The sequence below is a fragment of the Gracilinanus agilis genome, chromosome 2 (genome assembly GCF_016433145.1).
Source record: "Gracilinanus agilis isolate LMUSP501 chromosome 2, AgileGrace, whole genome shotgun sequence".
Lineage (NCBI taxonomy): Eukaryota > Metazoa > Chordata > Mammalia > Didelphimorphia > Didelphidae > Gracilinanus > Gracilinanus agilis.
The window spans coordinates 271712616-271784704 of record NC_058131.1 but is presented as its reverse complement, the minus strand read 5'-3'; the positions used below and the strand labels follow the sequence as shown (position 1 = coordinate 271784704).

At 38.0% G+C, this 72089-nt stretch overlaps 1 protein-coding gene across 1 annotated transcript; it reads left to right on the top strand.

The window, feature by feature from the left end:
• The first annotated feature begins 34087 nt into the window (after positions 1 to 34087).
• SOHLH1 (spermatogenesis and oogenesis specific basic helix-loop-helix 1) lies at positions 34088 to 43995 on the top strand. Its single transcript, XM_044662969.1, has 8 exons — positions 34088 to 34167; positions 34770 to 34916; positions 36055 to 36202; positions 36561 to 36664; positions 38039 to 38154; positions 40681 to 40930; positions 41537 to 41616; positions 43739 to 43995. The coding sequence occupies exons 1-8, from the start codon at positions 34088 to 34090 to the stop codon at positions 43993 to 43995; spliced, it is 1182 nt and encodes a 393-aa protein (XP_044518904.1).
• The last annotated feature ends 28094 nt before the right edge of the window (positions 43996 to 72089 follow it).

Genomic DNA, 72089 nt, shown 5'->3' with positions numbered 1-72089 from the left:
TCTCTCTGAGTATGCAGAGCTTAAGGGTTATTTCTGAAATTGGGCCAGATTCCTACAGTGAAGAGTGTTGGGGAAAGGTCTTATGACCATCCTCCTAAGGAGTTTAACCTCAAGACCATCATTTATAAACAAAGAGGCCCTGGCAGAAAACCAACAGTTTAGAGACCCATTAACTCCTTTCAAGTCCATAAGAGGGAAGTGTGAAGGGCCTGACCCATTACAAATATATACTGTCTAACCTCAGATGAGCTCTTCCTGCTGCATAGTAACCCTTTATTCATTTTTTGATTCTTCAGCAAACTTCCCATGGCAGCTATTCTTAATTTTTTTAGTTCTCCTTAACTACAGATCTCTCAACCCACTTCGATTTCTGTAGACAACTTCACTTTGCTAACGACTTCTTCCTTCTTGATGTTCTTTGTTTTTATTTTCTATGATACATTTCTCTTTTGGTGTTTTCTCAACTCTGATGACCATTATTTGCCTGTGTCTTTCACTGTTTTTCCCCCATATTAATATTCCTAAAGTCCTTGCCCTTAGCTACATTGATATTTTTGGATTCTCTTCAGTTAACTTATCAACATTCATGGCTTTGACTATCACTCTATGAAAATGACTACATTTTTTCATCAAAGTTCCTTTTGTTTGTATAATATCATGCTAGACAACTTCACTTACTACTTTAACTAAAATAAAATGTTTCCCCTAGGTGAACTTCTCCATCTACTTTTTCAATATTGCCCTTTATACGTGTGTGTCCTCTGATATATTTCAGTAACATCCTTTAAATAAGCCCTCACAATATCTCCCTCTCCTTTCCCCCTCATGTTTTGAGAGAAAGTGATCCTATTTTTTCCCAAAGCTAGTTTCTTATCTTGCCCTTGATCCCATCCACCCCCTTTTGTTTTCTCCAAGATATTGTCATTCTATACATCAATCTCTTTCTCATGCATCTTTAATGCTTCTTTCTTTAATTCTTTCTCTTCTTCTAACAAACATGCCTATGTCCCTTCTGTCCTAAAAATAAACCTCTTTTAATTCCACTATTCCCTACAATTAAAGTTTTGTCTCTCTCTTATATATGCCAAGCACTTAATCATCTCCATTTTTAAACTACCCATTTTTCATCTCCCTTAAACCTGGTGTCTACACTTCAACTGAAAATAATCTCTCAAAGATCAGAAATCTTGAATAAATATCTATAGCATGGCCAACACATATTTCCTTAATTGATTACATAACTATATGGAAGAGAATCACCAAAATTCTAAGTATTAGTTTCAGACAGCAAAGATCTTTTCAATAGGTTGAACAAAACAAGATTTCTTAGTGCATTAAGAAAGCAGGATCACAAGGACGGGAGTAGAAAACAGAAAATAAGGGGAAAACAAGGCATTAAAATTGATTAGATAAATACAGATGTATAGAATTGTTCACATAATTAATTGCTATTTAGAGCAGAACACTGAGGTTTAACAAGGTCAATAGAACCCTCTCCTCAAAGTAAGATATTAATAGAAAACAGATTATTGAAGTTACACAGCTAAGCAAATACAGTTGGCTCATTGTTCCACCTTGAGACAACATCTTTCCAGAGGTCTTTGGGCTAGAAAGGCTAAGCTATTCATAGCCCTTTGCACAATACTAAACTTGAAGAACAGCAATATGGCAGGCCTAGAATCTAATATGTCAATAATCTCTTAAATTTCAAAACAAATAGCCTTTCCTCAGTCCTTATCCTTGGCTTCTTTGCAATTTTTGACATGGCTGATCCGCCCTTCCATCTTGATGTTATTTTTGCTCTTAGTTACTATGACACTTCCCTCTTGGTTCGCTTCCAACTTTGCTGACCATTATTTGCCTGTGTCTTTCACTGTCTCTCTCCCCTCCACCCACACTCTGGCCAATTTAAGTGATGATAGTCCCAAAGTCTTTTTCCATAGCTACCTTTTCAGCTCTGTATTTTCTTCAGTTAAGTTGTCAACATTCATAGCTTCAACTATCACTATGAGGATGACAACATCCTTTTATTCATTCACTTATTCTTTCAATCATTCATCAAAGTCCTTTTTGTTTGCATAGTACCATGCTGGGTACGGAAAGGGACACAACATTTTGATAAGGTATATTCCTGTGACTTTTGGAGTTTATAACTGAGACAGTGTGGTGTAGTGAATAGAGTGCTGGGCTGAGAATCAGGAAGACCTGAGTTAAAATTCTTCCTCATAAAATTAATTAGCTATGGGACTATAAACTGATTATTCTACCTCTCTCAGAATATTTGTTTATCAGTAAAATGGGGACAATGATATCTGCAATTCTATCTCATAAAGTTGTTATGAGGCTCAAACAAGAAAATATATGGAAAATGCTTTGCAAATTTTAGAGCATTATATTAATGGCAATTCTTATTTTTATTGGTAATAAAATTGGCATAATTTATTATTGCATAATCCATTATTATCATCAGTACTGCCCAGCAAACTCTTGGTTCTATGTCTCCATTCCTGACCTCTTTTCTGAGCTTGAGTCCTACATCTATAATTTCATGCTGTCAATCTCTACTAGACTAAGTCCCTCTATCACCTCAAATTCAACATTTAAAAAACAACTCATTATCTTCCTTCCACCTGAAAATGTTTCTCTTTCTAACTTACCTATTACTGTTAGTCTTTGATTTTCCCCTCTCCTTTGGCTCCATGTTCCAATAGTCTAGACCAGTGATAGGTAAACTTTTTAAAGAGGGGACCAAAGGAAAGGAAATGCTCATGTCAGTCTGTTTCTAAGGCAACTCTTTCTAAGTTTCATTATATTGTATCCTACTCATTGTATCTGTCAGATTAGGAATAATGTCCCTCAGTGGGATAGAACATTTCAGGGGGCCACATCTGGCCCTGTAGTTTGCCCATCTACTGCAACATCCTACTGGTTGTCTCCCTGCCTCCTATCTCTTCCCACTCCAGTTCATCTTCCACTAAGCTGTCAAGCTGATTCCAACTCCAGCGCTCCCTATTACCTTGATGATAAAATATACAGTCTTAGGTTAGGCTCTCAAAGCCTTCATAACCTAGCCTTCTCCTATCTTCTAGTCTGTTTTTGCTTTCTCTCCACAGACTCTGTGATCCAGAAATACTGGCTTTTTTGCCATTTCCTGCACATGACATTTGATCTCCTGACTGATCGCTTTCACTGGCTGTCTATCATGCTTAGAACACTCTTTCCTTATTTCTGCTTCCTGGCTTCCCTGGTCTCCTTTAAGTCTCAGCTAAATTCTCATTTTCTTCAAGAAGCCTTTTCTAGTCCTTCCCAATTTGGAACTGTGGCCAATGAGAGCTAAAAGATTGCCTACCCTTTGATCCAGGCTTACCACTGCTGGGTTTGTACGCCAAAGAGATCATAGATAAACAGACTTGTACAAAAATATTTTTAGCTGTGCTTTTTGTGGTGGCAAAAAACTGGAAAATGAGGGTCTGCCCTTCAATTGGGGAATGGCTGAACAAATTGTGGTATATGCTGGTGATGGAATACTACTGTGCTCAAAGGAATAAAGAACTGGAGGAATTCCATGTGAACTGGAAAGACCTCCAGGAATTGATGCAGAGTGAAAGGAGCAGAACCAGGAGAACATTGTACACAGAGACTGATACACTGTGGTACAATAGAATGTAATGGACTTCTTACTGGCAGCAATGCAATGACGCAGGACAATTGTGAGGGATCTATGGAAAAGAACACTACCCACATTCAGAGGAAGAACTACAGGAGTGGAAACACAGAAGAAAAGCAACTGTTTGAACACACGGGTTGAGATGGACAATGATGGGGGATGCAGACTCGAAACTACCACACTAATGCAACTATCAACAATTTGGAAATAGGTCTTGATCAATGACATGTTAAAACCAGTGGAAATGCACGTTGGCTACAGGGGGTGGGTGGGGTGGGGTTGGAGGGGAGAGTAAGAACATGAATCATGTAACCATGGGAAATTTTTCTAAAAAATAAAAATTCAAAGTCATAAAAGAATAATATTGCCTTCCTTCTGAGATTATCTGTACTGTATCTTATATATCTTTTGTTTAAAAATAATTACTTGTGTTTTGTCTCACTCTTTAGACAATAAGTTTCTTGAGGGCAGTCACTGTTTTTTGCCTTTCTTTGTATCTCCAGTACTTGGCGTAGTGCCCGGCACCTAATAAATGCTAATAGATTTAATGACCAGTCTTATTATTCTTCCTTATAACTTATTTTGCACTTTCCTCCCTCTTTTCCATTCTTCCTGTCACCTTACTAAGTCCAGGCCTCTTCCCTTTCATTTCTATACTTTAAGTAGCCTCCTAAATGGTATTTCTATCTCCAGTCTCTTACCCATCATCTATTCTATACACCACTACCAGAAAAGCTTTTAAGTTCAGATCAGACCTGTTAAGCCCCCTTCTTAACATCTTGAAACCTTTTCATTACAGCCAGATTAAGATCTAAATTCTTTAACATAGAATTTAAGTCCCCTTGAAATATGATCTAACTCTAATGTTCTACCTTTATCACCATGGTTCTCTGACATATAAGTTGGGGGACCTGACCACTTCATTGTTTCTAGAACATACATCATGTACCTCATATCTGTAACCTTGCTCATGTGTCCATCATCCTTCAAGGTCTAATTCAAGACTCTCTTACTTGCTTAAGCTTTCCCTGACTACTTCAGAAATAGTCTAGGCTTTTATTTCCAAGCTCAGGCTGAAGCCCTTACATTGTCCTTTCTTCTATTAAACCCCAACTTTGCCACAGACTGAGCCTAGACTTCTCTCCTACCACAAAATGAATCTTGCCCTCTCTCTTTTCCTTCCCCAGAATGAACCCTCACTCCCTCCTACAGACTGAGCCTTGATTTCCCAGCCCTAGGCAAAGTCAAGCTTTGATTCCCCTCCCCTTACTCTGCTGGAGTAAGAGCCCTCATGATGTCTCTAGACTGAGGTTTATCCATGTGAGCCATCTCAAAGATGCCTTTGGTCATGAGGGGTCAGAGTAAAAAAATGTAAATATCATGTTCTGTTGGGAAAATGGCTCAGGTCATATATCTTCCTTTAACAGTGGGGCCAGCAATTGCACCCTATTATATAAAAGCTGGTCATTAGACTACACTGAGAGAGTGCAAATTAACTAGAAGAACTTTGTTTTAAGCTGCCAGACAAATATCCCTGGCGTACCTTTGCACTCCTACTTGCAAATGCCCCGTTCTGACTAAGCAGCCATTTGACCACACAACATTCACTTTCTGTATTTAAAAATTCCAGGAACCAGTCCTGAGTCATACACAGAACCTGGGTTGGCATTCCATCTTTCCCTGGTCCATTGGTGGAACTTCTGGCTTTTTCATAGCTCTCCCTTATTTTAGATCAAGCATACAAACACATCCAGATAGATCCACAAGCAGACACTAATGCAAATATCCACCCAAAAAAAGATATGTACACAGAAAATAATCACATTCATGTCCACTCATATAGAAGCACAGAGGCTACCGATATTCAGAGACACAGACACTTACAGAGACCCAGACATTTAGAGAGACCCTCATACAGACACACATAGTAGGAGAGACAGAGCAATTAAAACATAAATACAGACATCAAAGGCATTTATAAAGACAATGCACACAGAGATACACAGGGATACACATGTACATACATATAGCAGATGTGTCTGAGAACTAATAAAGATAAGCTCAGTTTCAGAGACACAGCCCAGAATTTCACGATGTAATCATGAAATTCCTCTTCCTTCCAAAGTACAAAAGAAAATCAACAGTAGTCTTTATGCTATTCATATAGACTTAGGAAATTGAACAGGAAAATCTAAAGGGAGGATTTGTGATTTATTTGTAAGATCCTCTTAGGAGATTGTTTTATTTTAAATACAATTTCTGCCAAGCTGGAATCTTATCAAAACAACTTTTGTAGGTTAATTAAAACATACACGTATAGAAACACATCAATGAAGACACACAAAACATTCACATGAATATACATAGGTATATAGACACATAAACACATAGATCTACATGTATACAAACACATACAGATATGAAAATATATACATATCTTGTTTCTTTTTTCCTCACCTCTACTTTCCTGCTCCTGAGATTTCAACTACCCGAGCATGTTGATTCAAGAAATGATTGAGCAGATTCCTTTCTCACTGTCCTTTCTGGAATACCATGGGATTTGGAAGCAGGGTGGGACCCATCTGTCAGTCCCTCTCAAGGGGCCATAGTGCTGGGGGACAAAATGCTTCCAGTGCAGATGAAGCTTATCTGTCTGGGAAAGAGACACCTCTATAACAATCATAGTTGGCAGGTCTCCCTTATATGGTGAACATGGGAGACATAGCTTTCTGCTTGGTTTTGGCTGCCTTATCCCTCATTTGTGTAAACAACGAGACTGAATTCCCTCAGAACCTCAGTCGAAGCATGACTTATTTTAGAATTCTCTGGAGTCATAAAATGCCAAGTATACTAAAAAAAACCCCACAACCTCCTTCCATTATACTCACACAAAAGTGTGCATGTATATATGTATATAGATGCATACACACACATATACATAGCCTTTAGCCTATGGCCCACATAAACCAAGGAACACCTCACTAGAGAACTTCCCAAAGGTCATTAGATTGAAAAAATGATTCTAAATCTCCTCCATGTTAGGATTCCTCTGAAGGGCTAATATAGACTGAGAGATGGTGGAGCCACTATGGGGCTTTGACCATTTCCAGAAGATATGACATTATTCAGATCAGAAAAGAGCTGATAAAGGGCCAAGATGGGTAGATGTCTGGAAACAAGCCCAGAGTAGTTACTGCCTGTCAATTGGTGTCAGATCAAGTATTGACCTTGATTTCCTCCTTCCCTAATTTCAACCGAGGGGGTGGAAGACAAGGTGACCCTACTGGTATGTGAAAACACATGCATGATGTCTTTGGGGTTCTGGAGAGCTGAACAATGCCTTGGAAATGCTGTAAATGTATTTTTTGGGTTGGAGCCAGGAGTTCATTAATGTAGAGAAATCTTGGTATGAAAACTCCTTCCACTAATGCTGGTCAGTAACTCCTCTGCAATTTATGGTCTTAGAGAGTTTCCTGGAGTTATTAAGAAGTTAAGTGAAATACTGATGATCAGCCAGACAACATTTCAGAAGAAGGCCTTGAACTCAGGTCTTTCTGACTCTAAGAATGGCTCTCTATCCATTAGATAACACTGCCTCTCTCAGGTAGATGGAAGAAGGATGCAAGAATGAGATAAGGTTGGGAAACATTAGACTTGGTGTTTATAAGGTCAAAGTCAGGGATTCAAACTCCATATAGAGCAGACCAGAGATAAAGAAGATAGAAAGCTAGCCTCAGATTCCATAATAATAATAATATCTAGGATTTACATAGCCCTTTAAGATTTTACAAAGAACTTTATACATGTTATCCCTTTTTATCCTCACAGCTCTGTGAAACAGGTGCTATTATTATCCTTATCTTACAGATGAGGGAACTGAGGCAGTTAGAGGTTAAGTAACTTGCCCAGAGTCACATAGCCAGTAAGTGTCTAAGGTAGAATTTGAATTCAGATCTTCTTGACTCCAAGTATAAAACTTTATCCACTGTACCACCAAGAAGATCTAAGTTTAAGTTCTTTCTCTGTCATATACTAGCTATGTGACACTGGATAAGTAATTTAATGTTTTAGTGCTTCAGGCAGATCTTGAAGTATAACTTGTGAAGTAGATGCCTACTTGCATTAATAGAGGTAGCTTCTTCACTGGGAGTTTTCTATATCAATGAAAGTATATGTCACGTAGCTTCATACATCTATAGATGGGACAAAAACTTTGATCACAAAGCCTTAATCTCAGCCACCGACTGGGACGAAGCACTGTTGTAGCATGTACCTTTGCATAAGCATTGGCTTATAGACATTGTGTCTCCCTTCTCTCTCACCAAAATCTTCCTTAAATAAGGGTAGAATAAATTTACCTCACAGATAGGTTTGGTTTCTCAAACACAAAGACTCAGTCTTCTCTTGTTCTCATTTCAAGACACACTTGACTGGGCATAGAGCAGGCATCTATAAATAATGATTGATTTCTTCTAGGATGAAGGATTTGGTGAAATAAGGGAAGACAGTATACAAGTTTTTATATTGGCAAGACTCTTTGTTGGGGCTGGAGATGAAAATGTTCATTTTTAACTATACCCATAATTTCTAGCAGTGGTTTCGACGCTTCTCCAAACAAGGTGCCTCTGTCTTAGGGAGTTGCTTAGAAATCAAGTGTGAGTGGAACAGAGCAGAGAGACCCTGGTGGGCTACCAGGTTAGATGGAGAGTTTAGAACTCTTACATTCAGGGACTAGGTAGGAAACGGTAACACTCTGCCTGTCCCAGAGATTAAGACTTTTGCATTCATTTGACAAATATTAAGGAAGCAATTCTTACATATAAAGCAATGGTCTAAATGCTTTGAAAGATACCAAGGTGAGCTAAGGCACAGTCTACCTTCATGGAGCTTACAGTTTAGCAGGGGAAGAAGATTCCAATAGAAATATCTATGATGTACAACACGACATGATTTGACATGCATGTGAGTTCCAAGAGTGAAGGCTATTGCTGACAGGGAGATTAAGGATATTTTTGTGGAGAAAGTAGCATTTTAGTTGGGATTTCACAGATGGTTAGTAATTCACCAGATGAAGGAGAAGGATCATGAAACTCTTCATGAGAAGTTAGTCCAGGAGTGATAGAAGGCTCTCAGAAATGAAATTTTAATGATGTGGAGGTACATGGAAATGATCAACTAACTTAGATTTTATAAGGATATAAAAAAGAATGAACTAAAGGTGTATAATGGAATATTTCAAATTTAAAGCACTATAAGAACAGTATTAGGAATGCTAAAAAATTCAAAATGAACTGTGGGTGGCAAAGGAGATTAAGGACAATAAAAAGAGGTTTTTTTTTAAAGTTACAAAGAGAAAAAAGAGAAAGACCATAGGATCATAGATTTGAAACTAGAAGTGACCTTAGAGGCCATTTAGGCAAGCCTTTCATTTTTACATATAAGGTAACTGAACCTTAGAAAAGTTCAATGTTTTGCCCATGATCATAAAGTTACTAAGTGTCAAAGGTGAGATTTAAAATCAGATCTTCTTTGTGAATCCCAGGCCAGTACTTTATTCATTCCAGACATAGGTAGCATTGTAAGTCAAGGCAAAGAAATGAAAAGGCATTAAGGGGATAGAAACCATCCAGTTTGGCTGAACAGAAGGGATATAATATGAGAAGAGACTAGAAATATAGCAAGGCACTGGATTATGAATGGCCTTGAATTCCACACAAAGAAGTCTAAAGTCTTTTACTCATGAAACCAGTGGAGGCTTTTTAGCAGAGGAATGCCAATAATATTTATGAATATGACATTATTTTGGAAGCTGTATGAGTGAAGGCAAATTTTAGAGGATATATATATATGTGTATATATACATATACATATATAGTTTAGAGGATATTTTAATGCCCCTGGGAGATGGAAATAAGGACCTATATTAGGGTGATGGTAATAATAATAGAGAAGAAGGAATTATCTCAAGAGATATTTTTACAGTTTGAATGAATAGGACTTGATAATTGACTATGAGAGGTAAGGGAGGGAAAAATGACAGCTAACTTTAGATTTTGAACAGGTGAAACAAAGTAAACATTGATACTTCAGTTAGAAACAGTGAAGCCAAGAGATGTACCAGATTTAGGGGGATTGGAGGTTATTGGAGTAGAATTTATAGGATCTTTGTGGGGAGATAACAATATAATATTGAAACTAGTGACAGATAAGGGGGAAACTGAGGCTATACAATGCATCTTCAATTTTAGGGGAGAAAATTTCAAAGGGCTCATTAAAAAGTCAGATAGGATCCTGTGAACTCATATCTTTATGAGAAGTTAGTCCAAGAGAATAGAAAGCTCTCAGAAATGAAATTTTACTGATGTGGAGGTACATGGAAATTATCAACTAACTTAGATTTGAAAAAGACATAAAAAAGAATGAAAGGTGGGAAATAACTTAGATTTTATAAGGACATAAAAAGAATGAAATAAAGATATATAATGGAATGTAATTTCAAAAGGATGAGAAATCCCTGTAAGAACAGGTATTATGAGTGATAAAAATTCAAAATAAACTGAGGGTGGCAAAGAAGACTAAGGATAATAAAAAAGTTTTTAAGTGTTAGAGAGAAAAAAAGAAAGATCAAAAAGGGAGAGGGCCATTACTCTGGGACAATAAGATAATGATAACTGACAAGAAGATGCAGAATTGTTCAAACCTTTTTTTTTTACTTTTTTCCTTCTGTCAAAGGGAAAAGGTATAGCAAGAATGGCTAATAGGAAGTTGGTACCCATGATAAATAGTAATATAGTTAAGAGAATACCCAAATGACCTTGTTAATTTTAAGTCAAAAGGACCAAATGAACTATGTACTTTTATACTAAAAGAACTGGTGGATAGGACTGCTGAGTGATCATTGTAAGAACACAGAGAATTGAGGAGGCACTATAGAATTAGAGAAAGGCAAATTTTATCCAGCTTTTTTAAAAAGGAAAAAAATGGAATTTCCAAACTGTAGTTCAGTGAGCTAGACTTCAGTTCTTGGGGAAAAGAATGTAGAATACATTATCAAAAGTTGGCAAATATCTAGGAAAGGAAGTAGTGCTCAAAAAAGCCAATATGACTTCATTAAGGACTGACTACGAATAAATACCGTTGTGCTATAAAAATGATAAGCAAAATGATTTCAGAAAAAGCTGGAAAGATCTGCATGAAATGATGCATAGCAAAATAAGTAGAACTGAGAGAACACTGTAAACAGTAACAGCAATACTGTATGATGACCAATGGAATGAAATCAAATGAAAACTTGAATACTCTCAGCAATGCAAATAATCTGGGACAACCCTGAAAGACTTATGACAGGAAATGCTATCCACCTCTAGAGAATGAACTGTTGGAGTCAGACAGATGTGGATCAAAGCCTATTATCTTTCATATCAGTGTATTTATGGTTTTACTTTGGGGTTTGGGTTTTGTACGAGTGTGTTTTTGTAATAATGACCAATTTGGAAATGTTTTGCATGATATTAAAAATAAAATTACAAAAAGATTATGTTAGACTAACAATTTCCCATTTTTGATTGGATTACTACACTGGTAATGTAGGGAGATGTAGGAAGAGTTTACTTAGATTTCAGCAAAGCATTTGACAAAGCCTCTCATTCTATCATTGTGATAGGCCTAGTAGACAATAATAAGTTGGTCAGTTTAGAACCGATTGGAATGGTTGGATCCAAAGATAGTCATTAATATTAGAAATCATTTTAGAAAGAGTTGTTAAGTGGAACACATTTTGCACTTGCCCTTATGTAGTTTAACATTTTGATCATTGACTTTGACAAAGATATGGATGTCATATTCACCAAGTTTGTAGATTATACAAAATTAAGAAGGATGGTTAATATGTAAGATGACAGAAATTAGAATCCCATAAAGATCTTGATAGGTTAGAATATTGAATTTAATTGAATATCCTGAAATATATTGCTAATAAAAGCAACTTTTTATTCATTAAAAATAACATCAACCATAATTTTTACAATAGTTGATACTTTATATCATGTGGATAATGACAGAAAACATGAATTGTCCACCAATAATCCTTTACTCTATGTAAGTGGTCCATCTCCCAGCTCCTTTCCCCATGCCCTAGATCTCCATTAACATTCTTTACATTGCTTCTCTTGAATAATTCCCCATTTGTGAAAGGTACTGTCCTTTTTATATGTGGACATTTTATTTACTGAAAGGGGCAGAAAAAAGGACATTAGTGTGAGAATAAAAGCTTGAGACAGTTTTGAGGACTTGAGAAAACAAAAATTACTCCTCACGTAAATGTAATCAGGAAGACACATTTGATAGAAACTAAGAAGAAGGGAGCAGAAACACAGAAGAAAAACAACTGCTTGATCACATGGGTTGATGGGGATATAATTGGGGATATTGACTCTAAAAGAGCACCCTAGTACAAATATCAATAATATGGAAATAGGTCTTGATCAATGACACATGTAAAACCCAGAGGAATTGTGCATCGGCTATGGGAGGAGGTGGGGGGAAGGAAGGGAAAGAATATGAATCTTGTAATTCTAAATTAATTAAATACAATTTTCCAAATTAAAAAAAAAGGAAGCTAAGAAGTACAGGTATAGCTTCAGTGCTTTATTAGCCATTATGTCATTTACATATTACTGTTTTCAGGATTTTGAAGGATATGTCTGTGGAGCTCCAATTCAAAGAATTACTGGATAAAGGAGAAAATTGTTTATTGTTTCTTTGTTTTATGATCGATAGAATTATGGACTTTGGGTTTTTCCAACATGAATTAGAGATAGGACTCTACTGAGGAAGAGGCCTTAATGTAAAACATAAGAAGTCATAAGTAAAAAGAGATGACAAGAGTTGAGAAGGCAGAGATAAGAAGATTGAGAAGACATGGCAGCCACCTAGAGAAAAGCTGATAGCAGAGACTGCCCCCTGCTGTTTAAAAGAAGTATAGCAGAGAGCTGTGAGCACCTATTATAGCCCAGCTTACCCTGAAGCTTCTGGCCATTTAGAGGAGGAAGACAACCACTCCTGCTGTGAAAAAAACATAGCGGCTGCTGCTCTTTAGCGCCACCTAGAGCTTGAAAGTTGAAATGACTGAAAAAGTCCTGCAGATGCTCTGGGAGACTATTGGAGGAAAGTTGAAAAGTACTTATGATGTTGAAAAACTGAGATAGAACTCTTCATAGGTTTTAATATACTGCTCTGCACTTCTCTCTCTGGATTGAAAAAAAAGTTCTTTAAAGGGCTAGAAAAACAGAGCTGAAGAATTTTGCAGTTGCTTGCTTATGTGAGTTCCTTTGTTCCTGAAATAACCTAACACTTTTTCAGTATCCAGGAAAGAGAGCTGCCTAGGAATGCTTCAATTCCTGGGTTTAGAACTATTTTTTTTTGCTTAAAGAATGCAATACTGCTGCTTTTACTAGGGGAGTATAACGCCAGTTTAGCAGCCTGAAAGTAGAAAAGAAATGGCATTGTCCAATAGAAAACTGGAGCTCAGAATGAAAGATGTTTGGTGCATACTATTTTCTCTAAAAGAGACTACAAACATCCAGGCCTGTGTTTCAGAATTATGAGTTGTTATGAGCATAAGGACTTCCTTACTCATATTCATCACTGATAAGTTTCTGGGAGTATGGGCCCATTGCTTGCAATGGGTTCTGTGCACATTGGTGAGAGAGTATAACCCAGGATGCTTTTGGTTTGCATCAAATTATGATTATTTTCACTTTTGCCTTCTTTTTAAAGAAAATGTTTCATGTTTAATGGTTTAAAATGTCATAAATAGTTGATCTGTTTAAATGGAAAGCACACTGGTAGGAGTTCAGGAGCTAGAGTCAAGCAGATAGTTATGTGTACCCCTACATCAAGTCTATTCCTAGTCATAGGCAGGCACCATCATAAAAACTCCTAAGATGGGAGAAGGAACAGAGGGAGAGAATTTAGATTGCAAAATGTAAAAAAAATGTTAAAAATTATTTCTGTGTGTAATGGGGAAAAATTAAATAAAATAAAAGATTTCAAAAAAAGAAAAGAGACCTGACTATATGAGGGAAGGTTGAAGTGGATGAGTGAATTAGCCCAAGGGCTTGGCCACCATGTTGGGAATTATACCCAGTGACTAGTAGCCATGTGAATGAGTTGGTGGTTATTCCCATGCTACATTTATAACTTATTGCAGTTTGCTTTTATCCACTATGTATCTTTTCATTGTTCTTTGCAAGATTCTTAGCTCCAATTCTTTGAATCTTAGACATATTTCATTACCAGAGGAATATTAAAGTTAAAAGATGGTCATTTGTTTCAGAGAGAAGCTTGGGGGCCATGAGAAGACTTTCATAGTTGATTGAAAGCAATCCAGTTTAGCTTCCTCTTCTTATTAATTATAGGCCCAACTTACTGTCCATTGATAGTGTATATCCAAGATGTATGCACTGATGGATGAGTTCTATGGGTTTTTCATTCAATTGCATATCTTAATCTGGACAAAATATATACAGAGATGAACTCCTTGGTTTTTCTTCTGTGGATCATTGGTCTGAATACTTTTGAATGCCTATGGGTCTCATTTAGTGGTTTCATTTAGAAGGTATGACATCTATCATATCAAGGAAATGAGAAAAAGGCTCCTAGGAGTACTCCCTGGTTGATTTACATGGGGAAATGGACAAAACCTTGCACAGAAAGGGCAGGCATGGATAGGCTATGATTTACATGGTTGGAAGGATTACCTATACTGAAAAGATCACAGGTCCATTGGAGGCTTTAGAATTGTAAAGTTCCTTACACACCTCATTTGAGCTCAGAGCAGCTCCAAAATAAGGTAATAAAAATATTATCCCTTAAGTATTTATTTGGCTTGGAGAACTTCCTCCCTTCCCTATGGGAAGGAAATATTGGATAAGGAAGTCTCATAGGGTTCAGGATGTGGGAGGAAAAAATCCTACAAGATTTTTTTTCCAGAGTAGTGATAGAGTCTTGAGGTAAGAAGAGATAATAGAGGTATCAAATGCAAGAGTGGAAAAGATAAAGCCCAGGTAACAAACTCCATTCCTATTTTATGCTTTATGGTTCAAGTCTGAGTGGAAGAGGCAACACGATATAGAGCAAAGAATGTTGAATCGGAGTCAATAGAGCTGGGTTTGATTCCCAGTTCTACTTCCTAAGTGTGTAAACTTGAGCAAGTCAATTCCCATTTTTTATCTGTAAAATGGAGAGGTTAGACTGGATATCTTAAGGTTCTTTTTTTTTTAAACCCTTAACTTCTGTGTATTGGCTTATAGGTGGAAGAGCGGTAAGGGTGGGCAATGGGGGTCAAGTGACTTGCCCAGGGTCACGAAGCTGGGAAGTGTCTAAGGCCGGATTTGAACCTAAGACCTCCCATCTCTAGGCCTGACTCTAAATCCACTGAGCTACCCAGCTGCGCCCCCCCCCCTTAAGGTTCCTTTAAAAAGTTAAAGAATAGAAACAGCTAGGGTGGTTCAGTAGATAAAGAGCCAGGCCTAGAGACAGGAGGCTCAAATCTGGTTCAAATCTGGACTTAGATACTTCCTAGCTATATGATGCTGGGCAAGTCACTTAACCCCAAAGTCCTAGTTCTTACTGCTCTTTTACCTTGGAACTGATACTTAGTATCAACTTTAAGACAGAAGGCAAAGATTTATTAAAAATAAAAGAAAGAAAGGGTAAAGAATATAATAATTGTGTGTCTTCATCTTTTATGTTTCTAGCAAAGATAATCTGTCACGAGTTGGTTATGACTAGGTATGGGGTTAAAGGTGGTGACCATGCCAGAAATCACAGGAGTTATCAGCTAGGATCAATAAAAGTAGCTTGAGAGTTAAAGACAGCCTCTTTTTCTCTATATGTGTATGAGTACATATACACACAAAGAATATGTGTGTATATATATGCATATATATACACTATTTACGATTACTTTTTATGCAGATTTGAATGGATTAGAAAAGGCAGCTGAAGAGAACTGGCAATAAATCTGAAGGATGCTATAGCTGGCCAATTTTCAGGAGAGAGACAGTAGGATTTTATGTGTATGGGGGATGTGTGAGGGTGGGGAGTGTAAAGAGAGAAAAGACTTCACAGCAGGCATGCTAAACTGAAGGGATCCTTCTGGTTCTTTACCTACCTTTTATGTTTGAGTCCCAGCTCTAACATTTACTAGTTGTACAGCCTCAGGCAAGTAATTTACTTCTCTATGCCTCAATTTCTTCACTAGCAAAATGGAAATACTATTTGCAATAACATCTTATAGGATTATAAGGAAAGTGGCTTATAATCCTTAGACACTAAATTCATGATAACAACTTGCCACTTGATAATAATAATAATAATGATTTTTGGGGGTCCAGGATTGTTATTTCACCAGTGTGAGGTACTTCCTCCATGAATGCAGAGAGATTGGGGAATTTGTTAAAGAACAGTCTTTGAGTTGTCTGAGGCACTGAAAGGTTAAGTGACTTCTCCAGACACAGAAGATGTGTCAAAAGTTAGACCTCTTTTGACATCTTCTTGACTCTAAGATTGACCCTCTATCCACTGTCATGTTGCCTTTCAATAGTACTGTTATTTTTTTAGCTATCACATACCAACTAACACATGTAAAACTTTGGGAAAAGCTGAGACTAGAATCCATTTTTCTCAGATGATTCTAGGTAAGTAAAAATATTAGGCAACAATATGAAACCTGCCTCCAAATCTCCAGTAGCATGTCAGAAAGTCTTTCAGGTCAGAAATTGGTAGGGAGATAGATAACTAAGGAAGGGGAAACTGATCACATGGTTCAATATACACCATGGAGATCCTTAAGTCATCATGCATCTTGGGCTGTACTGAGAGGCTAGGCTCAGTGTCTAGGTCTTTGGAGATGAGAGCTCATCTGTACCTGCGAATTTGATCATTTATCCAATTTCCTTTGCTCTCTACAGCAAATGAACTAGTGGAGAATCCTTGGACAATATGGAATAACAATCTTCACAAACCACACTGAAACCTTCCCACAGCAACTTCCTTGACTTCTTTTATGAGGCTGACACAATGATTTGTAGAATTGCTGCTTATGTGACAACTTTCTTGAGAGAAGCATCATAGAATACATTAATGACTGGTGACATAATGAGAATGAAAGGCAATAGAGAGTCCAAGTGGCACAATGATATGAAAAAAAATCAGAAAAAAACACCCTTACTGCTTCCACTCAACTCTCCCCCAGTGCAAGGGGTAGATTTGACTGTGGTGGAAAACATGGCAGAGAACTGCACAAGATGAGAAAGGATGAGAAAGAAGGGTTTCAATCTGCATATGTAGAGGGAGGAACTGCACTGATGAATTCATGAATCCAACAAAGAAAGTAAAGTGTGCATATTCACACAGATAATTAGCACACTGCTTTTGACCTCAGGATTAGTGGTGAAAAGTATACTAGGACTCTTGTACTAGAACTGGCCACTGTATGGGTGGGATATACCATGGGTCATTCAACATGTGAAACATTGCTACTTGCTAACTAAGTATTGTTGAAACCAGACTGAGCCCTTCATCCTTTACTCCACCGAGCCAGCCTTATAAAGGGGCTGGTACTGATGTGAAAATTTGAAGCTATTACTTTTAGCCACTAAATTTGACATTCAAAGCTATAATACTGTCAGGTTAGGAATATCCATATTTTGTTTTCTTTATTCCTTCATCACTTCTCTTCCTCATTCTGATTTGACACATTACTTTTGTGATCCTGAGTAAGTCACTTAACCCCACTTCAGTTTCCCCATCTATAAAATGAGCATGTAGGACTTTCATCTCTAAATCCATGATGCTATGACACCTTCTCTTATCCTAAGGGAGGAAGGGGTTAATGCTGTGCCATTCTAGGTTTCTCAGAATCATGAAGCTTTTAGTAGTTTGTTATCAAGAATTCAATTAAATGCGTAGCCTAAGTGATCACTACCCCTCAAAGGGTTGCCCACCCCCTTTTCTCCAACAAAACTGTGAATTCGCTTGTCATTTTAGGTCCTACTGGAGGGCCTTAATCCCTCCCCCTACTTCTAGACTCAAAGAGAAGAAGCTGCCAGCTACCTTAGAGGGTTGCTTGGGGGAGGAGGGGCACCACATCTCTTGCTGACTTGTAGAAGGGGGAGGCTTCCTGAACTGAATGAGGACCCTAAATTGCATGGAGAAAGAAATACCATTTGATGCTTGGAACTTGACATCCTCTAAGATAATCCCAGAGACATGAAGTCTATCATAGAAAATTTTGGGGTGAAAAAGGTCAGTTGTATGACTAGAGGATGGAGGGACATACACACACACACACACACACACACACACACACACACACACACACCATACCTGGGGGTGCATCTGCCTGGACCGTGGCCATCATCGAAAACGAAGGTCTGGTTGGTATAGCACTCTGAGCAGATACTGCTGCCAATGGCTGCTGTCCGGGGTTGCCCTGAGGCTGTGGACTTGTAAATCCCCTCCAAGCTCCTCTCCTCATCTGAAAACGGCATCAGGGAGGCAACAGCTGCAGACCGGCTTCTGGGTGGTCAAGGGCAAGAGTGGGGTCCAGGGACAGGGACTAGCATGGAGTGTGGAGAGGGAGAAGGGAGTCTGCACCTTAGTGGAGGGTGGTGATGGTAAGGCACTGTCCCTGGAGTGTGGGGGAGGCTGGTGATGGTGGAGAGATTCTCCCACAATCTCTTCTCTTCAAGTGCAGCCACTAATCACACACGGTGTTGATGGCTTAGGGCTGCCTTCTCTATGGGTTTGGGAAACAACAGCTGGAAAAGTATGTGTGCGAGTGGGGGGACACCTCCACAGAGCAGAAATGGAAGCGTGAAGATGAGCGGAGTAGGGGGCAGGGGGTAGAGCCGAGTTCTGAGTCTCCTCTTCTTTCTCTTCACCTTTGGGGGTGAGGTCCTCTCCTTCCTGGGGACCAACTCTAAGCGGAGGAACAGCAGCTCCACACAGGTCTAGGAAGGCCCTAGGAGGAAGGGAATTGAGGACAATCTAGTTTATGGGCTTTTCCATGAAATACTTCAGTGCTGTCTTAGGGGGAGGTGGGAGTGTAAAACATTTTTTTTTTTCTAATCTACCAAAAAACCCAGCGCTCAGGAGGGGATTCAACCTTGTAGGAGTCTGCCATCTGCTGGCCTTTGGCTAGAATTGTAGTCAACCAATAGAGTTTCATTAAGAATTTCCTTACAAATAAGCTTCTTGTGACGAGGAGCCAGGGTCTGGTAGTCAGAAAACCTGACTCCAAAATGAGGGAACATTTTGGACCAAAAGGAATTATAAATAAAAAATACATAAAGAAATAGGAAGTGATGCCAAGAAAGGATAAGGTCGGCATACACACAGTCTATAACAACATTAAAAAATAATAGCAACCACAAAATTTGACAAGGATACAAAAGAAAGATGGAAGGAAACAGAAGAAAATATTATACTATTCTACTATAATGATAAAGTCCACTTGTGTATTTTTCATTTAAACAATCTAAAACTTTGGTATTTATAGTTCAAGCAGAGTTTTTTTTTTAATCTTATCTGCTTATATAATTATTTTAAGAGTGGCTATTCTTTTTTTTTTGTGTGTATGAAGATATTTTCTTTTACCAATTACATGCAATAACAATTTTCCACATAAGTTTCCTAAAGTTATATCTCCCTCCCTTTCTTTCTTTCTTCCCCCTTCCCAGAGATGGTAAGCAATTTGATCTGGGTTATACATGTATTATCATGGAAAACACATTTCCATTTTGGTCATTTTTGTAAGAGAATACTCATATGATACTACTCCCCCCTCCCCAAACCCCAAAAAACTAAAGTGAAAAATCATATGCTTTGATCTACATTCTGACTCCAACAGTTCTTTCTCTGGAGGTGGATAGTATTCTTTTTCATAAATCCTTCAGAATTGTCCTGGATTATCGCATTGCTGAGAGTAGCTAAGTTTTTCACAGTTGATAGTTCCAAAATATTGCTGTTACTATGAATAATATTCTCTTAGTTCTGCTTATTTCACTCTGCATCAGTTCATGTTGGTCTTTCCAGCTTTCTCTGAAATCATCCTGCTCATCATTTCTTATGTCACAATAATATTCCATCACTAATACTAGGTCTATATCCCAAAGATTTCAAAATAGGGGAAAAAGATAGTACAAAATATTTACAGTAGCTTTTTCTGTGGTGGCAAAGAATTGAAAATTGAGGGAATGTCCTCAATTGGGGAATGACTGAACAAGCTATGGCATATGACTGTAATGGAATACTCTTGTGCCATAAGAAATGATAAACAAGATGATTGCAAAAAAAAACCTGGAGAGGCTTATATGAACTGATACAAAGTGAAATGAGCAGAACCAGGAAAATACTGTATACAATAATAGAAATAATGTATTAAAGATTAACGGTGGAATGACTTCACTATTATCAGCAATGCCAGAATCTAGGACATCTCTAAGGGACTCATGATAAAAAGGCTAATCACCACCATAGAAGGAAAAGAGAGTGCTGCTTGAAGCATACCATTCTTTACTTTATTTCCTCCATCAATTTTTCTCTAGTGTAGGAGACATATATGTCTTCTTTCACAACATGATGAGCATGGAAATAGATATTGTATGATAACACATGCACAACCTATATAGTATTAGCTGCTGTCTTGGTGAGAGGGAAGAGGTAGGAGGGAGGGAGAGAACATGGATGGGAAGATATCAGAAAATGATTATTTAAAAATTTTATCAACATGGAATCTGGAAAAAAATCCATAAAGAATTGTACACACAACTGAAATGCCTGAACAACAACAACAACTTTCTAAAATAAAAGGTTTTCATCAGAGGCAGGTGCTATTATTGTCCCCATTTTACATATGAAGAGGCTGAGGCAGATGGAGGTTAACTGACTTTCCTAAGCTAGTGTCTAAACTGGATTTGACTTCAGGTCTTCCTGCTCTCTATATGCTGAGCCACCTAGTTACTTCTATAGGTATAATTCTATTTTATATGGGATTGTTATCCCCATTTTACAGACCAGACTTACCCATGGTCACAGAGTGAATGTCAGAGGTGACATTCAAACCCAGTTTTTCCTGACCCCAATTCCAGCACTCTTTCCACTGTGAGTTGGCAAACCTCTTGGTAAAGCACCTTGCAAACTTCTAATTTGAGCCTTGCAACAACCCTCTGAGACAGATATTATGGATTTTGTCATTCTAATTTTGCAGATGAAGAATCTGATTTTCACAAAAACTCTGAGAGTGATTTGATCATAGTTTCACAAGTAGTATCCAAGGAAGGATTTGAACTCAGGTATTCCAGATTACAAATCTAGTCCTCAACGACCTCTCACTTAACTGTTATAGTAGATAAAGACTTCATTGTATTTTTTCTGTTTTTCAGCAGTGCAGGTGCACACACACACACACACACACACACAAATATGCTTACAGAATTAATGTGAGAGATGTAATGTAAGAGTGGTCCAGCTTTAGAGGGACCAGGATCTCATATCTTTGAGCTGAAAGCAACATTATTTGGGCTTTCATCAGTGGAAAACTAAAGAATTTGAGTAAATTAAAGCCCACAGAGAAGAAGTGGTTACATAATTGAAGGTTATATAGCTAGTCATTGGGCAGAGTCAAGACTAGCATTCAGACCTGTTGACCAATATGTCCACTGCTCTCTTCCTTTGAAGTTAAGGGGAGGTTTTGTGGAGAAGGTCATTAAGAGGATTAAATGAAAGAGAAAGGAGGTTATTCTTAGGGTCTCCTCTCTTAGGAATGCTTGGAAATCTTTTATTTTATTAAATGACCATGCTTACCCCTTCGAGAATATAGTCAACTTTGCTGGGTAGTTGATTCTTGGTTGTAGACCTAGTTCCCTTTCTTTCTGGAATATCATATTCCATGCCTTCTGGTCCTTCAGTGTATTGTCTCCTCTCTTAGCTACACTGGATCTGTACAGTGAGGACAATATTTATACTACCTCCATTATCAGGTTATATTGAGTATCGAGAGCTGGAAGGGATCTTAGAGGCCTCTTAGTCTGATCTACTTATTTTGTTGATGAAGAAACTGAGGCCCAGATTGATTCTTCAGATATTATATACCAATTGACATTGAGCAAACCTGATAGAGAAATAACTAAATTTGCAACATAGACACCTGGGAAGATTCTTCATTTGACAAAAGGGATTCTTTACTTTTTTTTTTTCAGCAGCAGATATCCTTTAAATAGTAAATGTCTCTTGGGCATTTTAGCCAGTTAGGCCAATTAGTCAAATAAATTAGCTTCTATTTGTTGAGGGCCTATTAAGTGCAAGACTTTAAAAAAACTCCTTGATAGGTAAAGACAGTATTTGTCTATGTTGGTTTAGGAGCTTTCCTCCATTTCCTCATATTTTTTCTCATATTTTTCCTCAATTTTCCTCATAAATTGAAGGCTGATCACATTGTGATTGACCAGTGACTGCCTCATCTCACGCTTCTCAGAGACAGGGAAAGGGTGACTCACTCTGTCCCATGAACTCTTCTGCCTTGCATCTTAAGTGAATTAAGGTAGGCTGAATGGGTGGAGAGAGGCATTTCAATGGTGCCATAACTAATGATAATTTCTATGGGAGGCCAATAAGAGAAACAGCCTCAAATGGATAGAAATCCAAGACTCCTCTTTTGACCCCTTTTGGGATCCATACCTTTTCTTATTGAAAAGTATTGTAGCCTTGTTGGAAAACTTTGTATACGTTATATAATAAAATCCCAATCTCATTGCCAGAGACGCAGCAGCAGCATGAGCTGACAGAAAGATCTCCTGTGTCCCATTACTTTCTTATCAACTAAGGTAAGCCGTCCTTATCAGATTATCTGGAGATGATAAGTAGATTTTGACAAATTTCAGTGGTGGCCCTCAAACATATACATATATCTACCTACATGGATACATACATGCACACAGAAATGGACTCACAAGCCTGAGCCTATGCATATAATACATTTATTCCCCTTTGTAAGCATGTGCCCTAAGTACACAAAGTATATACATTCTAAGCATGAAGACTCCTAAATATGTATATATGCATGTTATTACACACACGTTTACTAGATCGCATATAAGCTATTTTGTTTATAATTCCCAGCTGAATAGGCTAAAGTGCTCTTCAGATCTTTTCACTGTTTATGTTTGGAGTCCCCAAGGTCTCTTTCTTTCCCTTAGATCCTTAGCAACATAAACAGGAGAGACCTAGAGAGCTGTCTGTGTGTTTTGCAAAGTGGGGGGCTGTGGGTGCATGGAGAGTGGTTTGCTGGAGGAGAATCCCTAAGTCAAGCCAATAAAAACACGTAAAGATTTTCTGTTTTCTAGGTCCTTGTTTCAAACATTATTCAGCTCCTTCTGCTTTGGTCACAATGGACATATCTTCAGGGGTCAGAAGGGTAGAATCACAGGATTTAGAACTAAAAGGAACTTTAGATATTATTTAGCCCACCACCCTCATCTTATAAATGAGGAAACTGAGGATCAGTGGGGTTAAGTAATTTACCTAATGTTAAACTACTAGCAAATGGCAAAGGTGGGATTTGAACCCTGATGTTTGTGCCAATCTATAATTCCAGGACTTTTCCTAGGACATCCCCTTACTTCTATTATGTGTATATTTGTGGGAAGAATAGACATGTAGATTCAGGAATATAGTAGACACAGAAGTAGCTTTACTCCTTGTGGCTAATCATCACTCTCCAGGTTTTTGCTAATCCCTGAAGGGAACATGTTAAAGCAATTTAATTTATCAGATACTTTCACCTCTGTCAGGAGGGTCTGACTGTATAAGGATACTTACAGGATCAGGGAAGGATCAAGAGGGAATGAAAGGTAAAAGAAAGGAAAAAGGCACAGACATAAACTATATAATTTGGAGGAGTGCAGGCTGGACAGTCCTGTGGTTCTTTAGGAAATTGATTATATTTAAAAGCATTTTAAGAGCTATAAAAAACTTTGCAAATTTAGGATATTTCTATTATTACTTTGGTTTGGAACTGTTAGTTCACTGGTATAAGGAATAACCAGTGCAGAAAACATAAATGAGTAACTCATCTGCAATTAATAGTCTCTAAAACAGAAGTTCTCATTGTTTTCCTGGGACCCTTGAAGTCTCCAAGATTCTTTCAGAGTCCTTAAGGTAAAAACAATATTAAGACTTTTAATTCCTAATAAATAAAATATTCATAGATATAATCCATATAAACAAAAGTTCTTGGAGAAAGAAGTCCTCAATAATTTTTAAGAGTATAAAGAGGTCCTGAGGGACCTGTCTTAAAAGATTTGTTTGGCAGCACTGAGAGATTAAATGAGATAATAAAAATAGCTACCATTTATATAATACCTACTATGTGTCAGGTACTATGCCAAGCACTTTATAATTATTGTTCCATTGGATCCTCCATCCTGGGAGATAATTGCTATTATTATCTCCCATTTTACAGATGAGGAAACTGAAGAAAACAGAGGTTAAGTGACTCGCCCAGACTAATGCAGCTAGTAAGTATCTGAGGCCAGATATAAACTAAGGTTTTCTTGACCATCACTCTACCCAATGCACCACCTGCTGCCCATAGTCATACAAATATGTCAGGATCAGGACTTGAACTCCAAAAGCTAGCCATACTATATAACCTTGAAGGGAATTACTTTGTTTTTGCTTTCTTCATATCTCTAGCATTTAACACAGTGAGTGGCACATAGTTAAATGCTTAATAAATATTTTTGACTAGCTGATCATATCACATTGCTTCTCATTTCTATTATTATTTTGTTTTCTATAAGTCCACTCATGATATGTTTATTGGATTGGATTGGGTATAATACATTCAAAAACACTTATTAACTCTCTACTAAGTCTTAGGCACTGGAGGTAAAAAGAGAAAACCAAAAAAATAGTCTCTGTCCTTAAGGTTTCTTGCACTCTACTTGTGGTGAGGGTGAGCCACATATGCAGAGATAAATTTCTGTGAAGTAAATATAGGTATCCTTTCCACATCATGCCTTTCTCCATTGTAGTTTTAATACATCATAGGTCGACATAAAAAAATTAAATGAGAATTTTGGGGGAGTTTTGTTGAAGCTGCAGATGACATGTGAAGGCCAGCAGATGACACAAAAAAGTTTACATACTCAGAAATGCATAGAATATATGTGTGGTATTATATAATATTAAAATATTGTATATTTTAATATCATAAATATACTTTTAAAGTGAAAATAAGTGAAAAATTAAAGTTTGCTAAAGAATGTGAAAGACAAAAAAATTAACATAGATTTTCTAGATGGGGGGGGCTTCTAATTAGATGCTTCTAATACCTGTGATGTGAAAGAGGTACCTGCATAAAGTAATTTTATGGAAATAAAGAGTACTTTATCTATTGGAAGACTAGAAGTGGAGAGATCAGAAAAAAAACCAACTCCTATAAGAAATGTACTTAAATTGAACTTCAAGGAAGCTATAGTCTCCAGGAGGTGGAGGTGAGAAGGGAATGGGACACAGGGAATGGGGAACAGCAAAGAAGTCAGTTTGCCTGGAAAATGGTAAATGAAGGCAAATACCATGAAATAAACCTGCCGATATTCATTGGAGCCAAATTGTGAAGGATTTTAAATGCAAATCAGAAGAATGATTCTAGATGTAATAGGGAGGCATTAGTTACACAGTCTGTGTTTAAGGAATATCAGCTTGATGGCTATGTGTGGAAGATGGATTGGAGAGGAGAGAGGTTTAAGACAGAGATTAATCAGGAGACTATTTCAGTTGTCTGAGGTACAATGGGAGCCATGTGAGAGGAAAAGAGGGGATGGATATGAGCAATATTGTGAAGGTAAAATAGACAACACTTGACAACTGAGGAGCAGAAAGGTAGAAGAACTAGGGAACAGCAGTGCTGGAAAAAAATCTATGAGAGAACATAGAGGAGATTGCTATGGGGTGGCAGCATCCAAAACTCAGAGAAGTCAAGAGTGATGAGAACTGTGAAAAAGTCGTTGAAATGACCAATTAAGATACTGTTGGTAATACAATAGAATGGGGCCCAAAGAGAGGAGGAAGAGCATGGCTTTTTGGAAAGAGTACTGAAATTAGTCTAGGGTTCAAATCCTAACTGTTCATAAAGGACCAGGGGGTCATTTATCAGTCAGTAATTTAATTTCTCTGAGGCTCAATTTCCACATCTGTATAAAGGAGATAATTCCTGTGGTTGAGAGGAAAATCTTTTGGAAACCTTAAAATATATTGTTACTAAATATGTTATTATTCATTAATTTGTCAGATATGTATTTGTGGGTAACCTATTTTATGATGGGCACTTAAAGAGACACAAAGACACTGTGCCTGTGCTCATAGAGCTTACAATTTATTAGGACTATAAAGCACGAAAAATACACATGCATGATATAAAACACTACATAAAAAGTGCATTAGAGAAGAATAAAATTAAGTCTTATATTCAAGTGTAAATCAAGGAAGATTTCACAGAGGTGTTGCATGTGAGTTAATTTTTAAAGGATGGATAGGGATTATTATGAACAGACCTTGAGGGTTTTTTCCATCTACAAACAGAACTGTGGGCGCCATATGAGTCACATAGTATGAAATTTGATTACAACCTCATTCACGACTCTTTGAGCTTGAAGAATGAAAATGCAGTCTTCTCTCTGCTCCTGTCCTCAGTTTGGAATCATATACACTTGGAATAATAAGAGCTTTGGGAAAAAATTATTTCCTGTAGATGTTGGATGCAGGTTTACCCTAAAAAATACCTCAAGCCCTCTCAACATATTTGTATTACAATTCTCTATATTTTCACAGAATCACAAAAACTCATAGTCAAAAGATTCTGGTTTTGAATTCTGGTTCTTCTATTTATTCACATTGTGACCAGCCAAGGTATTTAATCTCTCTGGGCCTCAGTTTCTCATCTGTAAAATGAAAAAGTTGATTAAATTGACTTTTAATTCCCTTCCAGTCTTGACATTTTATAATGCTGAGAACCAGAACAAAACAGTGGATGTTATAGAAAGATTTGTAGGTGCCATTTAGTCTATGTTCCTGACCAAAAATAACTTTTATGTTATCTAATATTTCCCTGAAAATGCCCTCTGACCCAAACCCACTGAGGTGGCCTACTCCATTTTTGAACATATCTGATTATTGGGGAGTATTCTCTTAAATCAATCCTAAATCTTCCTCTATGCTACTTCTACCATTTCTTCCTAGTTTCATCCTGTAGAACTCAGCTGAAAAAGTCTAATTCTAAAAGGCCTTCTGATACTGCAAGACAATTTCTTTAGCTGGTGTTCCAGTTTTTAGAGATGATTTCACAGAATCACACAATCTCAGGTTTGGGAGGGACCTTAAAGGCCATCTAGTCCAATTCATAGCCGAATAATTAATAATAATGATAATTTGTATATCACTTAATGTGTGTAAGAACTATGCTAAGTGCTTTACAATTATCTCATGTGATTCTCACAATAACCCTGGAGGTAGATGCTATTATTATCCCAGTTTTACAGATGAAGAAACTGAGGCGAATAGAGGTTAAGTGACCCCGAGTCACACAGCTAGTGTCTGAGGTCTGACTGGAACTTACGTCTTCCTGACTCCAGGTATGTGTTTTGCCTGCTTATCTAGTTGCCCAAGAATAAAGGAATCATAATCTCTTCTATGGCACAACCAATAAAGAACTATATAATTTTGGCTTTAAGACTACCTGGGTGGAGGAAGGGGGACACTGCTGCATACCTCTGAAAAAAGGGTATTCTGTAACTGAGCAGCTCTAAATATTTAGACATTTTTCCATATATGAAACAAAATTGATTTAAGTGTATGTGTGCATAAAATAGAAAATGAAGAATTCAGATCACCAGATTCAGATGATTTGTATCCAAGGGATAGAATTGACAGGTGTGATTATGTTTTCAGAACTAGATGCTGCTCCTAAACATAAACTGGGGGCATATGATTAATTGGTTTTGTTCTGCACGAGTCATATTTTACCTTCTGGTGATATTCCCCAGGAATGGCTTTGGCTTTTCTGCTCCATTTCCTTCCTTCAGTGCTATTCAGGACAATGTTAGAATTTCATCCATGTGTTTTCAGAATCATGGAGAATCATTTACATCTTAGAATTTTAGATTTAGAAGGTCTTTACTTAGAGACTGTTTAATCTAACCTCTTTATTTTATAAAGAAAGAAACTGAGGTCCAGATTTGACGGGGGGGGGGAGAGGGGGTGACTTACACCCCATCACACAGATAGTAAACGGCAAAGTTCATAGAGAAACACAAGTTTTTCAACTTTAAATCCATTGCTGTGGGGCCTGCCATATGTGATATAGGGCAAAACAATTCTGTCACCATCTGGCACAAGCCTTGGGGCACGAGGGAATTAACATTGCTGGCTAATCAATTAGAGATAATTGCACATATTATCAGCAAACAAAAATCATACTGGAGGCTATGAAGCTTTTTAGACAGGGGAAAGTGGAAAGTTGGCCCCACAGTGCCATCTAGTAGGAAATAACAAGAATATGGAATCACCGTCCTTTCGCACATTGAGAGACCTGCTGTTCAGCATCATGCTTTAAGATTATTTTGTCTAAAACTCGTCCCCTCCCCAAATGCAAATTCCCCAAGAACTGAAACCACATTTTCTTCTCCCATCCCTGGCGACAGCTCAGTGCTGGATATCCACCACAGAGTTGAGAAGCATGTAGAGAAAAATGTGTAGAGAAGACCATGGTTTGAGTCTTGGCTGTGCTACCTCTTTAGGCCTCAGTTTCCTTATCTTTAAAATGAGGGAATTGGACTAGATGATTCCTGACATTCCTTCCAGCTCTAAATCTATAATCTTATATTCCTCCCTATGGAGATAGTATGAAATAATTGGAAAGAATATCACATATGGAATCAGAAAACCTGGGTATGAATTCCAGTTTTTCTACTTAGTATCTGTGTGACACTGGACAAATCAGTGATACCCTCTGATCTTTCACTTTCTTTCTCTTCCAAATGAGTTAGGTTTGGCCCAGATGCGCTTTCAGGGAAGTTTGGTGGTGCGGTGGATGGAGAGCTGCACCTGGAGTCAGGAAGGCTCTTTCTCACTTCAAATCTGACACTTACTAGCTGTTTGACTCTGGCCAAGTCACTTCACTCTTTTTGTCTCAGTTTTATCTTCTGGGAAATGAGCTGGAGAAAGAAATGGCTAACTACTTCAGTATCTTTGCCAAGAAAATCCCAAATGGGGTCATTGGTTGGACACAACTGAACTGATTTCTTCAGGTTTCCTCTTGCTCTAAATCTTACCATCTTAACTGCTCCCTGAACTGAAGAGCATTTCCTCAAAGATGACCCTGTACTTTCCATTTCATACCATCTGGTAAAAATAGAAGGCAGGATGTGTGCTGAAGGCTACGTGTAAAAATCACACCACTAAAACTAAGAGTCACAGCTCTCCTCAACCTGGCAAAATCGTCTGACAGATGGATCAAGGAGTGGGAAGCTGAGAGGCAGAAAAGTGCCCTCTGTTCTGTGGCTGTCTTGCTGGGTGGCCTTCGACTGGTTACCCATTAAATCTCCTTTAGCTCGGTTTATCCATAAATGGTGCAGATATAATATTTTTACCTGTCAAGATGGCTGCATTCACATCTCAAAGCAATGTGGCCTAGGCTAGGAAGGGGAATGGAGTCTCTTGTAGTAAATAGGATCAATTCTACTTACAGGAAAAGAGATCTGACATTCTGTGATGAGAGGTTGTAGGGATTACTATTTTTTTTTGAGGTGACATAATCTTCAGACTTAAGTGGCTTTGAAGGGTGATTCCACTTTGTTATAACTGGTTACTAGTGACAAATGTGAGATTATCAACTTTTAGCTCACATTCACACACATACTGTGAGAATTTCTCAAAGCACTTTGTTTATAGCTGCTTTGTGAAGTCAGTCTAGTACCCCCAATTTATAGGTGAGAAAACTGTGACTTAGAGAGAGATCATGTACTTTGTCCATGGTCACAGTGCTAGCTTCTGACAAATTGGGTCAAATAGAAACAAGTTTGGCATTTTTGGGTTAGGGATAACAAACTGAAATATACCCACTATAAAATTAATTCTGGAGTCCATAGTACATGTATCTGTGACAGTAGGAAGTTTTCTTACTCTTCAGTTGCTGCTATTTCATTTGACAATTTCCCCATCAATAAAAGTTTACTCACACTCCTGCCAAAGTTTGGGCCACTATTATATGTTGATAATTATTTATCATAGTCCCAAAAAAGCCCTTTGAAAATGTCATGCCCTATGTAACAGCAAAATAACACAAAATACAATAATATTTTATAACCTCTTCCCCCAAAAGCTTCTCCTGATTCTAAACTGAGTGCTTTACCACACTGTCACTCACATACTTCTAAGACTAGGGCAAGGTACCCAGGGAAGGTACCCAGGGCAGGCCTCATAATCACATCAGTTGGGAAATCAGCAATCAAATTAATAACTAAGGAGCTTCTTCCACACAAGCTATTCTTTTTTGTGCAAGATAAAGTAGGAAATGGCCAGGCCAAATTCATTAGAATAAGAACATTGGGGCACTGGGGGTGGGTAAAGAAGGAGTCTTCAATTCAAAAGGATAATTTTTAATTTTTTAAATTTAGAGGTATTTATTTGTTTGTTCCATTAAAATTAACTTCCTCTTTCTCTCCTCTTCCCCATTAGAGAAGACATGATTTGACAAAAAGATAGTTAAATATATGTGTGTGTGTGTATACATATATATAAACTATGTCTTGATAGTTTTACATACATGAAAAACTATGTCTTACTTATTTCTATTTATCAGTTCTTTCTCTGGAGGTAGACATATAGGTCATTCTTGAAATAATATTTCTGTTGCTGTATATAATATTCTCTTGGTTTTGCTCATTTCGTTCTGTATAATTTCATGTATTTTTTAAAATTAACCTGCTCATCATTTCTAATGGTATAGTAAGTAGTATTTTTTGACAGTCATAAGTCACAACTTGTTTAGCCTTAATTTCAAATTTGTAGAATCTTAGAAAGCTAGACTTGAAAAGGAACTTAGAACCCATAGAATCCAACTCCTTTACCTTACAGAAGTATAATAACTTGCTTAAGGTCATCCAGTAAGTCAGACCTATCGACTTCCTATTTTAGGTTTCTTTCCTAAACCACAGATGGGTTCCTGACCCAGGGCAGCTATTTCATAACTGTTACTTGTTCATCATAACGAGGACTGAGTGAGAAAGAATTGCATGCCAGTTCAGGACTTGGAACTTAGCCCATTATGAAGACATTGCAAGGGGACAGCTGGGTGGCTCAGTGGATTGAGAGCCAGGCCTAGAGATGGGAGGTCCTAGGTTCAAATTTGGCTTCAGACACTTCCTAACTGTGTGACCCTGGGCAAGGTCACTTAATCCCCATTGCCTAGTCCTTACCACTCTTCTGCCTTGGCACTAATACACTGTATTGATTCTAAGATGGAAGGTAAGGATTTTTTAAAAAATGAAGAACATTGCAAGTCAGAAGAAGAACACTACCTGTGAAAAGGGGTTCATAGCATCTGGGGAAGCTCAGAAGAGTTTCCATGAATACTTGGCTTACAATTTGCCAAGGCAGTGACACCCAAAGGAATGAGTAGAAGAATAATGGGGTTGGGGAATTAGGAGGGATCTCAGATGTTCCCTAGTATTGCTTCTCACCAAGTACAGGCTCTTTGAGCTATCTTCTACCTCAAAAATCACATAATCTTATGAATTCCATCTCTAGTATTCATGACATGTAATAAGCCCTTCCATGTTTGAACACTTTCAGTAATCAAAAACTTGTTACTTGACTATGCAGAGTTACTACGAAAGCTTTCTTTACTTTTTTTTTTTTGTTTTTTTTTTCCCAATAGGGGATGAAAAGAAGGAGGTCCAAGGGGGAACAGGAATAGGATAGCAAAAAAAGAAGAAAAAAGAAAAGGAAAACATGAAAAGAAAGGAAAGGAAAGAAGAAAAAGAAAGAAAAAAGAAAAGTGCTATTTGAGGCACCTTAAAAAAAAAAAGCACAGATGAGAACAGAAAGAAAGCCAGAAAGCTTAGACAAAGCAGGACAGTTTTTAAAGCTACAAGTTGAATGTATTATAGACTTACAAAGAAAGCAAGTTATAATAGTAGTAGTAGAAGCAGCAGCTAATATTTATGTAGTACCTACTATGTGCCAGGAATTGTTAACTCATTTTGTCTTAACAGCAATGCTAGGAGGTAAGTATTATTTTCCTCATTTTAATAACATTTAGTATTTAAAATATTTAATAATTTAATAAATAATAAACCAAGGCAGATAGCAATTGTGGCAGGTCCAAGGCAATTATAGCTAGGTAGCAAAGAGGAAAGAATGCTTGTTTGCTTTTCCTGTAGTTAGAAAGATCTGATTGGCCTCACCTACTTATTAACTGTGTGACCTTGAGCAAGTCACTTAACCTCTGTCTCAACTTTCTGTCACCACTTCATCTAATGTTTGTTAAGAATTAGAGTATATTTTTTAAAAAAGAAAAACAGTCATAAACTTGTTCACTTATGTAGTAGCTTATCCTATTTATAAACCTTAAGGTTCTAGGTAAATCTAGATAAGGTTGAAAGACCAGCCAACTTAAATAGTCTTATCAGAGGTTTGGTCACTAGGTGATATTTTATGCTATTTAGTTAAATATGACAAACATTTATTTTAAGTTATTCACTCAACAAGCATTTATTAAGTTCCTACATGTGCCAGGCACTATGCTAAGTGCTTAAGCTAGCAAGAAAGGTAAAAGATAGTTCTACTCTCAATATACTTCCATCATATTAGGGCAATAGGATAAATACACACAAAATTATTTCAAGAGAGGAAGGTACTCACCATCTGAGAAGATCAGGAAGGGCCTCCTTATATACAATGGCACCTGATGTCCATTTTAAGGAATCTAAGGCTACTATGAAATAGAATAAAGAATGAGTACATTCTAGGAAATATCTAGTAAGCTGGTTTGACTGGAATGGTGAATAGATGAACAGGAGTTATGAAATATGAAATGACTGGAAAGGTAGGTGGGAGTGAGCATAGAAAGCCATAAACACCAGACTTCGGATTTTGCATTTTATTTTAGAAAAAAGGAGTCGATCAGGTCTGTGCTTTGGGAATATTCATTATTTGGCATCTGGGGGGGAGAGTGGATTAGAGAAGAGTGACTGGAAACAGGAGTCTCTTGCACTTGTTAGTGGAAAAGTCTTCAAGGGTGGTGGCTGTGGGAGTGAAGAAAATAGGGATGGATGTAAGAGATGCTTTGGAAATAGAATCCATAAGACTTGGAAGCACCAGACCATAAGACAGAGAATGTGGTTTGTGACCCTTATAGGCCACCTCAGCTCTCTTTCTCAACCTTGTGGCTTGCAAAGGAGAAGCCAGAAATTTTTTTTTAAAAAAGCACGCTGTCTCAATTTTACACTTCTCCAGCATGAATGAGACTGGAGTTAAGACAGATTAAAAAGGACAAGCCAAGAAGCTGCCAGCGTTAATGGAAAACACTGTGTAGGAAGATGTTAGTACCCACAGGTTACTTTAAATAGTAATGGTGGTGGTATTATTTTCATCCACTCTAATTATTAGGAAGTGCCTCTGTAGCATAAGGATGTGTCAGGAATCTGCTTCCCTGTCACTTTGTTCATCGTTTCCTCTGGACTACCTAGAACAAGTATCTGACAAGTACATTAATCGCTCCTAAGAAGGTTAAGAATTTAAAGGAGATCAAGTTTCTGGAACCCTGTCTCTCCAAAGCAGTTCCTTTCAAGGGTCGGGGTTCCCAGGCCTTGCTTCTTCAACATCTTGGTTAGCCTCTTCTATCGCTTCTCCCCCTCCTCCGCAATAAAATTTTATCTTTTCCTCAAAGATGCTTACTTCCTTCTTTATGCACCCCTACATCTTCTTCTCAAGGCTTCAGAGCCGAGGACCCAGGTCCAGCCTCCACTGTCTGGCCAGCCTGAGGCTTGCTTTCCCACCACTAAAGCTACTTTTCTAACCAGACACCTGGGGAAGACAGAGCTTTGGAACCGAGTGGAAGGCGCTGACCGCGGGTCACGTGTCTGTGATGAGTCCAGGAGTGGGCAGGGACGTGTTGCGTGAGTGGAGAGGGGGAACGCGAGGCGCGCGCGCGCAGGGAAGGGAGAACGTGTTGCGCATGCAGGGAATAAAGCCGTGTTTTGTGTTTGTAGCTTCGAGAGTGGGAAGCGGAGGGGTCGCGTGGGAGAAGTGGGAGGAGAGACTAGGACCGCTCCACTGTAGCTTCCTGGAGCCATGGACCATAGGCACCCCGGCCCCAGCCAAGGACCTTGCGGCCCCGCGGAACCCAGGGATCCAGCCTCCAATGGGCACAGGTGTGAAACCAAAGGTGGAGGGGAAGATTTTTCTTAGCCAGGGTTTCAACAGCTCTTGGGTTAAGGATGGAGAACGATTCACGGAAGTTTGTCCCTCTTCCATTCCTTTATCTAAGGCACTCAGTCCTGACCCCACATATTGTTGCTCCCCCAATCCACCATCATCCATCCATGACCCCCAGGCAAGTCTTTCCCAATAGCTTAACCCTTTCCCCTTACTCCAGATACTACTGTCTTGCCTTACCACTGACCTCACAGACACCTAATTTTCAAACCCCGACCATCGACCATCATTTTGGTCAGTGCTTTGGGGAAAAAGGGGTTGTGGAGGTGGATAGATAGAATAGTTGGTAGGTATGGAGAAAAAGGTGGGGTGGAGTGAGAAGAAATATAGTAGAGTTTAGAACATTAGAGAGGTCAGTCCAAGAACTTGAGGTTATTAGTATGTGTGCCATCCCTTCACACCAAAATCACAACTACAAATTTACCCTATTTTGGTATCTTGGCAGTTAGCCTTTTGGGGTTCCATGGTCTCTATCAAGTGCCTAAGTATTTAATTTTAATGGTGCTCTTTGTGTTTTCCCATTTCCTCTTCTTTGGAGTTCCTCCCTCAGCTCCCCAAGGGCCAGTGCCTGGCCCTCTGAGGGTAGTGCTGGGGACTCTGAAGTGTCCAGGGATATGTCAGAGGCTTTCACTGTTGCCCAGGTCCAGATCCGAAAGCAGAATGCTATCACAGAGAGAGAAAGAAGGTGAGGGTCTTCCCCTTGCATAGGGGGAGGGTCAAAGAATAGCCTTGTGTGAATGTTTCAGCCATTCAGCCTGGTCAGTCCCTTTAGGGAGGGGAAAAATAAAAATAAATTCTACACTATTACCATGTTTTAAGCAAATAGGGAAATAGGTTTTTTTTTCTTCTTGCTAAAAGAATAAACTCAAAGATTGGGAGACCCCAGGAATTGAAAAAAAATCAGTGAACTTAAAGATGAGGGAGATGATTTGGTGGTGTTTTATTAGTTGGAACACTAACAAAAAAGAGAGAAAGTGAGGTGATGCTTCCCAAGGCTTCTAATTCTGGTCCTACTAATTAGTGGTCCCTTTAATTCCCCACAAGTGTGTGCAAGTTACTTTACTATGACTTGTCCCAGTTTTTCAAAGTGTAGCATAGAGATCAGTTGCCTTCCCACCTCCCAATTTTAGAATTGTCCAGATGATAAAGACTTTGAATTTATATGACATGAATTGGTATAAAACACCTGGGTATCTGGTATTTAAATACAGTCTAGTAAGAATGTTCTAGAGGATTCCTTGCTTACACTGGAAAAGGAGGAAAAATCTATCCTTTTTATTGAATGGAAATTCCCCTCTATGATTATGAGATGATTAACAAGGATTCATGATATAGAAGAAAGTGAACCAGCCTCAGAGTCTAGAAGACTTCCATTAATTCTTGCTATATATAATAATATACTGGCTAAGCAAAGGACTTTCATGCTTCTAGGAAACTGTGAATATAGATTGAAAACTAGTTGCTTATCTGTTTTGTTAGAGGGAGTTTGCTCAAAAGGAACTCCCAACACTTATGAAATCATAGGTACACCAACAAATCCCCTCAAAATTACAGACTTAGGCAATTTAATTCATGGTCAAGGTTAAGGAGTCATTCCTTGGACATGAAGCTGAGTAAATTGATACATAGACCCACAAAACCAAAGCATGATCATTACCATATATGACAACTGACCTGAGCAGCCCCAAATTTACAAGTACATGGTGGCTTACCATTCATTTGTGTGTCCCAGCTATTCTTCCCAAACGAGTGAGACTTAAACATGGATTATTTGTTTATTTGGGCTTGGGGATTGTGGGGTGGTGGTACTTGGGTATAAACAGGAAACGGATTTCTGTAAGCTGTGAACGGCTCCGGATCCTTCTGCCCAAGTTTGAAGGTCGTCGAGAGGACATGGCCTCCATCCTGGAGATGGCTGTACAATACCTAAAGCTTGTTAGAACTCTTGTGCCCACAGAAGAACAGAATACTGTGAGTACGATATGAATATCACAGTTTTGGTAGATTGTCTTTGCAATTGCTCTGATGTGTCCCAATACACAGAACTAGTCCTCCCTGGATCAGGAGAGGAATGATGTGTTTCTAAGGCACGAGCCTTCAATTCTGATTATTAAGTTAAAATTTATCATCATGGCTGATACCCAGGTATTAACACTTCATTCCTTTCAAGTTGAGGAATGTTTCCATGATCTCTCTGCATTGCATTCCTCTTGTGGATTCTGCATATTTTCCAAAAAGACTTTATTTGGGGGTATCTTGCTGTCTTCTACTCTCATTGCCAGGGTCCTGCTGGGGGTGCTCGCTCTGTATATGAATGTTTAAATTACAGATTCTCGCTCCCTCAGAGGAGGTATGTCAGAAGTGGCAGAAGAATGTGTTGATTCCAAATACCAGAAAGCAGATTTCAGAGATGAGAGCCTTTGATCCAGCTAGGTTAGTATTCCAGTATTTAATAATCTTTTATTTCATTTTCTTCCTTTATAAAAAAAAGATAATGTTGCGTATTTATAGGGGTGGGGACTAGATGTATGATTTTGATAGTTATAATAACTCTCAGATGAGGAAACTCTCTACCTAATGCAGGTTGGTATTTTCTATTTAATTTATAGTCATAGTTGCCTGGAGTGCTAAGAGATGAATTGATTTGCTAATATATATCAGAGGCAGGAGTTGAACCCAGGTTCTCCTGGCTTTGAAGCAGACTCTCATCTCAATTACAAAACTGATGAAATTTCAAAGCACTATTATACTTTCTAAGATTAGCTTATAGTATAGTGGAGAGGGCACTAAATTTTGGGATTACTGTACTTTATCATTTATTACCTTTGTGACTTGAAGATTTTACATTTTTGAAGGAGTTTTATTTACATTCGCTCTTTTGACAGAGGACGGTTTGTAAAGTACAGATTACTCAAATCCTTCACTAAAGTTTTCATTGAATGTCTTTCCTGGGTGAGGAGGTGATTCTGGGTTTCCATATTTTATATTAGCAGGATGAGAAGTATGACATTCTAAGTTGGGCATATTCTTTGAGTGTGGAGTCTTTTGCTCAAAGACCAACTTTGCTAAGGGTTGAAAGGCTCATGATCAGAAAAGAGGCCACCAAATTATTTTTTTGGCCATGACAATTCATGAAATTATCCACAAAGGCACGGAAGGTCATCAGTAAATCAGTAACAAGATATGTGGTAGGTGCCTACTATGGTCCAGACACTGTGCTAGGTAGGTCCTGGGGGATATCAATACAAAAAAAGAAATGATTCCTTCTCTCAAGGAGCTTACATTCTATCAATCTGATAGAGAGAATGTTCAATGTGACTGAATTTATTGATCTTTTTCAATGTTAACACAGCTCATTGTGAACATACAGTTTGTATTGTTTTATAGACTACTTTTTGTTGTATGCAGTAGAGGAGGAATATGATTGCATCATTTCTCACAAGCAGTAGTTTGATTTCATATATGAGTCCTCCTACAAGGTTGGGGCAATAGAAGTTAATGGGAAAGAGGGACTTGTCTTGTGGGATAAAGCACCACATACATCGTGAATGCACCCATGTTCATTTCAGGGGGCTTTTCTGGGCTGCATGCTATGGTTAGTTCCCTAGTTCTTCTTGGCAAGTGTGGAAATTCTGTTAGAAATTTTATTTTGGCTGAGACATAAATTTAGAGTTGGAAGGGACCTTAACTGTGAACAACCTGCTACTTTAGGGAAATTAAAATTTAAAAAAAATATGAAAACGCTTTTAGTTCTTTCAGGTAAGAAGGCTTTTGCCTGGGTAACTATCATTGTTTTTCATTGGCCAGACAAAGGGAATCCCTAGGCTGCTGTACCACTCCTGTGGGAAATAGCAAATCAGCCCTGATGTTGGGTGAGTCTGTGGATAATGTATTAGGAGATACATGTTCCATCTTTGAAAAAGGTAAGTCAAAGGGCTGGGTCTTTTGGAAACCTTTTCCCATCAGCAAACTTAACATTTGAGGGAATCTCCCAAGCTGTGGTTAGAAGTTCAATGTCAGTTCTCTATTGTTAGAAGATATGTTCTAACAAAACTAGTTATAAAGTAATTCTTATTTCTCTCAAATGGCTTCAATTATGAAATGTCAGTTTATGTTCCCATGAATATAAATTCTTCAATAGATTGACCTGAGTATCTTGGACGAGGGAGAATTAAGACAACATCCAGGCCTGAGGTTTTTTGGACATCACAAACACGGGTGTTATTTTTAAAATGTATATGACTAACCACATTCTGGGTTTTTCTTTCCGATATAGCCACATATATCTTTTTTTCCCTAAAAATAGACATTTATTAACTTCCCCATCAAGAGAAAGAAAATCTTTGAATGCTCCTCTTTTTGCTTGGACTTCTATTCACTCACTCTTGCTTCTGCTGCACTGCCTGTTTTCACTTCCACAGAACAAAGATACCTCCTTGTTCCTCTCCTTCAAATATTAATTGTACAATATTACAATACAATATTATTGTACAATATTATATTCCTGGTCCTTAGCACAGTGCCTGGCATATAGTATGTGCTTATTTATCGTATATTTATTGTATAATAATGTCTTCTGCAGATTGCCTTTTCCATTATCCTCATCCTCCCTTCACTCTCTCCTTGTCTATTGCTTTCTTTCTTATGGTCTACAAACATGTAGACTCCCCATGCTCCAAAAACTGCCATTTGATCCAGCTATCTGAAGTAGCTATTGACTTCTCTCTTTTGGGGCTTAAACTCCTTCAGAAATCCACCCATAATTCATTCAATTCACTATCACCATATTCACATATTCACATATCACCACATTCACTTCTTTACCTCACACCCTTTAAAAAAAATTCTATAGTCTGGCTTATAGCTTCATCATTCAATCAAAACTACTCTATCCAAAATTATTAGCAATGTCAGCTTAGGGGAGAGGAGAGGGAAAGAACATGAATTATGTAACCATGGAAAAATATTCTAAAAAAATTAATTAAAAAATAAAAAAACTAAAAAGACAAAATTGCTAGCAATCTCTTAAATGCCAAATCTAATGGCCCTTGTTCAACTTCATCCTTCTTGACTTATCTTTGACAATGTTAAACACCCTTTTTTCCTTGATAACCTCTGCTTTCTAGGTTTTCATGGCACTACTCTAGCCTGGTTCCTTTCCTACCTGACTGCTTCTTCTCAATCTCTTTTGCTGGATTTTTATCCAGGTGGTTGTTCCTGAGGTGTAACCTGGACCATCTTCTATTTTCTCTTTATGATATTTCACTTGACAGTCATATCAAATCTCATGGTTTCAATGATCATCTCTTTGCTGATGATTTACAGATATATATTTCCAGCTTTAAATTCTCTCCTAACCTTCAGTCTCACATCTACAACTGCCTATTGGACATCTGGAACTGGATGTCCCATAGACATATTAAACTCAACATATCCCAAACTGAGCTTAGTATCTTTCCCTTCTAAAAAGTTTCTTTCCTCTTGAACTTCCTTATTAGTATTGAGGGCAATAGCATCCACTCAAGCATCCAGACCCACAGCTTAGGTATCTTCCTCAACTTCTTACTCCCCCTCCACTCCCTGTAGCTGATATGTTGCCAAGTCCTGTTAATTTTATCTTCATAATATTTCCCTCTTCTTTCCTCTGATGCTGGCATCACCCTGATGAAAGCTTTCATCACCTCATTACTGGATTAAAGGAATAGCCTTCTGGTTGGTCTTCCTTCCTTGTCTCTTCCTATTTCAGCCCATTAGTTGTCAAATTAATCTTCCTAAATAGCACATCTGACCTTGCCACCCCCACCTATTCTATAAATTCTAGTAGCTCCATATCATCTCAAGGCTCAAATGTAAATTCTCTGCCTCTTAGATATCCACAACCAGATCCCTTTAAATCCTAGATTTAGAGGATTTAGTATGGCACGAGACCTCCAAGATCATCTAGTCCAATCTTTTCATTTTATAGATAAGAAAAATGAGGAAGTAGTGATTTTCCCAGGGTTATCCAAGCAATATAAAGAATCTGTATTCAAACTTGAGTCCTCTAACTCCAAACTCAGGGATCTTCCTGCTAATACTCCACTGCCTGTTTTACACTGAAGGCTTCTTGTAGGCACTGACTGAGGCCCTTCTTCCTTCCTCTATTCTCTTCCAGGTCCTGAGTATAGGGATTCCCGCTGGAGTTGATATTTATCAGCTTTTTGACCTTGGATCATGTCTCTTAAATTTTCCTAGACTCAGTGGTGGGGAGTGGGGGTGTGGAAGAAGCACTCTGTAAACTTTAAAGTTATACAAAAGCAAAGTCCATCAAGGGATTTCCTATATTTCCTGCCCGGGCAGGAATTTTTCCTGGATCCTGAGCTCAGGCAGAAAGTGGGTATCTGGCTGGAAGGGGGATCTAGAGAGTTGGGGCTACTCGCTTATATGGTACTGATTGATTTTTTGGAAAGGGCTTTCAGATCCAGCCCTGCTGCCTCCGGACCTGAGTTTCTCTGATGCTCCTGTGCACTCTGGTGGGATGACCTCTTCTCTACCTTGGTCTTCCCTCTTGCCACCAGCCTTCCCTTTAGAGACCTCAGCAGTGCGGAGATGGCCAAGTTTGGCAGGGCTCTGCCCTGGGGAAGTCACATCTCAAACACAGCTACTGAAGAATGCACCTGAGCCCTCTGATGTCCTGATGACACCCACTCTGGACACCAGGTACTGTGGGATTGGAGCTACAATCATAGTTACTTACATACTTTGAAGTAAATCCTCATTAGTCTCATTCTTGTTTACTGACCACCCAAGCTCTTAGACAAGTTTTGCTCGGGCACAATGCAAAGAACATAAAACCATATTATGTGTACAGAGGTTGGGAACAGATCATAGATAATCCAAAATAGTAGATTATACTAAAGTTTAGGGTTTTTTTGGATGGATTTTAAAAAAAACAGTTTTCCTTTCCTAATTATCTTTTTGCTTTGCCTGATATAAAAATTAGTTTGCATTCTCTGAGCACACAGCAGCTGGGACGTGGGAAGGGTTGTGGGGGGAATGTTTTAGATGATGAGAAGTCAGCCAAGGATAAAAAAATCTATCAGAAAATGGACTTAATACTCAGATAATAGAGAACTATTATTGTATTATTTTTTCTTGATATTTTTCCTCTTTTTTTTTTTTTGGCAAGTGATACTCTGCCTTCTGATCTGAACTACTCTCCCTCCCCTTTGAAATTTTAATTCCCTACCACAGAGGAAAGACTGAAGGTGCATGTGTTGTTAATGAAAATTCACAAATGAATTTTTTAAAAAAATTTAATTCCAGGTCAATGTCAGAATCTGAAGTTGAAGATGAGATGCCTTTCCTGTTGGGTGCCCACACTGACCAGTGGCTTGGAGAACAAGGTGCAGCATCCCTCAGGATTTCCAGACTAGGATAATCCATAAAATATTGGGAAAGGAAAGAGAATTTTGAGCTTTTTATGCAGGGAGAATTAGGTTCTTACCTCTAGCTGTTTCCCATCACAGACAAGGCCCTGAGGCTTGGATGGAGGAGAATGTGTGCATGTATACACACATGTATGAGTGAGAATAATTCTTGAAATAAAATTTAAGTTCTAGCCTTGGCCTGCTATGTGATCTGTAAAAAATTATTGTCTCTTTTTGAGCCTCAGTCTCCTTATCTTATATAATTTGAAGACCATTGTGAATAGTCATGGGGTAAACATGTTATTTTTGCATGTATGTTCTCCCAAAATCATTCTTTGTAGCATCAGGTTGTGGAAGTGACTTGAGATTTGGAACACTAGGGCACAAACTTCTTCCAAACTGGAAGTACTCTTAAATATGTGGCTGGCATCTGGTGTGTCTTAACTGATGACCTGTCTTCTGCCATTCGGTGGGGCTTTTCATGTGGACCCTGGCCAAGTGATGAGTTTCTTTTGGCCATAGCAATTCATGAAAAACAAGGCAGGGGGTGTTAGATATCTGCATCAGTGGAGAGAATTTCACACTGATAAAATCATTAGTCTTTTGACATTTTCACATATAAAATCCAATAAACATTAGGCGCCACTTAGGAGAGGAGAAGTTAGGGTCCTGTAATTCTGGTGATAAAAGGATCTCCCAGAGGAGGAAACTCATCTACCAATAAGGGTTGGCAGTTTTTCTGAAATAGTCTTAGTGAGCAGCCTAGAACAGTGGTATCAGCTCACTTAGAAACAGGGCCAGTAAACTATAATCAGGAGCCCTGCTACCACACTTTGACTTAAAAGAACATTCTATATTTTCTATTGTATTTTATTTTTTTTTAAAGTTTCCCAATAATGTTTTAATCTGGTTCCGTTAGAACTTAGGAAATGTCAGAGTGTGTTTGGCACCTTTAGCTGATCGCACTGAAAGGTCAAGTGACTTGCCCAGGGTCACAAAGCCTAAGGTACAATTTGTTCCCTGCCTGTTCCTTATGGCTTTGAGGCCAACTCTATTCACTATGAAATGCTGCATTTCTGCACTAGGGTTACAAAAGCAAATAAAAATTTCTAGTTCCTAACCTTAAGGAGGGCATCTGGGCTTGGAATCAGGAAGACTCATCTTCTTGAGTTCAAATCCAGTCTCAGACACTTATTAGGAATGTAACTGTGGAGAAGTCACATACATCTGTTTGCCTTAGTTTCTTCATTTGTAAAATGAGCTGAAGAGGGAAATGGCAAACTATTCCAATATCTCTGCCAAGAAATCTCCAAGTGGGATCAATGCAAAGTCAGACATGACTGGAATGACTGAATATACACAGAGGCACCCTTAAGGAACCTACATGTAACTTTTTTTAAAAGGTCAGTGTATTGAAAAGTCATATAGGTGGGCAAAAATACAAAAAAATAAACACAAGTTCAGTGTATTGCCAGAGTAGCTAAGTCTTTCATGGTTGATCATCATTATAGCATTGCTTTTCTTGATCACAATAATTGCTTCTTTCCATTCTGCTCACTTTATTCACTCTGCATCAATTCATATAGGTCTTCTTAGGTTTACCTACAAATAACTTGTAAACAGTTGAGCATATGCACAATCATTTGTGGAGGAATAGATGGGAGCCATTTGGAATCAGAAAATAATAACCAGAATTTATATAGTACTTTAATGTTTTAAAAGCACTTTATAAATATAATCTCATTTGATCCTGACAACTTTTTAAAGTAGGTGCTATTATCACCATTTTATGGATGAGAAAACTCATGCTGAGAGGTTGTGAGTTGCTGAGGTCACACCATAGAGAAATTCTTTCAATGGAAAGAGGCCCATGAGTCAAGCCTTGGATAAAGCGGTGGATTCTAAGGGTTGTAGACAAGTCAGGTGTGTGTGACAAGCAAGGGGAGCAGCCTTTGTGATGGTACAAGAGTTAGATATGGAGGACTGTAAAAGCTAGTGACAGAGTTGGACCTAGAACCCAGGCTTCCTATTTCACTTTACAGGGTTTTGATTTGGAAGATCCTTCTTTTCATGCTCCATTGCTCCTCTTTGATTGCAGGGCCACAGGATGGCAAAGGTGGTGAAACCGAAACCTATTCCATAACAACCCCACTCATGATGGATGCCAAGACGAGTTCCCAAGATGGATTCCTCACCAAATCAGACCTTGAGTTCCTGCCTGGACCAGAGTCCTGCCTCCCAGAACCTCAAAAGACCCTCCTGGACCATTTGGAATTTGATTCACCATCTGTGGCCCTAACTCCTCAGGATGAAGTGGATAGCATATTTCCTTATCTCTTTCCCTATGAATTATGAGCTATGTAATTTCTGAGCCTTGAAGGGATCACTGCTAAGTAGGTTGAGGGTGGAAGGGGGCAGAGAATAGAGATTTTGAAGCAGTGCAGAAACCAGTATACATCTGGGCACTTTATTTTGGGTTTGGATTGCAGCTGCAGCCTAATTTGAGAAAGGGAGGGAGGGCTGTAGGGAGTGAAAACTGAATATTAAAGAGAAGAAGCAATTTTCTTGGAGGAAGCAAAACTTTTGTGACTTTTGCATAATTAATACAATTCAGTAAGCAGATCAGAGTGGAAGCTTAATCAGGCACTTCTGATGGAGTTAGATGAAAGTCATTTGATCCTATAATTTTGTTTCTGTGAAGGTCTTTTCACCATTAAATCCACAAATAACTCTGACTCTTGGTCTTCTGGGGGAGGGTTGATGATGGCTCTCTGTTGTAATGTTTTGTTCAGTGTGTTGCCCAGAGAAAAGTAATAATGATAAAAAATAACTCATGCACATAGTCTTTTCTGATTATGGTCTCATTTTTTCCTTCTCATTATGTGAGATAATGAAGGCAGAGATTATTAAAACCTCTTGCTGGAGAAAAAACTGATTCCTAGAAAAATTAAATGGGGTTTAAAAGGTCAGACTTTTAAAGCTCTGCAAGTTCATTGCAGTATTAACATATATCCTAAAGGACAGCCCAAAGCATTTTAGATTGACTCAGGATGCCATCATAGCAGTCTGCCATAACGGATTCATCTACTAGCCTTCTATAATGCAGGGACAAATGGTATCTGTTCCAGCCTAGCTCCTGCCATGAGACCTCCTTCATGCTCTAGTGAGTGGGTCCAGCTCTCTGGCCCAGTTGTGACCATATATTGTAGCTACAGGAATGTCCTGACTGTCTGGATATCCTGAGTCTTGAGACTTTGTTGGGATACATACATAGAGGCAGAGAGTCAAGAGAAGTCTCTGGCACTAGCCTGTCCGCCTAATGGGTTGTCCATGTCCCAAGTTGATCTGCTCTCTCTGGAATCATGTCATTCTTCTGTGATAGTCACAGAATTGTTTTTTGGATCTGATCTCAATTCTGCTCAGGCTTTTGATTTGGCCAGGGAGGATTATCCCATTGTACCACCACGCCAAGAGCCTCCAGAATAATTTTTAGCCTATCTTTTATCCAATAAATATTTAAACTTAGATAATTGTGCAGTGCCATAGATAAAGGGGACTTTAGGAGTCAGTCATCTAATCTACCTCCCTTCCTGATATGATAGCATTTTTGACACATTACTAAAAAATCTCTATGGAACCAGTGAATAGATTTTATAAAGGACAATCCAGGTCAAGGCAGAAGAAAGTTTTATGAAGATGAGTAGATCTGGGAGGAAGTGGAACAAAAACATTACCTCATTTAATGTAATAGAGTACTAGGGTTGATGTGGTAGTGGATTAGTAGAAATTAGAAAAAAAATTGCAGAACTCTAAATCTTTGACTGCAGAACCGTTTTGACCCATGGATCCCTTTGGTGATCTGTGAAGTCTCTGGACCCTTATTAGAATAATGTTACTAAATACATGAAGTAAAATACATTGGGTTACAAAGGAAACCAAAAGGTTCTTGGGGCTAGTTAAGAGCCCATTTCCTTGGGACTTGTGCATCCATTACCAACTGACTCTACCTATTTATAATTGAAAGAAGAAAAAATGCCTGAGACAGTCAGAGAATTCCAGTATTAATGAAATAGCTGTGCCCCTAAGGCTGCGTAGACACACAACTACTTGCAGCTATTTTTATAAAGCTCTATGCATAGGCAACTTGGGATGTACCCCCTGTGCCAGATTTAAGAGGTGGTGGTGATAGTAACTGGTCTCTAGGTAGGGTGGAAAAAGACTTATAGATAGATGGAAAGAGGGCTGGATAGAGTATGAACATTCATTTGGAATGAGGATTCTCACAAGGTCTGAGGCTTTGGTAGGCTGGCTCAGAAGTGAAAAGGAATGGTGTGTGGGAATCACTTTCTAGAACAGTCATAGTATTAGGGGGCATGGTGGGAAATCTCCATTAATTCTAGTGTTTTATCCCAAGGGAAGGTTCTGAGTTCTTTGTATTTTTTGTACAGGAAAAGAGAGTACTAGAGGAGGAGTGCAAATGGATCCAGACCTTGTATTAAGAGTTTGATTTGGTTCACAACACATTGACTCAAACAAAATGGACTCTAGAAAGATATCAATGGGGCAATTGTGCATGTGTTCATGCTTGCATGCACACGCACATAGAAGATTGAGATGCAGCAAAGAAAATGAACAACAGGTTGTGAAGACTGAGTCTGAAAATGGGATTAGCATATTTGGGGCACAGCTTAAAATATGGGAATGATATGCTTCTAGACAGAGTCTGAGTACACTTCTCACTTTGAAAACACTGCTTGATTTGTCAATCACACTTTGCCTTGATATCCTTTTCTCTGTAAGTTTTCATGACTGTCCTCTCCCTGCCTATCTGACTACACTTTCTCTGCTTTGTCTGGCTCTTCATCAATGTAATGCCTGTTAGCTGTGGAGCTGTGGGTGTCCCTTAAGACTCTGTCTGGGACTTCTTTATACTATTTCGCTTGGTGATCTCATTAGTTCCTATGATTTTGATGATCTTTATGAAGATGATTCTCATATGTACTTGTTCAACCCTAACCTCTCTCCTGACTTCTAGTCTCAAATTTCTAGATGCTTATTGGATATCTAGAACTAGATGTCTCAAATGTATTTAACTCAACATCTCCCAAATCAATTCAGTATCTTTTCCCCAAAATCTTCCCACTTCTGAACTACACAATTTCTTTTGAAGGTTCCACCATTCTCCTAGGGACCCAGGTATATAAAACAGGTGTCATCTTCAACTTCTCACTTTCTCCCCCTCCCCCCCACCTCCCATATCTGGGTTTTCTGGTCTTGTTTTTTTTTTCTACCTTCATAATATCCTCCATATATACCCAATTCTCTGACATTGCTGCCATTCTGGTATAACCCTTCATCATATTATGCCTACACCATGGTAGTAGCCTGCTACTTCCCTGACTTAAGTCTTTCCCTATTTAAGACGTTTCTCCACTCAGATGTCAAATTGATCATCCTAAAATGAAGATCTAACCACATCACGCCTCTATTCAATAAACTCCAATGGCTCCTTATTAGCTCTAGTATCAAATATAGTCTTTGATTTTTAAAACTTTTAATATATGACCCCTTCCTATATTTATAGACTTCTTTCACATTATTCCACATACACTGTGAGACAATAACATTGGCCTTTGGTGTTTCTCAATCACAGCACTCCATCTTCCAACCATGAACATTTTCATTGGCTCTCCCCCATGGCTAGAATGCTCTCTCTACTTATCTCCATATCCCAGCTTTGCTGATTTCCATTTCTCAGCTTAAGTTTTACTTTCTGTATTTTTCAAGACCGCCTTGGTCTTAATACCTTCCTTCTAATGATTATCTCCAATTTATCCTGTATATAAAGTCATAGTCATTCTTATGTTGTTTCACTCAGACTGGGAGCTTCTTGAGAGTAGAGATTGGGTTTTGCCTTTCTTTGTCTCTCCAGTGCTGGCACACAATGGGTGCTTAAATAAGCAGTAGTCAACAGAGTTAATTGTCTATACTGTTAAGTACAGTGGGTAAAGAGCATCTAGAAAAGGAAGTGGTGATCACAGCACTCCACCTACAGATGAAGCTAGAGGAATATTATCTCTTATTTTTTTTGACAAGGTTTCTAAATTGGTAAATTAGGGAATGTTATAGATATAGTTTAGTTAGATTATAGTCAAATATTTGATAATATTTTATGAAAAGGGAGAGATACAGACTGGAAGATCATACAGTTAGGTAGATTTGAAACTGGTTGAATGGAATAATGGAGTACTCAAGTTGGAGTTGATTGGAGTATCTAAGGAGTAATCATTAATATCTGAATGTAACTTGGAAGGATGTCTTGAATGCAGTGCTTGCACATTGTCCTGTGCTCTGTAACATTTTCTGTTCCTTGAATGAAGACAGAATGGTCAGAATTATATAACACACTGAGGGGCACAATTAGGATCCAAAAAGATCATAATAAGCTAGTGCATTGGACTAAATCTAGAGAGATGAAAGCCAATAGAGAAAAATTTAAAGTCTTATTCTTCGGTTTAGAAAGTCTACTTCGTAAATATAGGCTGGGGGAAGCATGTCTAGACATTTTCAGACTGCAGATTGTCTGGAGAAAAGATGTGGAAATTTCGTATATTGAAAGACTAGTATCAATGTGATGTTATTCCAAACTATTAAGACCTTAGGAAGCAGTAAAAGAGGCACAACTAGGTATATGATATCTTATAGTATGCTGCCTTGGTCAAACCACATCTAGAGAGTTATGTTCTACACAGGTATGCATGTTAGGTGTGGTAAGTGTACTAGGGCATACCTTCATATGGCAGTAGCCCTGAGCCTGGCTACCTGGGATCTGGAGTCTATCAGCAGAGAAACTTTCCCAGTTTCTTCCTGACAGGACTCCTTAGAGGCTCTAATGTTGGAGGAAGAAGACCTGTCTCGTGTTATAGTTATTTTGCATCTCAGGCCTCTCCTTTACCTTCTTCCAGGCTCTCTCTAGAAGTGCTGCTTTGCCTGTTGTGAGGCTTTTTGGTGACTCTTAGGACTTATTGGAAACATTGGAGTCTTTCCTCTTCCTTCCTTTCCCTATCAGGCCTCTGCTGCTTCCTGGGGACTCCAGTTGGCTGTAGTTAAGGCTGAAAAAAATCAACAATCATTTCATTTTTATTTTTCCCTGGCCACTTTTCTATTTGTGGATTAATTTATAATGTGTGGTTCTGAGTTAATGGTTGATATGAGCAAAGAAAATATTTTTTAGATGGTAAAAGATGCTGTGGTCACCTGTCCTTAAACTTTACCAATAGCAAAATGTTGGACTCATGGAGCAAAGCCTAGTTGGAAAGATTCTTTCCCAGCCAAGAAAAGACTGAAATGAACTTTCTGTATGTTAGGAAAGGTATGACGGGCACTGGCAGCAGGCAATGAGGAGGAGTCATAGGAATGGGACTCTCATACTTTGAAATCTTGCATTTCTTACCAGTTAGCACTAGTTAAACATAAACTGAAGCATTAGTCAAGCAGAAATTGCAAGCATTAATCATTAGTATTAGTTCAGTATACTATCTGGGCCATCAGCTTTGAGCCTAATCAGTTTTATTAATTATTCATATTGCTCTTTTTTTTACCTTAGTTCTCAACTGTTAGGACCATACTGCATCCCCCTCTCCATGTTCCCATTCTAGAAGGGCGGCGAGACCTCTCCCACAATGACAAATGATGACAAGGTGGTCATGGGGAAATGTTGGACCCACGTATTAAGAACTCTGGTGTTCCAGAAGAATCTCCTAAACCTGCACATGCTCCTTATTCCCTATGGCATACATGTCAAACCCCCAGACATCTCTCTATCTGAATTTAGCCATGCCTATTTTCCAGGGTTTTCAGGCTATAGCAAGAAAAGGTGGAGATTTCTCTAGAAGTTCCCAGACCCTCAATAAATATGCAAACCCTGTTCCATACCTCAGGTTGTGAATCCACACCAGGGACTGCTGCTCCATAAACCTATTAGGCTATTCCATCAACCTCAGGGTGACTCCATCAGCTCCAGGGCTTCGACTCCACACTTGGAGCTGCTACTCTGCACCTGGGGTTGGTACTCCATACCTGGAGAGCTGCTATTCTATTAGCTCCAGAGAGACTACTCTACTAGCCCCTGGATTCATCCATCAATTCTAGGGCTACCTGATTAGCCACTAGACGATTCCACCAGCTATTAGGCTATTATACCACCTTAAACGTCTTCTTCTTCAAATAAAATTCTTTTCTTACTTCTGATTTGAATGGAATTTGAGTCTCCCATTCTTGGGGTGAGACTCTCCTACAAACTTGGATGTGTTTATCCCACAACAGTTTTATTATTATTATTTTCTATTTACAAAAATTTACAAGATATTCATAATGTAAAGTGGTTTTTTTGTTAATTTAAACCACATTTACTTGAGTTTTAGTTTCTCTAGTTTATCTGATGAAGGGAACTGATGTATTCAATATTCAATAAATGCTTTCCTTAAAATATAACAAAGTTCTCAAAAAATATTGCTCATGTCCATGGTGTTTTCCTTTGGTGCCATGTTTTATGAAGGACATTTATAAACTAGAAGGCAATCAGAATGGTGAAGGACCTTGAGAGCATGCCAAATGAGGACTGTCTGAAGAATTAAGTAAGCTTAACCTGGAAAAGAGATGACTTGGAGGACATGAGATATGATACAGGAGAGTTTTTCTTCAACCATTTGAAGTATTGTCAAATGAAAGAAATATTCATCTTTAGTTTATCTCTAAAGGGGAGAACTAGAATCAGTGGGTAGAAGCAGCATGGTGTAGTGGAGAGAGCCCTGAATTTGGAGTCAGAGGACCCGGATTTGGATCCTGGCTTTGTTTCTTTCCTGTGTGACCTAGAATAAATTACTTAATCTTTCTGGGCCCTAGTTCCTTCACACTTAAAATGAGGAGGTTGGACTAAATGACCACTAAGATTCCTTGTAGCTTTGCAACTGTGGTTGTAAAAAAGCAAAGAGGCAAATTTAGGAAAATATTCCTAATAATAAGATTTAGGAAATTAATTAAAATAAATTAAGTAACAAATCTAGGGAAAGTTTCCCAAACAATTAGAGAATCCACAAATTTAATGAACTGATTTAATGAATGGAAAGGAGTAAGATCTTCTTCACTTTTATCCTCCTTTCCAATTTTATTTATTTTTATCCAGCCTTGGCCTGGGTTGATTGCATCAGTGAATCTTCTTCAGAAGTGGATTGGATTAGAAGACCTCTTTTATTCTTTTCAATTCTGAAGTTGTGTGGAGTGACCTGAGGAAATGGTCAACTTCCTGTCATTAATCTGACACTATTACTCTCAACCTCAAAAAATTTTCTATGGCTCCCTAGTACCATGCCAAATGAGTATGACATTTAAGATCTCCATGATTTGATTCTAATACAGCTTTCTAGTCTTATTTTATATTCTTTTTTTCTATACCTTACCTTCCATCTTAGAATCAATACTGTGTATTGGGTCCATGGCAGGAGAACTGTAAAGGTTAAGCAATGGGAGTTAAGTGACTTGCCTAGAGCCACACAGCTAGGAAGTATCTGAGGTCAGATTTGAACCCAGGATCTCCCATCTCTAGGCCTGGCTCTCCACAGAGACACCCAGCTGCCCCTTATTTTATATTATTTTTCTACGTGCCCTGTACATTACAACCAAACTGGCTTACTATCTTATCTATCTTGATCATCAAACTCAAAATGCTACAAATTCATTATTCCCACAATGTAATAATAAACATATGCATGTATATATGTATATATATAATTTACATACACATATCAATATAATAATAATCATTAAAGTACTTTGCAAACCTTAAATCATTATATATGCATATGTATATGTATATATGTGTATGTATACCATATATGTTTGTGCATATATGTATACATACATATATAATATAGTATTTTAAGGTTTTCAAAAGTACTTTCATAATTATTATAATTATATTTCATATAATGCTTCTGCCAGGTATTATGTTAAGCACTTTATTATCTCATTTAATCTTCTTCTGGGAGGTAGGTGCTATTATTATCCCCAATTTACAAATGAGAAAACTGAGGCATACAAAGGTTAAGTGACTAGCCCACACATAGATAATAAGTATCTGAGGCTATATTTGAATTTAGGTCTTTCTGATTCCAGATTCTCTATCCACTGTACCACCTAACCACTCAAATTTCCAAATATTGTCTCATTATGTTCTCACAACAATGCTGGGAGGCAGGTGCTATTATTATCCCCATTTTATAGGAGAAAACTGAGGAAGACAGAGGCTAAGTGACTTCCCAGGGGTCACATAGCTAGTAAGTATCTGAAGTTTCATTTGAATTCGAGTCTTCCAGACTCCAGGTTCAGCATTCCATCCACTGGGCCACCTAGTCCCTCCTTGGCAGCATGGGGTAATGGAAGCAGGAAGGTCTGAGTTTCAGGATCACTGGACCCTAGAAAAGCCACATCCTCTCTGAGCATCAGTTGCTTTCTCTGTAAAATGGCCTTTGAGATCCTTTCCCATATATAAATCTATGAGCCTGTGATTGATCCTCCCTCCTTTCTAGTTTTTAGAATCCTTCAAGATTCAGCTCAGATGCCATTTCTCTTATGAAGGCTTCCTCTCTAATCCATTCCACCCTCAAATAAAAAATGTTTTCTCCCTCCTCAACTCTTCCTACTATACTTTTTATCTCTCCTTTGCTCTCTTCACCTGCCACTTTATATGATACTTATCTGTATACATTTGTATCTCCATTAGTAGAATAGAAGCTCTTTGGAGACAGGGACTCTAGTAATTTTTATCCTTAACAATGAACCAGCACTGTGCCTTGGATAGAGGAGGTTCATAATAAATACTGAATTGAATTGGTGGCCATACAGGTACAGGAGATCCTTGGGCAAAGGGCATCCTCAACCAAAGACCTGTGGTTGGTAGAGTACTCTTAAGCATCCATTTTGATCCCTTCCTGATACTTTGTGCTAATGGAAAAGAGCAGAGTCATAGCTAGATTAATACTATAGATAATACTCAGATAGTCATAAGCAAACCTCATATTTTCCATTGTGATCAGGAAAGGTAGAATTACTGCTGCCTTTCTTTTACAGCTTTCAAATAATTTTATAGACTCCCAACAAGATAACAGTTATAGTATGATTATCCATCATCTGAAAAAATGTGGAGACAAAAACGCTACTCCCAATTTTGTAACGTTTAAGTGAATTTATATTTATTAATTACAACTGTGTCTGGTTACATTTTAAAACAGTACATCTATGTTTCAGACATTTCATCTAGAAAGATATGTTTGCTTACTTATTATACGATGAATCCTTTTCAAATGACTCTATGGTTTGTCAATGCTCCACAGGGGTCCAAAGAAGTTGGTAACCACTAGATTAGATGATTTCTAAGTTCCCATTCATCTCTAAATTCTATGATTCTGTCTATAAATAATAGATGGCTGGGCAGCAACAAGCATTATTGAGAGATTGATTTTGAGGGGACAACTATCCTTTATGACTTGGGTCTCCTTCCTGGCCAGGGCTGATATTGAATATGAGATAATTGAATATGAAATAACTGGACTTTCCTAAGAGGAACCTGAGAAGAGGTCATGTGGTTAAGTCACAATCATGCTCTTAAGGTGTCTTTTATCCAATTTTCTCTGGCTTCACAGACTTGGGCATAAGGAACCCAAAGTAATCTCTGAGCCACCTCCCTCCCCCCCAATGGCCCTCTTGTGAGTGGACAAGGCTTCTGAAAAGGTGTATTTTGTTCTTTCTTCTCTTCATTCCAAACAGCTTGGGTGTTAGTTGTTCTAAATAATCATCTTCAGGACACCTACACCTCCTCCTGGACGTCGATTCTTCATATTGCCAAATACTCTGGAACATAGAAATGGGGCTGGTTCAGAACTACATTTCTCTCATTTCATGCAGCTCCCTGTCTTGCTCACATGAATGGTGAACAGGGATGTAACTTGGTCTGGGTCAGTTTTGCCAAAGGATGCCAACGTGTACACCACTTTTGTTTCTTTAGCAACATAGAAAGTGATTTTAGTTCCTGGTTAGCAATAACTATTAGTTAAAATAGGAAGCAGATTTCTCATTCCTCCAAATGCTCTTGTCTTGCTTTCTCTACCCCTCAATCTCCACAGTTACTGTGGCAACAGTCCCTGGGGTCTCTGACACCCCATAATAAACTGAGGGCATGTTTTATATCTCTTGCCCCAGGCACAAAATTCCCAGTAATGGCTTCTATGATGGGATTCCACTTGGGCACCTTAGTTGGTTTCTATCAGAGATTCTTAGCCTTTTTTTGTGTGTCATGGACCCTTTTGGAAGTCTGGTGCAGCCTATGAACTATTTTTCAGAATAATGTTTTTAAATGAATAAAACAAAACATGTGGGATTACCACAGAAACCAATTATATTAAGATAGAGTTCTCAAAATATTTTCAAAATTTTTTTCATGGACTCTAGATTAAGAATCCCTGGCTTGTATTAGTGTAGCACTCTCCTCAAATAAATATGACCTACTTGTCTTGCTGTCAGTGGGATATGGGATATCCACACTCTTACGTTGTCCTCCTCATGATACATTTCATTGAATTAACACAATGTTTGTTGTTTTAAGTGTTTAATAAATATTTCATTTATTCATTTATCTATCTGTGAGACTCTAGCAGGATTACATTTCAGTGTGTGGCTGGAGTTTATACTCAGTCTCTGATCAGTATTAGCCCTTGCTAGTAGAATAGTGAGGTTAACTGAGTTTCATAGGGACAAAACCCATAACCTCTGTGGACTGGAGGCTGTGCAATGAAATGGATAGATCATTGGATTTAGAGTCAGAAGACTGGAATTTTGAATCCCATTTTTGTTACTCATTGCATGTGTGATCTTGGATAGGCCATTTAACATCTTTTATCTTTTAAATAAGGGGTTTAGACAAAATGACTTTACAGGCTTCTTCCTATTCCAAATTTGTGATTCTATGAATGCCACAAAAACTAACCTTTTTTTGGAGGTTTTGTTTTGTGGTTATTTGCTTTTTTTCCCCAAGTCTAGATAATTTAACACTTACATGGCTAAAAATGTGCCATTTCATTTTGTTCAAATGTCCCTTAACCTCCCTCTTTGTATTTAGGGAAGTGAAAGGAAATAGGCATTTATATAGTACCTACTACATGCCAGGTAAGCACTTTACAAATCATATCTTTTTTGATCATTCATTATCTTATTTGATTTAGACAGAATGGATGGGCCTGCAGAGAGATATAAGCTAAGCTATATGAAAACAGAAATATCCACATTGTGCAAGAATCATTGCAATGAGAAGAGGTCATATTTTTGGTTTGTTTTTTTAATTTAAATTTTTTCAATTACATATAGAAAAAAGTTTTGACAATTGTTATCTGACCTTTTATGATTCAGATTTTCTCCTTTCCTTCCTTCTCTCTTCCCCAGGCAGTAAAAAAATCTGACATAGATTATACTGGTACTGTCAAGAGTTCATGTTGTTAATGCTGTAGTGTGTTTGTATTGCTCTTAAACCATTCAATTATCTGAGTGGGATGTAGGAGAGAAAGTTGGTCATCTGATCCCATTGCAATCTCTTCAGATCACTGGGGAAGAAGCTGTTGCAAATTACGGAATAATTCTTGAAGTGAGTTTTAATGATTCCCCAAACAGTTTTTAGATTAGGAGGATAGAAAGGATGATAGAAGACCTGCCCTAATAATTCACTAGTTTTAGCTGAGAAGGGAAATAACAGAGTTCTCTAAATTGATACTAATGACCAAAGTATGAAAGCCTTTTTTGGTTTCTGAATGTATGGACAGTGAATATTAGAAATAGTCTATCTCATGAACTTGACTCACCTCCATTGATTGGCCTCGAAGTCAAAAGCCTCCACTGTTGACAAGTGCACCACTCCATCAAAGCCCCCGACTGCCAGGAGGTATCCATTTGCACCTACTAGGCTAACCTAAGGAGAAAGACCAGGATAGTCAGTTAGCACATCCCTATGTGTAAAAGGTTGAAGGGAGAATGGAAAGAACCCTGAGCTTGGGACTTGGACTCAGAGAAGTAAATCTTGAATCCTGTCTCTTCCCCTTAATAATTTTTTCCTAGAAATCATAGACTTTAAGTGTACTGTAGTTAGATGAGTAGCAGTAGAGGTACTCAGAAGTTCACAGAAGATAATATCCAACATAAGAATCAATAACAAAATCCATGACCTCAAGTTTCTATAAAAAAATTCTCAAGGTATAGGTAGCAAGCAAGATACTAAATCAAAAGAAATCCTAAATCAAGGAGGTAATTTTTAACCTCTTAAGTATCACTGAGAATTGATGGGATGAGAACCATGACTAGAATATTATTCTGGAAAGATAAAGCTTATTCAAAAGAAAAAAAAGATGTAGGGCAACATTGTATATCAGGAAGACATACTCATGTGACATAATAGAAAAAACTCAAATGGCCAGACAGGACAGGGGCAGAAGAATATTTGGATGAAAATCAATGGAGTTAGAAATATATAGTATATAAGTAACTTGCATTCTGTCTTCATTGGAAGTCCCAGCACTGAGGTGCTGTGCATCTTCCCAGATTAATCTGTTTACCTTGGTTAATTAATCTTGTTTACCTTTGTTCTGTGTTTTTTCAGGTTGGCAGAAATTAACCAATTTAGGCTTTTAAAAAATCTGTAGAAAAAGAGCAAGGAGGCCAAAGATGTATAAATAAAAATAATGGCACAGTCATAAAATAGGATCAGGAGGGCTAAAGCTCAGAATGAACTGAATCTAATGATTGGGCAAAGCTGAAGCTTTTTAAAAAGAGGATTTTGAAGCTATGTTTGGAAGAAGAGTATCAAAGAGAAGATCAGACTGCTTCAAGTGGAAGAATGGAAGAATGGATAATGATAACTGACAAGAGAGAAGGCAAACTTGCCCAATTTTAATTTTGTCTCTGTCAAGGAGGTTTGATCTTTGGACTACAAATAGCCTTCTTGAAAAGGGTTGATGAGGTGAAGATTTCTGGGGGTGGAGCCAAGATGGCAGAGTAGAGAAAGCACTCAGCTGAGCCCTCTCAACATTATCCTCCAAACAATTTAAAAATAACACTTCAAATGAAATTATGGAGTGGTAGAGTCAACAAAAGGTCAGAGTCAGATATTCTTCTAAATCAAGACTGTAGAAATTCAGAGATATGTGTAACATGAATGTAGGGGTGGAACTGGAGCTTATATTGTTGAAACATTAGTGGGGTCACTAGGTGTTGGTGGAAGAAGCAGCAGCAGATTTGGCAGCTCTCAAATCAGAGATAGTAAGAGCACCTGGCAACTGGCTGAAAAGAGACTACAGAGGACTCCTCCATTAGTACTTCATGTAGGACCAGATACTGTATGGAAATTCCATTGCCTATATCCACTCTTGGATCATAGTTTAAGAGAAAGAAAGGAGGAATACTTTCAGGCAGAAGGGAGTGGAAACCCTGAGGAATGGCATCATTTCTGTTTCCAAAGGATCAGGGATCTTTAGGATCAGTAGTGATTGAAATCCCAAGGAAAAAGAGGCTCTTCCTGAGTATGGAGCAGAGTTTAGGCCAGGAGAGCATCTCTTCTAAGATCATACTACCTTGGAAATATCAAATACTTCCAAACTCCCATAACAAGATCTGAAAACAAGAATATAAAAAACCCTGAATCTTAAGACAATGCTATATAATTGACACCCCAATGTCAGAAATAGAGGCCAACATTAACATAAAGTTCCAAATCAAGAAATGAGGGGAAGGTATAAATAAAATAGGTAAAAAGTTAACATTTGCAAAAAGAATGTCAAAGCCAACTGATTTCTAGCTGATTTCTAGCTGAAAGGCTAGAAATGTTAACATTGATGTACTGTGACCAAATGCTTAACCCAAATTTTATAATAAAGTACTGTAAACACCACAAAAAAAGAAAAAGAAAAAATCAAACTTCTTTTCTGATATGAAAAGAGGACTAAAACATATGTAGTAGATTTTCCATATTTCAAGGCATTAGAACCCAAAGTTCTAAGCTTTGGGGTAAAAACTCAACACTTAACAAAAATCTCTGTGAAAATTAGAAAGCAGTTTGACAGACACTAGATGTAGACCAACATCTCACACTATATGCCAAGATAAGATAATAATGGATAAAGGCTATTATAAATAAATTAGGGGAGCATGGAAAAATATACCTGTCAGACCTATGGATAAGGGAAGAGTTTATAACCAAATAAGAGATAGAGCATTACATTATGCAAAATAGTATAATTTTGATTACATGAAATTGAAAATATTTTGCATAAACAAAACTAATGCAGCCAAAATTAGGAGAACAGGAAATTGGGAAAAACTTTTTATTTCATATTTCTCTAATCAAGACCTCATTTCTCAAATATATAAGGAATTGAATAAAATTTACAAAAATAAGAGCTATTTCACAGTTCAATGGCCAAAGAATATGAACAGGTAGTTTTCAGAAGAAGAAATCAAAGCTATCAATAGCCACATGAACAAAGGTTCTAAATCACTACTGATAGAGGAATGTAAATTAAAAAAACAACCCTGAGATACATGAGATACCTCAAACCTATGAGATTGGCTAACATGCTACAAAAGGAAAATAACAAATGCTGGTGGGGATGTGGAAAAATAACTATATTAATTTATTGTTTGTGGAGTTGTGAGCTAATTCAGGTATTCTGGAGAATAATTTTGAACTATGTCAAAGGGTTATAAAACTGAACTAGCTAGTACCTTTGAAATTTTGCAAGGTCTGCATCCCAAAGAAATGAAAGAAAAGGGAAAAAGACCTATTTGTACAAAAAATATCTACAGCAACTCTTTTGAGGTGGCAAAGATATCTATTAATTAGAGAATGACTGAACAAATTGTGGTATGTGATTGTGACAGATCTATGGGCAATATATTGTGCTGTAAGAAATGACAAAGGGGATGGTTTCAGAAAAACATGGGAAGATTTATATGAATGGATGCAAAGTAAAGTGAGCAGAACCAGGAGAACATTGTTATGCAATAATAGCACTATTATAAGGTTGATCAACTACCAAAGAATTATCTACTCTGATAAAGACAGTGATCCAAGGCAATCAAAAAGACCCATGATGAAAAATTGTTATCAACTTGTAAAGAAACATTGGACTCTGAATGCAGATTAAGGCATATTTTATTATTATTTTTAAAAAAACCCTTACCTTCCATCTTAGAATCAATATTGTGTAATAGTACCAAGGCAGAAGAGCAGTAAGGACTAGGCATTGGGGGTTAAGTGACTTGTCCAGGGTCACACAGCTAGGAAGTATCTGAAGTCACCTTTGAACTCAGGACCTCCTGTCTCTTAGCCTGACTTTCAATCCTTTGAACCATCTAGCTCCTGCCTGAAGCATACTTTAAAAAACCAAAAAGCTTCTTTACTTTTGTTGTTTTGTTTGTGTTTTTATATATTTTGCATGACTTCACATGTATAATTGCTATCACATTGTTTGCATTCTCAGGGTGAGGGGAGAAGGTGTAAGAAAATTTGAAATTAAAAATTAAAAATGGTTTAATGTAATCTGCAAAAATTTAATTAAATAAAAATAATTTTATTAAAGGAAGGTGTTTATGTGAATTGTGGTATGGAAAGGGATGATGACTACCTATGCATATCATTCAAATTAGAAACAATGAAGAGTAACACATCAGAACCAAAATGACTTGATATACAATATAAATCAGAAGATGATAATAAAGCATTTAACTATTCTTGAAGGGTTCCAATAATCTAAACTTAATGAATGACATCCTTAAGTACTCAAAGAGCTGACACAAGATTTCTGAGCTCAGTGGAATTTCAGAAATCATGGAGAATAGGAAAGGTACTTTAGGTTTAGAGAAGAGTAATTGGTCATTTTGAAGAAAAGGAAAAAAAATCAAAACTATGAGTTAATGAGCTTGATTTTTATTCCTGACAAAATTCCAGATTGCATTATTAAAAGGGTAGCTGGCAACATCTAGAAAATGAAAGATTCGTGACAAAGCATGTTGTGTCAGAGTTATCTTATTTCCTTTTTTGGATTATTAACCTGGTAAATCAGGGACATACACATGCATGTAACAAGTCTGTGTGCACATGAGATGTATGTCCACATATAAATGTTTAGGACATATATGTGACATATGTGTATACATGAATACACACACTTTCTTTAAATAATTTTTGTTATATTAAATTTCCCAGGTATCTCCTTCCCTCCCTTACACTCTCTCTACTCAAGAAGTTGTCATTTGACAAAAATCCTATTATCTATTCATCTGTCTACCTATATATATAAAACTGTCTTGCTAGTTTCAAAATTTTAGCAAGCATTTGAAAAAAGCCTTTTGTGATCCTTTTTTTTCTGAAAAAGTTGGAGAGATGTGAGGTTGAGGATAGTAAAGTCAGGAAGATTTGGACTAGCTGAATGGCTTCATGGAATAGTCATTAATGTTCGATTTGATTTGGAAAGATGTCTTGAGTTGCATGCCCAAGAAAGCAGTGCAAAACCTCAGAGATTTTCATCCTTCACTTGGAAAAAGGCATAAATGACATATTTACAAATTTCTATATGGCCCAAAGCTGAGAATGATACACTGGGTGACAGAATAAGGATGCAAAAATATCTTCGCTGAGTTGAATCTAACTAGACAAAATTTAATAAAGATAAATATAAAGTCTTACACTTTGTTCAAAAGTGAATCTCACAAATACAAGACGAGGGAAGCATGTCTAGACAATGAAATACCTTTTCAGTTCCACATAGAAACCATTTGTAAAAGCTAGGGATGTTTAGCCTGTAGGAAGGAAATATTTAGGCAGGATATGATTGATATCTTCAAATATTTGAATGGCTTTATCATGAAAGAAGGATAGACTTGTTCTTGGCCCTAGACGTTAAAATTAGGATTAATGGATGAAAGTTACGAAAAAAGAAGTTTAGGTTGGATGTAAGGAAAAGAATTTAAGTAAGGGTGGAAAGTTAGGGTTGTGCAAAACTGTGTTTGGCTTTAAATGCCAAAAAAAACCCCAACACCTCAGACTTACTCAGTGGACAATGGGGAACCCCTATTTAAGAAAAGGGCCAGAGTTGTGCATGAGAAAAATTATACTCCATGGGGGCTCCAAAGGGCTGAAATCAGAAACCAAATTGGTATTGCTCTGAGACATCTTTCAGTTTTACTCCCTGATGATAATCATAATGGTGATGATGATGACTGTGCCTTATGGAGGAATGAAGCCCGCCCACTGTGGGAGCTTCCAGAATGGCTGCCTCCCTTGCCTTCAGGATTTAAAAAGACAGTGATGGACGTGTTAATGAAGTGGACCCTCTTGGCTCTGAGAATGAAAGAAAAAGGGGAGAAGGCAATGACAGGAGAGGAAAGGAACAATGCTGGCAGTTGTCTGCCAGGAAGAGATTGACTTTCCAACCCCCGGCTCAGGCAGGAGCTAAAAGGAGCCATGGGGAGGGAGAACCTTTTATGTGAAAAGCCTCTTCCCACCTTTACCTCAGGGATTCTTTCTTGAATCAAATTACAGATTTCAACTGGACCTATAATTGTGAGGAGATTGTGCTCTGAAGGTGGCATTTTAAAAACAAAATGAGCAGGCAGCTTCTCCATAAGGAAAGAACACTACTGATTATGTGCGTATTTTTAGGAACAGGAGGTGAAGTTTTTGTGCTATATAAGCAAGGGCATGACTTTAACTTTTCCCTTTGCATTATCAGGCCTGGGCATTGGAGCTCGTGAATTGTTGCTCTTGGGAGCTTAGATTTAGTCTCCTTTAGGGAAGCTGTGACTGAAGTGGATCCAGGATGAGGTCATCACTCATGATAACCTCAATGAGTGCCTGTGCGTTTGCTTTCAGAATGAAAAATCCATGAGGGCAAGAACTATGCCTTGTCCAAACTTTGTATTTCTCTCAGGGTCAAGCCCAGGCTCAACTATACACAGATAGTAGTTGGTTATGTCTGGTCAAGAAACCGGATTTCATATCTAATGAGTTGCCAAGGATCATCCTTCCAGATTTGACTTTGACAACTTCTCTCCTGTTCATCCCCACTCACACCAAACTTACTCTAGTCATTACTTTTAGCTACTATCATCTAAAGTACTGATTACTTCTACCTCATTACTACTAGACTATTGCAAGATCCTTCCAATTGGCCTCTTTTAATCCAATCCTTCCCCTCTCCATCCATCATCTATAGAGGGACCAAATTGATTTTCCTAAAGTTCAGGATGATTCACTCCCCTGCTAAATGTCAATGGTTCCTGGGGTCTCTAGAATAAAATATAGACCCCTCTATTTTACATCAAAATCTTTCAGCATTGGGCTACGACCTATGTTTGTTGTCTTATCTTATATCTTATTCCTCCTCATATACTTTACCTTCTAGCCAAACTGGCCCACAAGTATAGCTGCTCTCAAATGTGATAGTCCCTCTTCTATTTCTGTGCCTTTTCACAGGCTGAACCAAGTGCCTGAAATGCTCTTCCTTCATACCTCTTCCTCTTGGGACTTCTTAGAACCCTCAAGGTTTAGGTCAAAGGGCCATACAAGCTTTTTGTTGATTCTCCTAGATGTTATTACCCTCCGCCAAATCACTTTGTATTTATCTTTTATACATTTTGCACTTATTTATATATGTATGTGTTGTTTCCTCTTGGTAGAAGTTAATTTCCTTGAGGGTAGGAACTGTTTTACTGTTGTAGTTGGTTTACCAGTTCTATCATATGTATGTAATAAATAATTATCAGGCAGCCAGAGGTTGCAGGGGACAGAGAGGGCTGGGTCTGAAGTCAGTAAGATTCATCTTCTTCATGAGTTCAAATCCAGCCTCAGATACTTGCTAACTGCATGACCCCAGGCAAGTCACTTAACCCTGCTGGCCTTAGTTTCCTCATCTGTAAAATAAGCTGGAGAGGGAAATAGCAAACCAATCCATCATCTTTTACAAAACAAGAGGGTCCTCAAAGAGTCAGACATGCCTGAAAAACAACTCTAAATATTTTATTTAACTAAGTCTAATGAAATAAGCAGTACAAGGGAGTTAGATAATGCATTGTCCTTATATTTGAGAATTATTCTTCTGACTTGACTTTCATTAGGGTTAGTACTTTGAAATTTCTTTAGCAATGATGATGATGATTCTAACCATCACATTCATAAAGTATCTTAAGATTTTTGAATGGCTTTCCTCACAATGGACCTATGAGGCAAGTACTGTGTGCATTTTGCAGGTATGGAAATAGAGGCTTAGAGACATCTGCGTGATGATAAACATTTAACAACCAGCTCTCTGGGAAAAAATGTGCCCACCACAAAATTTTAAGTTGAATTTATATATTATAAGCATTTTCTCCATCATTTTCTTAAACTTAGACAATCAACAAAACCATAAATCAAGTTTTGATTTTTAGAATTTGCCAGTTTCTGAGATGGAAATGCCGATACTGGAAATTTAACAGTTAGTCCTCCTGTTGGAAATGGTTTCAGGGCACCTCTGAGTTAGAAGATTAATTTTATTAATTTATCCTAGGATAGATAGTTGTAAATTAGAGCAACTCATTCTATGATGTTAAGATTTACAAAACATTTGCCTCGTAGTAAACCCAAGAAATAGGAAGTACAAGTAGTATTATCCTGGGGGCAGCTGGGTAGCCCAGTAGATGGAGAGCCAAGTCCAGAGACAGGAGGTCCTAGGTTTAAATCTGGCCTCAGACACTTCCTAGCTGTGTGACCCTGGGCAAGACACTTAACCCCCATTGCCTAGCCCTTAATGTTTTTCTGCCTTGGAACCAATATACAGTATTGATTCTAAGACAGAAGGTAAGGGTTTTAAAAAAAGTAGTATAACCCCTACTTGATGGATAAATAAAATAAACCCAGAGAAATTAGGTAACTTGCCCAAGATTTAATCATACATGAGTGCTCCCCTCTCTCTTCCCAGCACTATGCTATGGTATACACTCTCTCTTCCTTTCCCATTTTCATCATTGTCAAACTCTTTGCAAATAGACCAGCTAGGGTAAAGGACATCAGTTGAGTTTTTCTACCTGAATGTCTAACTGACTTGTATCAGGAAAGAAACAATTCATTACCAATATATTCTAATTGACTGAGTGTTGCTAGATTGATGCATCTTCATCCCCTTTTTCTTTCCCTCTCTTCCTACCTTGTTCCTCTTTGACCTCATGGGCATCATTGGCAACCACTCACTGGCATCAGGATCAAAGCGTTCAGTGCTACGTAGCTCTGTGATCTCATCCCGTCCACCTGCCACATAGATTTTCCCTTGATACACAGCACAGCCAAAGGTTTCCCTGCAGACTCTCAGGGAAGGACAGGGGCTCCACACATCTTCTGTGGGGTCATAGCGTTCAACTAAAGAGAGATGACATTAGATTCTTTCAGCACAGTCAAAAGGATAATAAAATCTAAGGGACATTCTTGTTGTTCAAAGTCCAGATACATGGATGGAAGCCAGCCCTCAGGCCTCTAGCCTAGGATTCCATTTCTTATGAAGATATATAGGGCCAGTTTGGGGAAAGCTAATGCTGCTTCCTCTGATCCTAGCTCACAGATCTTAGCTCTCCAGACAGCCTCAGGTTCCCTAAGAGACACCCTCTGCATCACTCATCTAGGAATTCACCTAAAACTGTATGGAGGCTATTTATGTTCTTTGCTTTTTAGAAACCTAAAACTCAGCATGTCTAAAACTGAACTTATTATCCTTGTCCCACCCCATCCAGTTCTCCCATCTTTTGAACTTCCCTGTTACGGGTCAGGGTGTCATCTTCCCATTCACCAAAGCTTGCAACCTAAGTTTCATTCTCAACTTCTTACTCTCTGATTCCCCGAATTCAATTAGTTGTCAAGCCCTGTAATTTCTTCCTTCAAAATGTATTTCTTATCTGCTCCCCTTTCTCCTCTTTTATTGCTACCCACCTGGTGTAGGCCCTCATCATCTCACACCTGGATTATTGCAATAACCTGCTGGTTCTGCTTGGTTTCCCTGTCTGAAGTCTCTTACCACTCTAGTAAATACTCCTCTCAGCTGCCAAACTGATCTAAAGTTCATCCGACTATTTCATTCCTTCCCCCCCTTCTTTCCCTCATTCAATAAACTCTGGGGGTTTTCTATCATCTCTGGGATCAAATATAAAAATATAAAATTTTCTGGCTTTTAAAGTCTTTTAAAATCTTGTGTCTTCCTACTTTTCCAGGCTTGCCAACTTTACTCCCCTCTATGTGGTCTGTGATTTTGCATTTCCTCCCTCTGAGAGTTTTCACTTGCTGTCCTTATTCCTAGAGCTCTTTCTCTCTCCAGCTTTGCTTTTTGGCTTTCCTTAGGTCTCAGCAAAAGTTTCATTTTCTGCAAGAAGCCTTTTTGGATCCTCCTTACTCTTTGTGCCTTCCCTCTGTGATTATCTCCAATTTATCTTTTATGTACATACATATATATCTGTATATATGTATATACAGATATATATGTAGTTTGTTTATGCATTATTGTTTGTATGTTGCTTCCTTCATCATGCTTTGAGTTCCTTGAGTGCAGGTTTTTTTGCCTTTCTTGTAGCCTTAGCACAGTCCTTGGCACATAGTAGGCCCTTAATAAATGCTTGTTGATGGTTGACTTGTCAAATTATTTGTCCTAATGGTAAATAAATTCTTTAAGTGTAATTAAATTCAACAATCATTTATCAAGCATTAACTATGTGCTAGATACTGTTCTAGTTGGGGGGGGATATAAAGAAAAAACAAACCAAACTGTAGTTTTGTCTGCTACCTTTTGTGTTAATTATAAGGCGATGCGCAGTAGGACATGCTTTTATCGTGGTAGAGTGCCTGGAGAGCTGTTCTTTAAGGAAGGCCAAGATTAAGTCCTGACTAAGACCCATGCTAGCTAGTGACCTTATCTAAGGCATTTAACTTCATAGTACCCCAGAAATTCTCTAGGACTTTAAATTACACAGAAAGTGCTGACATATATCTTGGGGAAATCTGTATGAAGATGTGTTAATCCTTCTTTTGTAAAGTCTTTTGTAAACCTTAATGTGCTATATACTTAATCTATACACATATATACAGATATGACTGGACTTGTATGGGAAAATCCTGGGTGATCTTCCTATCATTTCTGTTTGTCACCTTTGCAATTTATAGTAGGAGAGGTATCTTTTATGTTATATAGAATGTTCAGCACTTAATAGGTACTTAATGAAGGTTGATTGATTGATTACTGGATCCAATTAATGATGACACTACCTGAGGGTACATATCTCTATGCAACAACATTCCTTGCCCCTCAAGTGGAATGTAGAGTCGAGACCCTCTGGAGAGAGATGAGAAAGTCTTTGTAAAAGAGCAGAGAATCCTTATTGGGATACCTGACAAAATACCTAGCATATATCATGGCATTTCCTGATTTTTCTATTGGAAATAGCATAACTCTCAGTTTCTTTACCTGTAAAATTAGGAGGTTGGAGCAGAGATGATTTCTAAAACCTCTTCCAGTTCTAATTATCTATAATCATTCTAATCCCTTCTTGTTCCTAAACTCCTTGCCATAGTTTTACTTTTGAAAGTTGCATTCAAGGAGAAATGTTACTAGCATAAGGCAAGCTGGGCTTTGCTCTAGATTGCCAACATCAGGAGGCAGGGTGATCATCATCTTTGCAATTCCTCATATTCCCATATAGGACAATCATTCCTGGCCTGCCACCCTTGAAGTCTCATAACTGTGACACTACTCAGTTCCCATCCTATTCCTCCAAACCTACAGGAGAAGGGAGAGGGGGTTTAGTCATCCTCTCTAGCATGTCCATTCCTACCGTCAGTCTATTCTTTGTGGCTCTGTCTGCTCAATTCTCATAAATGTTTTTGTCCCAGGGGAAAAAAAAATTCTAAGTTCAGTTCTACATGAAAGTATCCTTCTTTATTATTTACCTGTTCGTAGTGGAGAGTGGCCATCTGAACCCCCAATTGCATAAAGGTAGCCACCCAGAGCAGCCACACCCAAACCTGATCTTCGATATGTCAAAGGAGCTACCTTACACCACCTGTTCTCTTCAGGATTGTACCTGAAACCAGAATGGTTGATACAATATGAAATACTATAGAGAATTAACTATGGCTTCTGGCCTATTAATCATTGACCCAAGAATCCGCTGTTTTCTTACAATTACAGAAGAGATTATAAAGTTAGCAAGTTAGGATCTATTTTTAATATCTACTTTGCCCATCCTTCTTAGATCATTTCAGACACTTGCCTCTTCTTTTCTGACCTCCATAATCAGCATTTTAGGGAGTCTCTCTTGTCTTAGTGCTCTCCCCATAATTTTTATGTGCTTTGTACAAAAGTTATGTTTCTGCTGGTAGAATATAAGCTCCTTGAGGGTAGGAATTGTTACATTTTTGTTTTTAAAGCCCCAGTGCTTACTATGTAAGTCATGGATTTTCATTAGCTCTCTCTATCTCACTTATTTATGAAAAGAGTATAAAATTTTAATATCTATATAATTGTGAGAATTAAAGATTTTTGGTCCAGATGTGTGTGATGCCATTAATATATGAAATTTTCTCTCTCTCTCTCTCTCTCTCTCTCTCTCTCTCTCTCTCTCTCTCTCTTTCTCTCTCTCTCTCNAATATATGAAATTCTCTCTCTCTCTCTCTCTCTCTCTCTCTCTCTCTCTCTCTTCTCTCTCTCTCTCTCTCTCTCTCTCTCTCTCTCTCTCTCCATATATATGTATATGTACACACATACACACACACACACACACACACACATAGGGGTTAGACCAAATGACCTTTGTGGCTACTCATAGCTCCAAGATGCTGTGACTAGATGCCAAAGACAATTTAGGTAGTAAGTGACAATACAATATGGGGTTTCTTCTGCCTGTCTTTTTCTTTAAGCTTCTAGGCAACAGTCTTAAATTGTGAAGACCTAGGTGATTCAAGGGTCATTTGTACACATCAAGATGCCACCAACAAATCTATTTCCTAACTGATGTCTGTTTTCTTTGATGATCCTACCTTTCCACAGAGCTGAGGCAGGTCAGTCCGTTATGACCTCCCACACAATACAGGAAACCCCCTAGTTCGGTGACACCTGCTCCTCGTTTGCTTTCTGTCAGGGGAGCCACATCATATCTCCATTCATTGACCTTGGGATCATATCTGGAGTGGGAGAGGAGAGATATAAGGTAATTTCAACTCCTTTCTATGTGTCAAATCTTTTTCATCCATGATTTTATTTAGATTTACAGACTGTGATTTCGAATTATTATCTCCATCTATTCATTCAAACATTTGTTTGTTAAGCACCTGCTACAAGCTAGACACTATGTTAAGTGTTGGGAAAGCAAAGATAAAGATCAAAATCTTTCCTCACTTCCCCCCTTTTTTCTTTTTAGCTCTTAGAATCAATACTAAGTATCAGTTCCAAGGTAGAAGAGCAATAAGGGCTAGGCAATGGGGGTTAAATGACTTGCCCAGAGTCACACAGCAAGGAAATGTATGAGGCCAGGTTTGTACCCGAGTGCCCCCAATTCCAGGCTTGATTCTTTATACAATAAGCCACTTCGCTGCCCGAAAAATCTCAGTCCTAGAGGAGTTTAAATTCTATGGGAAGGGAGGTGGGAGTCTGGAGGGAACAACCTGTATGCAGTCAAGTAAATACAAAATATACAAAGTAAATTCTAACTTATTTTGTAGCAAATTTGGGGAGCTGATAACAAATGATGGGGTCAGGAAAGGCTTCATGTAGAAGGTGTCACTTGGACTGAGCTTTGAAAGAAGCAAAAGAAACCTCAAGGTAGAGGTGAAGAGGGTGTACATTCTAGGTGTGGAGAAGACAAGTCTACAAAGATATGAAGGTGGGAGATGGGCTATTTAATGAGTACAAATAGCAGCAAGTGAGCCAATTTGCATGGAAGGTAAAATTCAGGAAAGAGTTCAGTGTTCAATAAAACTGGAAAGGGAACTGAAACCATATTGTGAAAATTTTTAATGCTAAATGGAGGGGCTCACATTGGATCCTAGCCAAGAGGTATTCATGGATTCAATATGAACCTTCACAATATGGCGCCAAACCTTCCTTTCTGAGTTTATTGAACATTATTCTCCTTCATGTCTGCTCCTGAAGAGTGGCAGGGTCTGTCTTGGGCTTTAGGAATATTAATTTGGTAGTTGTTTTCTTAAATAGGGGATGGGCTTGAATCAGGGAGACCCATTACAAGCCTAGTCTGACAGTCCAGATAGAAGGTAATGAAAACCTGCACTAAAGAATGACTGTGTGAGTAGAAAGACAGATAAGGATAAGAGAGATATAATGGAAAGGGTGCACAAGACTTGGCCTGCTATTTGTATATGAAGTGTAAGGGTTTGGGAGAATTGAGACTGATGCTAAGGTTTCAAACCTAGATGATTAAGAGGATCATGGTGACCTCAATACAAATGGGGAAATTATAGCAATATAGAAATTTTGAAGGAAAAGTGATAGCAAAATAAGTTTTGTCACACTCACACATATACTGAAAATGAGGACTGGATGAGAGCAATTGCTGTTAGCAAGTGTGGAAACATAGTAGGATGTAGCTCTCTACGTAGCTGAATAAATGAGATAATCCTAACTCAGTGATTCAAAGACCACCAGAAGTTGGCTTCAACTTCTCTGTTACCTACTATTCATAGTATTTATTTAGAAGCAGAAGACAATTGAGAAGCTCTTGTTTTTCATACTCATTTTGCCACTGAGGAAACTGAAGTCAGAGTAGGGATGAGGTTATACAGGTAGAAAATGGCAAAGGCAGGATTTGAACCCAAATCCTCTTTCTCCAAATATCAGACATGTTCCACTGTAACATTATGCTTCCCCTTTCAGATATCCTACAATCTACATTACAGTCAAACTGAAGTATTCTTTAATCTTGCTTTCATTTTTTCCTCCTCCATTTCTCTGTCTTAGCTTATGCTAGCTAATACATCAAGAATGGACCACATCCTCTCACACTCCAATCTCTAATTGTTTGAGGTCCTTCCCTTCCGTTAGGGTCTAATTCAGATGTCACACTTTTCCCTGACTCACCCTTACCTTTTTTCCTTCAGTCCACTGAAAATGATCTCTCTATCCTTAATTTCTATCAACATTTGGCTAGATCTTCCTGTTGCATTTATTTTACTGTCCCTTGGATCATAGTTATTTGGGTATTTGTTCTCTTCATTATATTATAAATTTGTTGACTCTACTCCAGTATCTTAAATGCTAACCACAGGCCTTTTTTTGCACATAGTAGGTATTTAATAAATGTTGCTGCTTTGTTTCCTAATTACCCACAAGTATGCATTAGAGGGACTAAAATCAACATTGAAATAATGTTGTCCTTTACAGTTTTCAAAGTGTGATTATATACATTAGAAAGAAAAATAGCCCTACTGACCCATCATCAGTAGGATATTCTCTTTGAGTAGATTACTTAGCAGTAGGATGGTGGACAAAACCATCCACATTCTCTCACTAATAACACACATTTACAAATATCTATTAAGGTTAAGGGTTCATCGTGTGACTAGAGAACAAAATGAGGTTAACTCACTCATAGGAGGATTGGATCCTTGCCCATCTTAGCTCTCTGCTTTAAGCACTGAAATGCAAATTGTCTCATAGTTGTGAAAGAAGACCTCAAATTAGCAACATATAAAGCATTTTGGGGTATCTAAATGCCACAGAGATATCATATTCCTAAAATGACAGCCCTTCTTGGAAAAAAATTTCTACTAAGTTGGAGTTCTGGTACATAATGGAATGAAGAAATATTTTAATATAAAAAAATAATTTAATATAAAAATAACCTCAGTTTCCTTAATTGTAAAATGGGAATAATAATAGCACCAACATCACAGAGTTCAGAGGATCAACTGAGATATTTGTAAAGTGCTTAGAACACACAGTGCCTGCCATTTGGTAACTGCTATATAAACACAAGCTGTGATGGTGATGTTAACCCTCATGAAGAAGATGAAGAGCATTTGATTCTTTTTCATATGTCAAGCCAGGTTTAGTGTTATGAATTTTCTATACCTTCTTGCACATAGTAGTAATCAGAAATGATCAAACATGACAATCTTATATTAGCTGGAAATGAATGGCTGTCACCTGATTTAGAAATGTTTAGGAATACTATTGTGCTCAAAGGAATAATAAACTGGAGGAATTCCATGTGAACTGGAAAGACCTCCAGGAATTGATGCAGAGTGAAAGGAGCAGAGCCAGAAGAACACTGTACACAGAGACTGATATACTGTGGTAAAATAGAATGTAATGGACCTCTGTACCAGCAGCAATGCAATGACCCAGGACAATTCTGAAGGATTTATGGTAAAGAACGCTACCCACATTCAGAGGAAGAACTGCAGGCGTGGAAACACAGAAGAAAAGCAACTGCTTGAACACATGGGCTGAGGAGGACATGATTGGGGATGTAGACTCGAAACTACCACACCAATGCAACTATCAACAATTTGGAAATAGGTCTTGATTAATGACACATGTTAAAACCAGTGGAAATGTGCAACGGCCATGGGTGGGGGGAGGTGGGGGGTGAAGAAGAAAGTAGGAGCATGAATCATGTAACCATGTTAAAAATGAATATTAATAAATGTTTTAAAAAATAAAAAATAAAAAAAGAAGGCCTTGAATACCAAGTAAAAAAAAAAAGAGAAATGTGTAGGGAGAATCCATTCTTTAGGCTCCATAATCACTCTTCCCCTCTTCCCCCTATCCCAGAGTCTGTATGCATTACTAGAGACATTTTTAATAAGTGCTTTGTAGCAATTTTAGAGAAGCCTTTTAGTATTTTGTCCAAGTGAAACCTGGAGAAGGACAATCTAGCCCAGAGAAGAATGCTAAGGAGATTTGGAGTTGGGGGATCTGGGTTCAAATCCCGCCTTTGTTATGTGTTACATATATGACTTTGAGTAAGTCACTTTCATTCTTTGTGCTTCAGATCCTTTCTCTTTAAAATGAGAGGGCCGAAACAGATATTTTTAGGGTTCTTTTTGTCTTGAAATCTATATGATCTTATATCTAGTATGAAGAATGTGTTCAATAAACTTATTTTCAGGACTTTCAGTTAATTGTGATTGATGATAGAAAAAGGGGAAGCAGCACCTAATTTAAACATTTATTTCTCTCTGTTTCCTTTCATTTGGGCCCCACTCCTCCATTTGCTAAGAAGTATAAAAGATGACTGACTTGCTAGGTCTTGACTGTGCTGGGTATTTCTTTTTGATTCAAAATTACAGCTGATATCACTCTCTACTCCCTGCTGGAAGTTCTCAAAGG

Excerpts from the sequence above, each read along its gene's own strand:
- SOHLH1 (XM_044662969.1), top strand. The coding sequence starts at position 34,088 with ATGGACCATAGGCACCCCGGCCCCAGCCAAGGACCTTGCGGCCCCGCG. Across the intron at positions 36,665-38,038 it reads AGAGCCTTTGATCCAGCTAG|ACAAAGGGAATCCCTAGGCT; the intron begins GTTAGTATTCCA and ends TTCATTGGCCAG. Across the intron at positions 41,617-43,738 it reads CCAGTGGCTTGGAGAACAAG|GGCCACAGGATGGCAAAGGT; the intron begins GTGCAGCATCCC and ends CTTTGATTGCAG.